Genomic DNA, 72,089 nt, shown 5'->3' with positions numbered 1-72,089 from the left:
TGATGAGATTGGTTTGGTGCCGCATGGCAATTGCTGCTATGTTTTTTTATTTAAAGACTTGTGTAGAAACATGTACTTTCTCAATTTCGATGCTACTGTTTGAGTCTACAGTATCACTATTCTTTCTGAGTGTGAAAGATTGTTGTCACCTGAGGGATATGTCTGCTGTCTAAAACTTTCAGGCCACTGCAGTCTGCTCCCAAGCCCCTCGTCTTCCTCACTGAAACCTAACATGAGGGATAGCTTCGATAAATATGTCTAATTCTGGGAGTTCTCCTCAGCATCTCATTTCCCAATGCTGGCCTGTCCTTGTATACGCTCAGTCACATTCAGTGATAATATATAACTGAGAACCTTCAGGGAATGGGCAGGACAGAAAAATGAAATGAACTAGAATGTTGGAGTGTGGAAAATGTATACATCCTGCTCGCTGACAGGAATTCATATCACATTGTATTACAAAATAATTTGAAATGCCTGTAAAACTGATGGCTTTCCATCCATCTTTTACTGAAAACTACAGTTTTCAGGAAAACAATAATTTGATGGTTGAAATGTTTGAATTAATCTGAGCCACTGGTAATAACTTGGTCCGTGTTCCAATCCATTGTTTTTCACCCACCATGTCACCTAAGACAAGAACCAGCCAAATGCAAATTGGCCCCAGCCATTCTAGTATATGAAAAGCCCAGCCCGAGTGTAAAATCTTTTTTTCAAGGTTTTCTTTGAGAAGAGAGTGTCATCTGGCTTGCTTTGTTTGTTCACACCCTTCAGTTGGCTTTTTTATGCACCACCACTTCCAAAGTTCACCGGAGGATTATGGGCCCTCAATCCTTCGGTCCATTGAGGTCTTCTTTGAAGGGTCCCTCGGAGTTACCTGGATCTTATCATCCCTTCTGAATAGGCAGGTAGATAGATCTAAGAGCTGGAATCAGCCTGGGAGCATGGCCGGTGAAGGCAGGGCTCCTGGAATGGTTCCTATTTTCTGGGTACTTTGTTGACCAACCCAGGCTGTTTATCCATCCCTTTTGGAACCCCGGTTAATGATCAGCCACCTGCTTCCCTCTTACGATCCTTATGAAGTCATTATCTGGGATGCAGAGGAGAAATCCCCAGATTATATAATTCAAAATCAGCTAGCTATGGTGGGTTGGCAGGTGCCCCCTTCTAGGTTGGCACTGGGTGAGCCAATAGCAGGCCATTGATACTGAGAGCCCCCAGGACGGACCGCAGCGACCTTCATTACTGTAATTGCTGTGAAGATGCACAAAGATGCTGAACACATGAATTCATGTACATAGCTCCTATGTAGGCAATAAAGCACAAATGATGATAAGTACCTGTATTCTATATTCTCCACCAGGTGCAGAGTAACTTCCTACTCAGTCTCCTCCTCAAACTGATCTTCACATACATACATGTGCATCAGGACATTCCCAACACTCACATAGAGTGAATATTCCAGGCTGGGCAGCAGCAGGCCAGGAAAGGCACATAAGAAACAGAACCCAACATGTCTCCTTCCTTTACAATGAATACATAAACGGAGTTATGTAGACTCTGAACACAACATATCTCCCTTCTTTAGATTGACAACAAAACTGAGACATGTCTGCAAACGATATGAGATCAAACTTGATTCAGGCATATTTAATTGAAAAGCCAGGTCTTCACTTTCTTTCAGAATTCAAGAAAAGAGAAGGGGGAGGCTCTGGAGTGAAGGGAGGGGGCACTCAATGCTTTTGGAGCAATGTGAGAGAGCACCCGCCCTTGAGCTCTGGTTCTGTGTATGTGTGAGATCTGTGTGAGTCGGTGTCCTGCAGAGCAGAGGTGTCTGGGTAGTTGGTGGAAGGGCATACAGTTGTTCAGGTAGGAGGGGCTACATTGTGCAGTTTCTTGAAAGCGTGTGTGAGGAGTTTGTAATGAGCACGTTCTTGTCCTCGTCCCCAGAGTAAGGATGTCAAAGATGGCGGCCTTCTGTTTTCATATATCAAGCTCCTCTATCAGTAGTAAAATACAGATGATGTTAAGTACTGGTCTAGATTTCTAGAGCCACACCCTCAGCGTGTCACTTCCTACTCAGCCTCCTCCCCCAGCCGGCCTTCCCTTTCACAGGTACACAGGATGGCATCCCTAACATTCCATACAGAACTAACAACCCAGACCTGGCAGCAGCAGTCCATGAAGGGGAATAAAGAAACAGATGCCAACAAAAGTGAAAACCAGACCTGGTGGACCTCTTGAGGAATGTCATTTGGTCATTGGCAACAACACTTCAGTCTTAGGGGTAATGAAGATGGTCCATCCTTGGAACGCCTACTTCTTGATTTTAGTTGACATTTTTTGAATTACAGTCATCAAGAAGTTCGATTTTATTTTTTAATTCTTCAAATATCTTTTATATTGTACTTGTACTCATCTTGCTTGAATAAAATAAAACGACTTAAAATTATTCTTAATCATAAATTGCATGCACATACTATTATACCTGGTGCGTTTTGATGTTTTCACTTGTTTTTCCAAACACACGGGTACCTCCAAATTTTAAAGATTTCCCTTTCTGTGCATGGCCAAAAAGACAACCCAGTTCCCATTTCACCCAGTAGAGCAGACATGATGTGGGGTTTGAGGAGGAAAGGTCTAGCATTTCATATGTCTGCCAGGTACAAGTAGGAAAACAGCACTTGTTTATGTTCGATTCCCTGCTCCCTCATTAGGCCGTGCCTGGGCAGGTAATGCGCTGCTCTGCAAGGCATGCTGTATTGAGGTAGGGACTTGAAGCTCCGCCCACTCTCCACCCACATTTTTCGTTGGCTTGTGTCATTGTCCATTGTAAACTGTGGCTGTTCATTGATCAAAAGATTAGCAATCCCTCCTTAGTACCACCTTGTCTCCTGTAACTTCCCATAGCGGCACCACCTGTTATGTTTGTATTGTTGCTCAGTAGGCTTTCATGATTCATTTCAAGGTCTTAGCTCTATTTTCTCAAATAGCGGTAGGCAAGACACACTCTCTCATAACACTTTTAAACATTTTTATAGCACCCATTTGCAATGCAATAGGTCTCGCATTTGCGAGAGTTTAAGCTATTGGCATTGTAAATGACAAGGCCTTTTATTTTTCTGTTTTTTAAAACAACACATAAATAAAAGCCATTGTCATTTGCAATGTTAATAGCTCAAACTCACATATATGCGAGACTTATTGCATTGCAGGTGGCAGACTTGAGACTGCATTCACTCTCTCACGGACCCCCTCCAAATCTAGCTCAGAGCAACCCCACCCTCAATCACGACAGCACACCCTTCACTCCATTCAATGTCCCACCTGTTTTGTGTTTCCGCACCACGACTCTGGCTAGTAGTGCCTTGAAGATGCTACAAGGTACCATCAGGGCTTTACAAAGCACACAAAAAAATAAACATGATACTGGCCATTTTTACAGCATGCCTAGTGACCTGAATCCCCATTTGACCTGTAAAATATGAGGTAATGGAATATCCCTTTCAAGTCCTGTTTTTTTTTTTATTACTGATGCCACAGCTTTCATGTAATACGAAAAAAGCCATCAGTCGCCTGTAATAATGTATTGCAGTTGACTGGTGAAGTCAGAAGCTCTGCCCTGCTTTCAGCTTTACCTCCCACAACCTGGAAGTAAGATGACAGCCAGGCAGGAGCCCTTTCTTTCATGTTGTCAGAGACTGAAAACTATTTCCAGATGAAACAAAATATCCAACAAAGAAAATCCGAAAAAGGTGATAACAGTCACACTGACATCTGAAAAGATTGTGAAGGTGATGCGCTGTAAAGATGCGCGCCATTTGCCTCCTGCGCTGATTTTCTTTGAAGAAAAATAGTCAATGTGCTCTGAGCATCCCTGGATTCCAAAGTACCACTGCTACATCACAGGGTTGGCTTGACAGACGCCTATTCTATTGCGCATTTGCTGTTGCTGGCGCTGCTGCTGGCGCTTCGTTTTTAACTTACCTGATTTTGTCTTTTTTGTTTGATTTTACTTTGTAGTACTTATCCCCTGGTTTTAGCAGGGTCTTGCCCCCTCCTCATTCCGCACATAATTGGCTCCCGCACTGCCGTTTTGGCGGGCCTGGATCCCGGGGGTGGTTCACTGTGGGCGCCATTTTGGGTTGGGCTGTAACTTTAGCTTTAGGCGCCATCTTGGAGCGTCCTCGCGCTCGCGCCAGGATTGGTGAGCCTACTTAATGCTCCCCCCTCCCGCGCAGCGGGACGCGCAGGTGAGGACGCCGTCGCTTAGCCGGAGTCGTGCCTGAGTCCTGCCCGTCTGCGCTCGTCCGCGTCGAGGCAGCGCGTGGCGGGGCATGCTCAGTTTTTCATCTCTTCTCAGCGTTGTATTGCTGCTCCTGCCAGGTATGTTGTCTTACACACGGCCAGAGCTGTTGGCCATAGGGCATTTGTCCAAAGGTTGTGCGTGTAAGCCTGTAGACCCTTTAGTTGGCCCATATAGCTGCGCCTGCAAAGGCTGGTCTCTTAAGAGCCCTACCAAAATACGCTCCTTGGAAAATGCCGCTCCTGTCACACGGTCACGTGCTGTATCGTGAGATCTTCGTATCTGGTGCCTTAATGTTAGATCACTTGTAAAGCATCACCTGTCCATTTATGACCTGATAGATAAAGAGGATCCCGATGTTTTCTTAATGACAGAAACCTGGCTTCAGGACTCTGACTCTGCCATATTGAACCTTGCATTCCCCCAGAATTACACCATCTTCACCTCTAATAGGACCACAAGAGGTGGTGGCATCGCTATGGCAGTCAAATCCTGCTTTCCGGCTGAATGGAAGCCGTCAGGACTACCCGCATGTGAAAGTGCTATCTTCAAAGTCGCCTTTTCCCATCAGTTCACCTTCAGTGGGCTGCTTGTCTACCGCACCCCCGGCAATGATTCTGTTTTCAGATCTGCACTGGCCGATATGGTCAGTCCTATAGAACTTGGCTGCGCCAATTTTAACATCCTGGGTGACCTCAACATCCATTTCGATAATGGGTCATCCACTACCGTGAGCTCCCTGTTGGCGGATCTGGAAGCGCTCCAACTTACTCAGCTCGTCACCCTTCCAACCCACTCTGGAGGCCATATCCTTGACCCCTTCTTTTCCACACTTGACGGGTTAAGGTTGTCAGATCCGAGGTTGATAGGGTGGACTGATCATCTGCTAGTAGAAGCTTTCTGTCCGGTCCACGATAAGCCTTTTATATCCATGGACAGGCCTATCCTTAAAAGGCCTTGGCACAAGCTTACGCTGGAAGAGTTCTACGGTATATTAGAGCGGAAACCTCTGAGCACTTTCACTAATGTGGAACAAGGTTACCAACAGTTCTGCGCTTGGATCACCGACGCCCTGGATTCTCTCATACCTCTACGATGGGCGAAAGGCCGGACAAAAACACCTAGTCCCTGGTATAATGAGTCTCTCGCAGAATTGAAAAAATCTTGCCGAAAAACAGAGAGGGAATGGAGACGATCATATGACCCTGCTCTGAAAACTCGGTATTTCACTGAGCTGAAACTTTACCATAGAGCTATCTGCAGAGCTAGAGCTGCATTTTACGCTCATGAATTTGCTACCAGCCCCAACCCATCAAAACTGATTTTCAAGGTACTGAAGGACCTTATGAAAAACAGATCCTCATCAGAGGTGATTTGCACAGATTCTCACTGTGATAAATTGGCCTCCTTTTTTGTGGAGAAAGTGGAAAAAATATATCATGGGTTCGACACACTCCACCAGGATCGAGAAGCTACTGTCTCTGATACGTCGGATCATGAGCCCCTGGCTATCTTACCTGAACTGTCGATTGAGGCCTTTGACAGGTTCAGCCTCAGGGTCAAGTCAGGCTCTCCTGCGGACCCGTTAAAGCCAGCCTTCATTAACACACTTTCCCCGCTGTGCCGTGACCCCATATTGGATCTCATCAATATGTCACTGTCTTGTGGAACGGTACCCGCGGCTTGGAAACAGGCAGTGGTCACTCCTATATTAAAAAAAGCCAACTCTGACCCCCGATTGCCAGAAAACTACCGACCTATCTCCCTGTTGCCTTGGATCACTAAAGTAACAGAAGCCCATGTCAACTCTGTTCTGTCTGAGCATCTGGTTCGTAACCAGATTTTGGATCCCAGTCAGAACGGCTTCCGGTCAGGACACAGTACCGAGACGGCATTACTCTACATCATGGAACATCTTCGCCAGGTACTTGACTCAGGTCATACTGCAGCGCTTATACTATTAGATCTAAGCGCTGCCTTCGATACTGTGTCCCACCAAATACTTATCCAACGCTTACAGGAGGCGGGAGTGACGGATGTCGCTCTCCAGTGGTTTCGGTCTTTTCTGGCAGACCGTTCCTTTAAAGTGGCTATACCACCTGGCCAATCCGCCACTTATCCCCTGGAGCTGGGGGTACCACAGGGATCTTCGTTGAGCCCTACAATGTTCAACCTCTATGTGAAACCGTTGGCTGGTGTCGTCAAACAGTGGGGTCTTACGATGGCCTCATATGCGGACGACACACAGCTAGCGGTGACACTTAGTGGAGACCCTGAGGTGGCGGCCCCCAGATTCCGTGCGGGTCTCTTGGCAGTAGCTAGCTGGCTTCGCACCAACTGCCTCCAGTTGAATGCCACCAAAACGGAGGTGTTGGTTCTAGGGAAGCACGCTGAGCTATGGGGTAACCAGTGGTGGCCATCAGAGCTTGGTGTCACTCCTATTCCAGCTGCTGGAGTGAGAAATCTAGGAGTCTGGGTGGACTCTGCGCTCACCTTCAGGGACCACACCAAGAAGGTGGCTGCCACGTGCTATGGAATATTGCGTGGTATTAGGCCGGTCCTAAAGTACTTTGATCCCCCTACCAGACAGCTTGTAGTCCAGGCCTCAATACTATCTCGGCTGGACTACGGCAGTTCACTGTTGTTAGGGGTGAATCAAGCGGAGGCCTCTAGGCTCCAAAGAGTACAAAATGCCGCGGCACGAGCCATTGTGGGCCTCCCCAGACATTGCTCAGTGTCTGGTACCATCACGGCCTTGCATTGGCTCCCGGTCAGACAGCGAATTAAGTTCAAGGCGCTGTGTCTGGCCTTTAAAATTTTGAAATCTTCTTCGCCGCCGGCACTCGCCAATCTACTCACGCCCTATGTGCCTTCGAGACCCTTGAGATCGGAGGGGCTTCATCTGGCTGTCTGTCCACGCTTTAAGCTGAGCAGAATGGGTGGCCGTTCCTTTAGGGTGCTAGCGGCAGGTTTATGGAATTCGCTCCCGGTACACATCCGAGCTCTTGAGGATTTGCTCGCCTTCAGGCAGGCGATTAAAACTTTCCTGTTTCCAGTGTCTAGTTAATTTCTTTTCTTTTATTGTGTGTTATGTTACAGCGTCTGTCAAAGCGCCAGGACGCCCCTTTGCTGGGGCAGCTGCGCGCTATAAAAATATAAATAACATAACATAACATAACATAACATTATATAAGAGCCAAGTGGGGGCTCAAGGAGAGGCTGTGGGAGAGCAGGGCAGACATGTTCTCATTGTGACCAGAATATAAGGGACAAGTGTACGCAGTCTATAGGCAGCATCTTCAAGATACTGATCTAGAAGCTTTAAATTATGCTAAATGTTCATCAATTTGAATTTCTGCTGAACAAAAGTATGGTTTGAATCATTCCTCAGGAGCAGTTCACAGAGGATAAAAATTGATGATTGCTTCTCAACACTGATGGTGGTTGATCATGGGGTCCCTCGGGGATCGATCATCCCTTTGACCTTATTCAACCCGGCTATCGAGCCTTTCGGAGCCTTGCAACAATCTGGGATCTTCTATCATCGATACTCAGATGACACCAAATTGTACCTGAAGGTCTCCTCTCCAGCTGACATCTTGCATCTCACCATCACTCTACACCCGGATTAACACCTTCGAGTCTCATGACGAGCTCAGCTCGTCATGAGCCACGTTGCTCGTGTGCTCATGACGAGCTCAGCTAATCATGACCGTTAGAACGCTCGCACGCTGGGCAAATTCCCCTGCTGTGCGAGCATTCTAAAGAAACGGGTGTGGTCATGACGAGCTCAGCTCGTCATGAGCACACGACCACCGTGGCTCATGACGAGCTCAGCTCGTCATGAGCGCGGGGTGCTGTGCGCGCCCCTCCCCCGCCCAGCAGGGGAATTTGCCCAGCTGTGAAGGGGTTTAAGACTGATTGACTTCACATCATTTAAAACTGAACCCTTCCAAGACTGAATTCCTTCTCATTTACTCATCGAAATAACCAATTCCGGTAAAATGATGTGCAGACACACTCAACGTCAGTAACAGCCAACCCACCATTATTGACAGTGCCACGTTCCTAAGACTCACCCTAAATAAAAGTTTCAACTTACAATCGTGAATCCACATTCTGTCCAGGAATGCACAATATCAATTGCGTCTTCTGTGGGAAAACAGCCGCTACATTCCATAGCAAGACCTGAAATCTCTTGTTCAACACTGGCGCTTTCTAGAATGGACTACTGCAACTCTCTCCTGATTGGTCTCTTCAAGTCTCATCTCGCTCCTTTTAAATCAATTCTCCATATAGCAGCATGTTTCATTTATAGGGCCAAAAGGAATGATCACGTTTTACCGAGGATGGTTACACTCCACTGCCTGCCTATGAAAGCCAGGGCCACATACAAGATGGCTTGTATCACTCATAAGACTCTCCACACATCCTCTCCACGTTACCTGGCTGAGAAACTTAAGCTCTCAGGGGGCACTCGACCATCACGAAATGCAGAAGCCCCCAACCTTTAAAAAGAAATGACCTATGCCTTAATCCTTCTCTGGAAGTGCACCAGAATATGGCACTTTGTTGTACTCAATCCATGAAAGATGACAGGCACTTCAAGTTGGCTGTATCTCCAGGTTTATGGGAGCATAGGAACTTCCATTTTTGTTGAGGAGCATGGTTGAAATCATTGCTTTTTTCTTCACCAATGCTACTAACTCCGACTCACTATCCACCTCTGACACCTCTGCGTTGCTTAATTGCATCTCTTTCATGCACTTCTCAGATTCCTCTACAACTTTCACTATCTTTATGGCATCCTTTAAAGTTGGATCAGACGCTGCCCGCAAGTGCTCCTGCCTCTTCTTATTGTTACACTGAACAATCAACTGTTCTCTAATATGTTCCTCAGTCATGGGTCCAAACTTGCATTTCATAGCCAGTTCCCACAATCTTGACCAATATGTTTTTCTCAGTGGTGAAAGGTTTGAACCTCTTAATGCCACTATATAATTCTCAAATGCCTATATCCAGTCTTCCCACTCGATGGGCGTTTCGCCTTGTTGCATTAAAATTATCGGAGGTTGATACTCATGAATACTGGGTTTTGGAATGTTCACTTATGAGGAGCAACCTCAATTCTCTCTCTCTCTCTGTCTCTCTCTCTCTCTCACTTCTGATATAGGTATGTTCACAGTCTAGTATCGGGTGGATTTTTGTTAGGTTCAATCCGCTGGCACAACCGGAGACGTCGTCTCATGCAGGTCAGTGGTCTCGGGCGAGGAATGCTTAGAATGAATCCTTAGAATGAAGGTAGCTCTAGCGGAGGCAGCGTGTGGGAAGCGCGGTTGCAGCGGTGTACGCGGGGGCACATGACCACCATTTATGAGTGAGCACTTTGCTCGTTATTTAACAAATGACTTGAAATTGTCCATAAAACACGCCGGAAAGATTGCCACACCAGAATTCAACGTCAAACGGCACTTCACTGAATGGCCCTACCACACTCTTCACTGTGTGCAAGTCTCAATCCTCGATACTGGATTCCTCCACAGGTTTCCTTGGTCTGCTTCATGGGCGCAGGGGTCTAGCTGATCCCATCCTGTCGCCAATGTATGTTGTACTCAATTCACTTCAAGTTAGATGTATCGTCAGGTGTATTGGAGCAGAGGAAACCTGCATCTGTACAGCCAGACACCAACAGCCCCAACCAAACTGGAACCCACCTAGGTCACAGACCTCACATTCCATGACAGACAAGATACAGCAAGGAAAGACTATAGGCTCATACACAGTATAACAAACTACTTTCCTCCAAACATACACATAAACAGGTTATCTTTCAATGGACGTTGAAAGCCCTCCTCATTCAAAGACATGTTAGCTAACTGCTCCTTTCCAGTTTTGAGCTCTCTGGTTTAGTCTCCGCACTCCAATGTTCTTGGCTTTTTCAAGGTACCTAGATCTTTGGATAATGTAATTTCACTCCTTATGTAATGATTTGCTTTTATACTTTAATATATCAATATCTTCGGATTATGTAAAGGAGTACCTAATGTAATGATCTATTTCTATTGTAAAGTGCTCTAGCACCTTTGGGTAGTGTCTGTGCTTCATAAAAGTGCATAAATAAATTAAAAAACCCACAAACAAATAAATAATCAGACTATGCCAATATACCGGAAAAATATTTTTACATTCACAATATATTGTGTAGTGTTTACCATATGCACTCCTCTTTAAGTATGAGTATGTTTTTATAAACATATTAGCCATCTTACAATTCAAATAGGTAATCTAGCCGTAAAAAGCCAGCCCCAAAGAACCCTTCCCTCCCACCCTAAGCTGTCGCAAACCCCCCTCCCTTCACCCCAGCGTTCCCAGATCAGATGAACATGTGAGTTATCATAAAACCCAAGGCTTCATCCCCTAGGTGCTTGCTGTGACCATGGCCGAGCTCCATAAGTCTTCATGACGCCCGTGGTCTGTTGCGTAACACCTATGTATCTTATAAGGCTCTAGCTGTTTCAGGGTTCGGAGACGCTTTGGGAAAGATAGTTCTGAGGTCCAACCTTAAGGCATTCAGAGGGTTCAAAAGGATAAGTCAAAGTAGCAGGTATGTGCTTTAAGAAGAATGTAATATTTAGTAGAAAAGGTCCCAGTAACTGCCCTTCCATAGTTCCAACAATCCAAAATAAACATTCTACATGGAAAATTTCACAATGGGAAAGGGAGGGGAGAAGGAAAGGAGGAATATACCAAAGGAGACAGGGGAGGGAATAAAACACAAGAAATAACTACATGTTGCCACACACCAACCTCCTAAAATTAAACAAGAGAGAGGTATTAAGAAAGCATATACGAAATACAGAATGAATTACAAATTTGATAAATGGTTCACAACAACAATTCTATTTAAAGTCCATTAGCGCAATTATTCATATTTAGCAGCTCAACAGAATACCTTTGTCACTTAGTATGTATTACTAAACTTGAAGCTCCATGTACCCTCTTTAGCAATTTGATCTTCACTAGATCTCCCATGCACACTGGCGAAGGCTTCACTGCTTTACACATATAATTGTTCTCTTTCCTTCTCATGTGCAGAAGTTCTTCTTTTTCCTTTGCATGTTCCCTTAACTCATCTGAACTCACATTGTCTTTTCTGTATCCTTCCAAACAAGGAGGATTCATAACAGTATGAGGCTCTCATTTTTTAAACATCATGAAGAGACTCATCCCTGTTGTGGAGAGTGGGATCAACCTAAATTCTATCACTTTCTTCTTAACTGCCTGAATCCAGCTGACTCCACCACCCTTTGCAATGTGTATAGTTTCTTTGAGTGTGCGGATGAACCTCTCTACCAGCCCATTGGTCTTGGAATGATAGAGAGAACATTTCTTGAGACCAATATCCCTTTCACTGAGAAATGTCTCTTTTCTTTAAATGTGAATTGTTTTCCATTGTCAGTGATTATAGTCTTGGGGTTGCCCTCCCTTGAAAACACTTCAGTTGGAAATGTGATAACTGCCTGGGTATTGATTTCATCAGCAACACCAACCTCCAGCCATCTGGGCAATGAGTCCTTGGCCACCAATAAGTACTTGCAGGATGCCCCTAGGCTGATGGGTCCAAGGATGTCCAAACCAATGTTATTCCACACTTCCTCTGGTGCCTCTTTATTAACCATGGGAGTGGTGCTCACCTTCATGTCCTTGTAAGACCACCTGTACTTACCACTCGCTTCAACCAGTATGTCCATCCCAGGCCACCAGTAAATACAGCTGAGCCTCTCTTTAATATTGAATATACCCTGATGTCTTTCATATGCAGGACTCAGAAGGGGACTCCTGATACCAGAAGGAGGGTTCCGCCTGCTCCCTCTCAATACAACATAATTAAGGACCAACAATTCAACACCAAACTTGGGATAACCCACAAACTTTCAATTCTTCTTCCAATCATCCTTCCACAATAAACTGGCAAATAGCTTTCAAGACTTCATCCTTGGCCAACTCTCTCAACCACTCCTCCTCAGTTACACATCCAGATGTGAAGCTGGACACGTTGATCTCGTCATCTCTCCACCAAGTACCACCTTCCTCATCATTATTCCCTGAGTCAAACATCAACCTTGACAAGCAGTCCACCACTTTGTTGTTGTATCCTGGTAAATAAGATACTTTGAATTGAAAATCTTGAAAATCTTGGAGAGCCACTAGCCATTTGCAGATACGGGACAAAATACAGTCTAGACCTCTCCTTCCAAACACTTCCTGTATTGGTTATAAGAACATTGGGGCATATTATCAAGCCTGTGCGCTAAAATTATCGCCGCTTTATCGGCCGAAAACGGACGATAAAGCGGCGATAATGGGCTTGATAATATGCTCAATGGAATTCCAATCGAAGCACATGTTAGATGTGAAGACATCTAACATGGGCTTCGATTGGAATTCCACAGAGCATATTATCAAGCCCATTATCGCCGCTTTATCGGCCGTTTTCGGCCGATAAAGCGGCGATAATTTTAGCGCACAGGCTTGATAATATGCCCCATAGATTTTTCCTCTTGCCCTGTTTCTACAAAATTCAAAATCTGCTTCAAAGTAACCTATTAGCTCAATAGGTTGCCTCCATAACTGTAAGGTTTCACATCTGTTTCCTTAAAAGATACTTTGCCATTGAAATATTTAGCATAATATACATCAGAAACTAACAAAAGCTTCACCCCAGAATCCATCAGTAGCCCTCAAAACAATCATAAAAATGTTTCTAGACCTGCATGCCAGGTAACCTGAATAATCTACTCAACCCAGCTTTATTGAACTTGATCTGTAAACTGGTCTCAATTAGTGTGATCATTGGCAAATATTTTATTTTACAGAATTGCTTTTTATTCAGCGCACTTTCAAATTTGTGAGTTCAGCATTTCTGCTGTATAAAACAAAACTCTTTTGTTTGATTACATAGACTAAACGTTTTATTCATGTGTCATAAGAATCTAGCCCACATATAGGGTACACATGATCCCTGACTTGCTTCTCAGTTTACTAATAGCATTGCCATCAGGGCAGGGACATTAGTTCTTCTCAGTTCATTGTTAAACACTCACTTCAAATAAATATATTACTAAAGCATGATGTGGTAGCGCACTGTCATTTACAGACAGTACATTTCCAAGAAACAGCCAAAACCCGTTCCATACCTTGCAGCTTTACTGATAAAACTATACAGTGTATTAACAATAACCTGTGAAAATTGGCTTTCAGAAAACATAGTTATCTTTCACAAATCACCAAGTAAAGCAGTCTGGTTTGTTTTCTTCACACAGAAGCAGACAAAATGGGCTTTCACAACTACTAAAATATATTTTGAAATGTTGTACAATTGACCTATTAGCCATTTAAATGTGTGTTAGGAAAACTCTGATACCCTACAGCCATTCATGTCACACTTCGTACATCAGGTCAGACAGTTCACTTTACAAAATCTTAGAACTCTGCAGTCAGAGAAGAAAAAGTAGTTGTAAACTGACTTCTGACCTCCCTACCTGCACAACAACTTAATTCAGTAATAGTGTACTTGCTCCAGAGCTGCGACTGTGCCCTTTAAACTTTCCAACCCCTTTACTACAACCATTACCCTCTAATCAACTAAACTTCCTACAGAACCTTTAACTTCCTGGCCCGTCCAGGCGTGAACTTATTTACCCGTTCCTTTTAAGCCTGAATTGCTGCTTCAAACATCAAGAAACTCCAGTAAACAATGGTAACTTCTCTGCCTACTGCCACCCAGAAAAAAGGAAGGCACGCTGCGCCTTTGCCTGCATCTCCCCCGACCACTGAGCTCTAATGGATGTTTAATGCCTTAGCCAAAACCAGCTTCAGCTGCAGCAAGTGCAACTTCATGCTCATGAAGGACAAATGTACACCGTCCCTTGGAAAGATTTGAAGTCCTCATAATGTAGGCCTGTGTGCTCTACTCTACCTACACCAACCTGCCTGCAAAATGAGCGCATATCCTTACTGAGCATCCTTCCGGCCTTGCCTGTAGCCACCAGACGATGTGCCCCTCATCAAATTAATTCTCCTAAATAAAACTCCATCCAAACATGGCAACCCACCCAATGTCTGTTGGTCTCCTTCAAGCCCTCTTCCATGTTGTTCAATAAGGCTAGACCATTCGGAGTCACCAAGTCATTCTAGCCTAAGAGTAACAGTGCTGTTACTATATGTCCGGGCACCTTCCCCCAGCTACCAGCTTGTTCAAACATGGAATTAACTCTCTCCATCTCATGCCCCCTTTCCTGTGCCAAGTAATCGTGTAAATGCTAACATTAAATCCCGAATTCCACCCGTGTGTGCTGGACTTGGCCTGCCACTCAACTCACTTTACGAAGGAGTGGCCCACAATACAGATATTCAAACTGACAGCCAAGGGCCGTGGAATGGAACCTGCAAAACAGAAACAAAAGTTGACAACCTGAACGTATCTCAGCAACATCCCCCCCAACATAACATTAAAAACAGTTGCAATTGGATGGCCATCTTCCCAGACCCATTATCATTTCCTGGCTCCAGCTCTGCCTATCCGCTTCTATAGCAATGCCGATTCAAAAAGAATGTGTACCGAAACTCCTTACATCCAGGCCATTAAGCTCCTGAGCCTTGCGCAATATCGCCAGCAGCTAGAACATGAACACTGGCTTACTATCCTCGTGTTGAAAGACCCTCTCCCCCCTTTGGTACAGAGTGAGGTCTAAGAGCCAACACCCATCGTACTGGACAAAACTTGGCACAAGGGTAGACATGTAGCAGAACACTTTTTCCCTGACCCCTTTGGCCAGTTTTGGGCTTGTAAAGCCAAGCCCTTAGCCCTTCTTTGCACCCACTAACTGTGGAAAAAGGGTAGGGCTGTGACCTTTTTCAAGATTTGCCCGGCGCTAACCGCCTTTGTACCATTCAAATTACCAAGCAATGAGGCAGGCGCCGGAGACCAGAAGGCAGGAAACAGAAGTTTTATTCCGACGGAGCAGAACACATCAGATCAGACAACAAGGTATCGTCTCGAGGTGCTCTAACAGCCTCTCTGAGGCCTGGCCTCTTATACACCGGTTTATGGCATGTGACCTTTCTTTATTACAATCATAACATTGTGAAGTAAGGAAAAAGACATCCCCATAATCCTCGTGTCAATCCCACTAAGCATGGGCGAATTTTGCGGATCTCGCGTTCGCGAATTTTGCGGATTTGCGAACTCGCAATCCGCAAAATCCGCGAATATCCGCGAATTTGCGGATTTTTTTTGTGTGTTCGCAATTGTTTCTGCCAGTTCGCGAGGATTTGGTACTAGTTCGCAATTGCGAACTTACTTGTCGGCTCGCAACGGTCGCGACTATGTTGTTTCTACGTCTGGTTCATCATCACAGCCTCCCAGCACCCTCTGTTTTACCACTGGCACCCTCTCTTTGACCCATGCCACCCTCTGTTACATCAATGCCACCCTCTGGTTCATCATCACTGTAGAAGATGGGGGGGAAAAGCAAGCCCACCTGCCCTGCTTGAACTGACATGAATTAATTTGGGGTTAGTTTATTAACAACACCTGCCCTGCCCCAACTGACAATAATGAATTAGGGGCTAATTAATGTGTCACTGAAAGAATTTAAAGTTCCAGCCTGGCACCTGCTTGTCTGCTCCTTTAGCTGTAAATCAGGACCTTTGTGGCATACAGTTAAGGTCAGAGCAGGGTCACACAATAGTTGCAAGCAGGCAACCGAATTCTGGAGGGCCCCCTCAGGAAGCACTACAAAGAATCGTTACAAATCATGAGGTTGACCTTTTGCACCTGCTCATTGCTTTTGCTTTTGCTGAAATCGTTTTTCGGTTTTTTTCGCGCTATTCGCGGGGCGCGGCGTCGTGCGAAACCGACCGCAGAAGCCGCCAATTCGTGCGAATGAGCATTTTATTTTTTTGCGGCTTGTTGTTTCGCGAGTTTTTTTGCAGTATTCGCGAGCCGCTTGCAGCGCAACACGCGAATTTACCCCAAGGTCGAGTACGGGCGCGGCCATTTTGTTTGCGTGACGTATTTCCGTTTCCGCCCGCTATGTATAATCTCGCGCAGTAAGCGCATTGCGAGTAGAGGTTCGCACGAGATCGCGCGGGAAATCTAGAGGTTCGCACGAGATCGCGAGGAAAATCTCGCGCGAACTTACTTTCGCGCTCGTGAACGGGCGCCGGCCATCTTGTTTTTCATTCATTTCCTGTGTCTGGGCATGGTGTTTAATCCTCTTGGTATCTTTGCCATCCTTTGCTCGTTTTCAGTTTTTTTTTTACGATTTTGCTTCTTATCTATCCCTCTCTTTTCCTAGCTGTATATTTTTGTCTTTTCTGCTATTTTTCTTTACTTTTAAACTACTTTTTTAAACTCTTTTCTTTTCTTCTTCCCTATCCTATTCTTTCTTAATTTTCTACTTCTTCCTACCTTACCTGCCCAGACCATGGTCAAGCCAGGCGCCGTGAAGCTGCCCAGGCACTTGAGGGCCGCAGCGGCGGCGGGGAGTAGTGCTGGACCCAGTGGCAGGACAGCATGCGGGAGATTGAGGGGGGAGCAGGTGACGCGACGGGAGATATTCAGCCCGGAGGAAGTGGGCGCGCTGGTCTACTTCGTCCAGCGCCGCCTGCCCAGGACCATCGCGGGAGGCGGCAGGATCGCGGCCGGCGGCTACAACATGCGGGAGCGCCGGAAGCGGTGGGAGAAGGTGTGCTGGGCCATATCCCACCTCTACGGGGTCCAGCGCACCTACAGCCAGGTCACCCATCGCTGGACGGACCTCCTGGACCGCGAGCGCGACCTGCTGGACCAGCTCGGCTTGGAGATCCCCGGGCTTGGTGAGTAGTAGTAGCCATTTAATCACTCACTACTATGATGTTTTCTCCTGCTCTGTGTTGTTGTATTGCAAATATTTGTTTTTTACATGGAGCAAGCCAATAATGCCGCTGATGACGATTACATTGTAGTTAAATTATATTTCAAAATCTTCTGTGCATTTCAGGTGCACTGCTCTCCTTCTCAGTGGCGTTGCTACTATGCTTATTTGTTTTCTATTTCGTGGTCTCATTGGCCTGAGTAACTATTATGTATGAGTGTACTTTACAGAACTGCGTAATGCTAGACACTAGGGGGCAGATTACATTTACAAGCCCCTTGCGCCACGTTTACGTTGCCTTGCGTGACGCAACAGCGGCGTAAACGTGCCGCATCTCTGCGAGTCATTTACAGCATGACGCATCTAGGGAGATGCGTCACGTTATAAAGCCATGGGCCTGCACCACAATGGGTGCGTTCCTAGTACGCAGGGTGGGCGGTCCAGCGGCTGTGCGCCTCGCAAAATTGCCTGCGTGAAATGTACAAGATTTAACGCAGGCACTTCTGCGACGCTGCTACGTCAATTCAATTCCTTATGTCTGCTCGAAGCAGGCAAAAGGACTGACACAGCATGTTAAGTATTGGGTGGCCCTGAGCATTACTGGAGTTGCATTGCGTTGGCGACGTGACTCCAGCGATGCGCCGCTCTTACGTGACAAGATGCGTCACGCAAGTGCCTACCCTTGCGCCAGGGCGCGCCGCATTGTAAATGAGGCACATCTGCCGTGTCGCAAGGGTAGTTTTGTGTGACGCATTTGATCTGGCGCATCTCTGGAGATGCGCCAGAACGCGTAAGTAAGTATGCCCCTAAGGGGCAGAATTGCAATTACCGTCGCATCCCTGCAAAGTAGCAGGGATGCGCCATTAATTGTGCGGCCCGCTACCACCACCAAACATGGTGCGCCGTATTTGCAATGCGGCGCACCATGGGCCCAAAACGTCACCGAAGCTTTACTGCTGGAGTTGCGTCGCAACGATGGCGCAGCTCCATCAATGCTCTGGGGTACCCTATCTCCCCAATGCTGGGTCAAGCCGTACGTCTGCTTCAAGCAGGTGCAGGGTTTGTGTGACGCATCATTGTCCTAAAGGTGACTGATTGATATTTTGTAGATTTCCCTCAGCCACTATTAGGATGTGTTCCAGCGCAGGAATGCCCTCCCTTGCGCCGGAACGCCCCCTGATGGCGCAGGGCTTTATAACGGGATGCATCTCCCAAATGCGTCACGTTGTTATAATATTATACGCCGCACCATGGCGCCCTTTTTTGTTTAGCTGCTGCGTCACAAAAGTCACGCAAGAACGGCGCAAAAGAGCCGCAAGGGCTTAAATCTGCCCCTTCCTTTGTACCCCTGACAATAAGAAAAATAGTGGCGGTGGATTGATAGTTTGACTATTTAAATGACTGGTAATGTAGCAGGCAACTGTTAGTGTTGTCACTGATCTGACTGAAATCACAATGGAGTTTGTCTGTCACTTTGCGTCTTGCCTGCGCACTGCTGCCTGCCAGTCCTAGGTGAACGTTTCAGTACTTTGTTTAGTGAGTTACGTGACTTTCGAAGTCACAGGTCCGCAAATAAATGAAAAGTAACCATAATCAATATAATTTCGCGGAAATATTTTGTTATTGTTCTTTTGAAATGTTTGATTTGGTTGACATTGACAAGCAACAATCATCCATGTTTTCTGTTCTTTCTTTCATGTTGTACGTCAGCTCCCCCCAGGGGCGAGAGGAGGACACAGGAGCAGCAGGCGGCGGATGCTGTTCAACAGGGCCAGGATCGGGCAGGCGAGGGCTCCTCTGCTGGCCCCAGTAAGTTTTCATTTTAGACTAGTACCTATTTTTCCTAGCGTCCCTCATTTGACTTTTTTCAAAATTGTCTTTGCTCTTCTTGTAGACTGTATCTAAATTCTTATCCTGCCTCTACTATGACTCCCTGTGGTATTACTAGATTATTCTTATTAGTCTGTCTGTGTAGCTAACTAAGATTGCACGGTTGGCGAAACTCCCATGATTCTAGTCAGCAATAGCTCTATCAACTTAGTGCAGTCCTCTGGGATTGTCCATAATGTCTTTTGAAGTGTTCTATCTGGACTCATGCTTGCAAAAATTGCAAAACCTTTCGCTCAGTCACTCTAGTCTGGACCAAAAAACACAGATTGTATTTAAGTTTAAAAGCTTTATTAAAAGTAAACACATTTATTAAAATGAAGTCATAATAAAACTAAACGTTTAACTGATAATGGAAAAGTGGTTAGTGCTGACGATTAATTGAAGACATTTCTTGTGGTCGAGCCGAGCTCTCACCTGGTTTCAACTTGATCTTGTTGTTAGAAGTCCATCTTCTGTCTGTGTGGAGAAAAATGGTGCGTGTTAAAAAAACAGCCTTCATCAGTTGTGCCAAAAAGTGCAGCAAGACAACCTTCCCTGGAAAAAGGGACATTTTTTTTAACTTTAACGTAGACAGTCACAAATTACATTGTTTTCACATGTCTTCATTCCTAGACCAAAGACTAGTGAGTGCTTTATTCTAACATTCTTAAATGTACTTTGTAGGTGGAACATCTGGTGGCGGGGCCAGTGTGGAGGTGGTGGTGCTCGACACGGAGGCGGAGGGCGATTCTTCAGGGGAGGAGGCGGCGGCTGTGAGAGTTGAGACGGTGGTGGTGGCGGCCAGAGGTAAGCTCTTATATATTCCTTACTTATTGAGATTGAAGACTAGCTGGGAAGGCAAGAATATGAGATGCATGGCTGGGTGAATGATGAAGCAATGATGGGTGGAAGGACAACAGCCTGGGTGGGTGACACAGAAACTGTATGTGTCCATATACCTGGATCATGCTACTATCTGACTCTTAGATAGCATATGTGTATCTAGAGCAGGGGTACTCCTAGTATGGCCCGCGGGCCGGTGGTGGCCCGGCAAGCCTTCCTTGGCGGTGCGCAGACCTTGCAGACAATCACTGCTCCCCCGGCCCCCACAGAGCAGAGGCTTTTTTGTATTTCACCTGTTAGCGCCCCTGCATCTCCACTCTGACAATCACTGCTCCCCCGGCCCCCACAGAGCAGAGTGGAGATGCAAGGCCACAAAGAGGTGAAATAGAACAAAGCCTCTGCTCTGTGGGGCCGGGCAAGCAGTGATTGTCAGGGTGGAGAAGCAGGGGCGCTACAACAAACAAAGCCTCAATAATATGTTCATGGTCTTTTAAAGACCTGTTAAGTACTTTGGTGTTGTTGTCTGTGTGTGCGCGTTGAGGAAGCGGTCTCAACCCGGGCTAAAGGCTGACACAGATAGACACACACACAGTGAGATGACAGAGGGGGAGGGAGAGGGAGGGCAGGAGGGAGAGAGAGATGGAGGGAGGGCAGGAGGGAGAGCAGGAGGGAGAGAGATGTATGTAAATGCTGGGTCTGGTGGCTCAGTGGATGAGGGCATCTGCTGCAGGGGCCTGTGTGCAACCTCATGGTCACAAGTTATCGTTTTGCTTTAGCCCCGCCCCCTCTGACTCCGCCCCCACCAGTGCGGCCCTCGGCCCCAAACTACACTGTAAATGTAGCCCCTGAGAGTAAGTTTGTGAGTACCCATGATCTAGAGAGAGTAGACGGTCAGTGGATGAACTAAGTGTAACTTTGAAGAGCATGTAACACTGCACCCGCACGTCCGTTCCAGTGTAGGAAAGGCAAGGAAAAGAACTTTTAATTTTGTCCAAATACTACCATAAATAGTAGCAGTAGTTTGTATTGCAAGCACTGCATAGATCCGGTTATTATGGTGGCCACTCCCTACCTCTCTTAATAAGTTTAGTAGTACTCAGTCATTCATGTGTGGATGTATCACTGGTCACTCAATAAAAAGCAAAGCACCTAAAGTCATCCCATATATAAGCAAAAACATCCCATGTGAAGTGATAGATAATCAGATTATTTATCTTCTTCAATTTTCCATTTCTAGTACTCATTTCCACTGTAGGGTGAAAGTTAAATTAATTAAGCAGTAGCCCTTGAGTTGTAACAGAGTATTCTCAGTGCCACCCGTAATAGAAAAGTAAGAGCTTCACCACCTGCATGTACTGGACGGGTACAGTAACGCAACGGCAACGCAAGTCTAGGTCACTCCTCATGGCGTGCGTCTCTTTTTCTCGGGTGCAAGTTTACTGCGCTGGCATTATGCCGGCTTGCAGAAAATAACGTACCAATTTTCCAAAACAAGAGATAAGAAGAAGAATAAGACTGGTGTACTTTCATAGTCGACTCCAATGGAAGTCCACAGTGCTCGTAGAATTTGTTCCTTAAACTCCCACTAATGTTAGAGCAAGGATGAAGAAGTGTGAGGTTAGATAGATACTGGCCTCAATAGTTATGTAATGCGCTTGCAAGTTGCTAGTTGTACTGCAACACAAATTTCTGCTGAATGATTGAGTTAATCTTAAAGAGCATTGGTTACAGACTATGTCTTTCTTTCTTCATATAGGTTCTCCTTCCAAACGAACAAGGAGGAAGGAGCTGGCTAGAGCGGCCCGGCAACGGAGGATCGAGGCCACTGTTGCGGAATATCGGCGGCTGGTGGCCCTGGAGGACGAGGAAAGTGTACAGTCGACAACAACAACAACGTCGTCTGCATCGGCCTCCGTGGCCCCACGGGCTGCCACCCAGCACAGTGGTCCACCCAGACTTAGCCGGGCTGCCAAAGGCAAACGCCACCGCCGAGCAGCAAGGCCAACAGCTGCCTCTCACAGGCATTGCACCTGCAAGGCAGTGAAGGCACGCCTGCGCCGCACTACCCTGATGGTGTCCCGCCTTCAGCAGGAGCTCGCCTTGCTCCGCGAGGAGCATGATGCCCTGGCCCAAAAAGTTAACAGCATCCACCCATAGTGTCCCTTGCCCCTTTTTTAGAGACTTTTGGGGGGTGGGAATTGGGAGTTGGGTTTTTGGGGACTTTTGAAGGACAATCGTTGGGGTTAGGGAGGGTCTTGCGGGAGATTATTTTGTTAGGGATATAAATATACTTTTTCAAACTTTATCTGAGCATACCTGTTTTTTACTGCTTGCCTGGTGGGTGGGGGTTTAACGTTGACTGTTTTCCTGAAAGTTTAGTTCCATTTTCTTCCTTTAAGTGTAAATGCCCAAATGTTTTCAACACTAAGTGCCTCTCACAGACTAAGTGAAGTGAATCCAAGAGTCCTAGGACTTTAGTAGTACTACCTTCAGTCTCTCGTCTCTCGTACTAATACTCCATTATACCCCCAAACCACCAAACGCTTATCTTACCTGTAATTTGTGTTTGAAAGTAGGGCTAGACCCAGGGCTGGCTCCACGGGAAACACCGAATAAGGTTGGCAATCTTGGTCGGATAAAATTTCCTCATAGCGGTGGTACTAGTGGTGTGACACAGTGGCAGTTGCATGCCTATGAAAAAAAAGAAAATGAAATCTGGTTTGTCCTCCTGAGCAATTCAACGGTACAACTGAGAATATAGCAGGTGACAGAAGTACAGTAGAGCAGTGCCACATTGTAGCCTAACAAATGGTAAAGTATAACTACTAATTCGGTTGAAGTTCTTTCACATTAACAATGGTTCTTTGTCAAGCAGAGTAAGAATATATCCTCGGATTTCTTCACCAGCCTTTTGCTATCACCTTATCCTCCCCAGCAAGTGTGTGGATTTATTGCTGTAATAATAATTTAGTCACACATCAATCAAAACCACACAGCCCGGGGGAAGAGGGTTAGGGTTTGAAAAATGGATGGGTATGGGGGTTTTTGGGAAAGGTTTTGGGAGACAAGAAAAAATAGCACAGCATAGACAAACTATTGTGAACATAAACAAATCTTTGGGTACAAACCTATCCATCAATCTTTGAAAGTGCATGCACTACTGCATGCATGTCAGTGAAAAGTAAGTAGTACATTCGACAACTGTGGAAAGAAAGAATGCGACAGTACAGGGCCTGTGTGGAATTATTGATAACGATATTCAACATAAGGTCTCTGTAGCCAGATACCCGAGAGCCTTGCTGGTCACTATAAATCCATTCACAACAACACTCAATGGGGTTGGTCTGGAAGGTGTCAGGTTTACTCCCCGTGATCCAGTCGATGCAAATATGGTTCCACCTCCAAATGTCACCAACACCCAGAAGTGTAAACACAGGGTGTTCGAGCCATTAGGCGGGGGAGAAAAATAACAAACTAAAATAAAAAATGTGGGATGGGTAAAGGTAGGGTCAGCAGGGAAAGGATACCTGTAACAGAAGACAAGACAGGCATCAGTGAAGTGCTGTCCTAACATACAAGGGTACTCTCATATAGTCTCACTAAATAACCAAGGAAGTAGACAAGTACCTGAGCACCAAGAAAACATGACCTTGGATAGGAAATACTCTAGCCCTTCTGCCACAATCTGTGAGGAAGGCCTAAGAAACACATAAACATATAGTTAACGAACACACTCCTGTCGCACCAAACACACTCTCGTTATACTAAGACATCAAACCCACTACTCACAACATACCACAAACATGGTAGAGGACTCAATGTACAAAGGGGGTTCCAAATAGTCAAAGCAAAGATGTATGGTCCAACAAAAAGGAAGAGGGAAACGGTAGTGTGTAGGAAGCAAGAACTACAACACTGCGCTCTCTAAGTAATGACCCAGTAGAGAATCTTTGGTGAAGGTCAAACAGAAAAACGTAGTTGCGACCACCACTGAATTCTGCCAACAACACACCCCACGGTGCACTACACAAAGAGAACTGGGGTAGCCTGTAGTTACCTCACTACATGCCCAGTTATGGAGGTCCTTTGAAATACACAGTTATACAACGGAGACGCGTAGTTGTCCTTACTACCGCGCTCCGTTTTAATAGTACAAAAACGATCCCCGATGTGAACGCTAACACGTGGTATAGACCGCCACTGTGCTCCGCCACACACAATTCAACCAAACAGGAATTCATCAAAGGTAGAATTCTGTTAGAAAACAGTCACAGAACCTCCCTTAACAATCCGTTCAGGCAGTAATCAGCTGACCGCACGGGCGGCCGAAGAGTTTAGAGCGGCTTTACCTGAAGACGCGTGAAGTCCGTCTACCGCCAAGGACAGAACACGGAAGCGCTCCCCACTGAGCCTCAGGGGGGGGGGGGGAAGGTGATAGTCCACAGGAGACACGATAGAAAAGCATGCAGAGCGTCCGCTCTCATGCCGGTGCAGAACAGAAACCAGAATAACGCGCAACAGGAAGCGCGTCTGTTCCCCAGATAAACTTCCTGCAAGTCTCCCGCCTACTCATGGGAAATGTAGTTTCATAGTACGGTAGGCGCTTAGGGGCTGCGTAACCTGACAGAAGGTATAGTAGATAGAAAAGGAGAAATTGCTTTTTTTCTAGGTGTCCCCTCACTCACCAGGGTTGCCCCTTGGTGACATGCTTCATCATTGGGGCCATCCCAGTCCTCTACGGCCTGGGGCGTGCTGCGACTTGCGAATTACGTAGGAGCACTTACAAATGACTATGTGTGGTGCAGATGTGATAGTGGAGTGGACTAAGTGATGTGTTAAGGGATCAATTTAGAAGCCTAGCGAGAGCCAAGAAATGCAGTCACAGTCAGAGAAAAAGGCAAGGGATACTGTATCTATGTGGTTGTAGTGGTCCTGTTGGAAGTGGTAAGTAAGTTGCCTGCAGAAAAAAAATCCTCCTATTAGCGGCACTCCTCCATTGCAGCCGACGCTTCGTCCATCGATGTTGGTCACCAGAAGACACCCTGTAAAAAAAAGCACAGCATAGACAAACAATTGAACATAAACAATTCTTTGGGTACAAACCTATCCATCAATCTTTGAAAGTGCATGCACTACTGCATGCATGTCAGTGAAAAGTAAGTAGTACATTCGACAACTGTGGAAGAAAGAATGCAACAGTAAAGGGCCTATGTGTAAATTATTGATAACGATATTCAACATAAGGTCTCTGTAGCCAGATACCCGAGAGCCTTGCTGGTCACTATAAATCCATTCACAACAACACTCAGTGGGGTTGGTCTGGAAGGTATAGTAGATAGAAAAGGAGAAATTGCTTTTTTTCTAGGTGTCCCCTCACTCACCAAGGTTGCCCCTTGGTGACATGCTTCATCATTGGGGCCATCCCAGTCCTCTACGGCCTGGGGCGTGCTGCGACTTGCGAATTACGTAGGAGCACTTACAAATGACTATGTGTGGTGCAGATGTGATAGTGGAGTGGACTAAGTGATGTGTTAAGGGATCAATGTAGAAGCCGAGAGAGAGCCAAGAAATGCAGTCACAGTCAGAGAAAAAGGCAAGGGATACTGTATCTATGTGGTTGTAGTGGTCCTGTTGGAAGTGGTAAGTAAGTTGCCTGCAGAAAAAAAATCCTCCTATTAGCGACACTCCTCCATTGCAGCCGACGCTTCGTCCATCGATGTTGGTCACCAGAAGACACCCTGTCCACTGCCTGCCTGATGCTGAATTGTGGCTCGCTACTGTGAAGCCTGACTCCATCCTTTTTTCCCCATTGCAGAGACTGAAACCCGGCCTGTAATTATTCAACGAAAAACAGGAAGTGATATAATATTACAACACCACTGATAAATAAATATAAGGTATGTAGGCTGTGGAGTGCAAAAAGTCACAATTTGATTTTCCTAGTAGACAGTACAATATTTTTGAAAGTGCGTACTCTGAGTCACCTTTTGAAGGATAAATAAGTATGGGCAAATTAATGTAGCGGATCTTGCCCCTCAAGCTAGGTGTACTGTAAACTGTGTTTTAGAACAAAATTAGATCTTCCTAGCAGTGCTCCCACCCAGACCCTTACTAAAGCCAGTCGCAAAAATGTAGAAGACCCCCAATCAAATCTCAAAAAAAGAGGCCTAGCAGAAAACTGGTGACAAAACTTACTTTGAAAGTAAAAGTAGGCCGAAGTACCCCCTTCCTAATTACCCATTACCCACCGTGGATTGCATTCAAACCACTTGCAAGCAACCAAGCAAAAGTAGCCATAGCCAGCATCGCTCCAAGACTCGAAATCCCCCCCACTTAAACACATGCAATAGAAATACTGCTAACCCTAACGAACCCTAAGTTAAGAATAGTGGCAAAGGCTTTCTTTAACTATGCCAAATCCCCCCTTTCCCACCATGGATTTTCTTCAAATGACTTGCAACCAAAATTACACATTCTCACGAGTGCTCTAAGACCCCAGAACTCAGTTGGAAAAATCTAGAACACCCCGAAACACATGCAATCCTGCTGCTAGGGCTAACCCTAACGAACCCTAAGTTACAAAAAGTGCCAAAACTAAAGGCTTTTCCACGCGGATTTTGTCCCAACCACTTCTACCCGGTATTAGACCTTCCCAGGAATGCCCCACGACCCGGCAACCCACCCGCCAAGAAGCGTAACACCCCCAAACAGGCCAAAAGCAAAATCTCATACTTGCAATATTTCTGGGCCTTCGGTCCAAACGCGCTGCGTAGCTAGGCCATAAGTCGGGGTTGGCACGACGGATTTCCTGAAAAGCAAATGCAATCAAGATTAGAGTGTCCCAGCAGTGCTCCCAGACCACGAAACTCACCCACAAACACCAGAAAGCCCCCCAAACAGGCCCCCGAAAACGCTACATAGAGCAAAATGTCAGAAATAGCCAAAAAAAAATCGGCCTGGATTTTGTCCCAACCCCTTCTACCCGGTATTAGACCTTCCCAGGAATGCCCCAAGACCCGTCAACCCACCCGCCAAGAAGCATAACACCCCCAAACAGGCCAAAAGCAAAATCTCATACTTGCAATATTTCTGGGCCTTCGGTCCAAACGCGCTGCGTAGCTAGGCCATAAGTCGGGGTTGGCACGACGGATTTCCTGAAAAGCAAATGCAATCAAGATTAGAGTGTCCCAGCAATGCTCCCAGACCACGAAACTCACCCACAAACAGACGGAACCCCCCCTAAGAGCACCTCAAAGGCAAGCAAGTCATCAAAAACACAAAAAAAATTCAGCCTGGGATTTGGTCCAAAACACTTTTATCCGGTATTAGAGCTTCCCAGCAATGGCCCCAGAGCCGTCAACCCAGGAGAAAACGAGTAGAAGACCCCCAAACAGCCAAAGAGCAAATGTACAAAAATGGGGACTTAGTCAATTTTTCACAAATTTCCCAAATCACTCCGCGCGCGCTCTGCAGCTAGGCCCTAGGTCCCCTCTGCCACCATGGATTTGCTTCAAACCTCTTGCAAAGTAAAGTATATATAGCCAGCAGTGCTCCCAGACCACGAAACTCACCCACAAACACCAGGAAGCCCCCCAAACAGGCCCCCGAAAACGCTACATAGAGCAAAATGTCAGAAATAGCCACAAAAAAAATCGGCCTGGATTTTGTCCCAACCCCTTCTACCCGGTATTAGACCTTCCCAGGAATGCCCCAAGACCCGTCAACCCACCCGCCAAGAAGCATAACACCCCCAAACAGGCCAAAAGCAAAATCTCATACTTGCAATATTTCTGGGCCTTCGGTCCAAACGCGCTGCGTAGCTAGGCCATAAGTCGGGGTTGGCACGACGGATTTCCTGAAAAGCAAATGCAATCAAGATTAGAGTGTCCCAGCAATGCTCCCAGACCACGAAACTCACCCACAAACAGACGGAACCCCCCCTAAGAGCACCTCAAAGGCAAGCAAGTCATCAAAAACACAAAAAAAATTCCGCCTGGGATTTGGTCCAAAACACTTTTATCCGGTATTAGAGCTTCCCAGCAATGGCCCCAGAGCCGTCAATCCAGGAGAAAACGAGTAGAAGACCCCCAAACAGCCAAAGAGCAAAAGTACAAAAATGGAGACTTAGTCAATTTTTCACAAATTTCCCAAATCACTCCGCGCGCGCTCTGCAGCTAGGCCCTAAGTCCCCTCTGCCACCATGGATTTGCTTCAAACCTCTTGCAAAGTAAAGTATATATAGCCAGCAGTGCTCCCAGACCACGAAACTCACCCACAAACACCAGGAAGCCCCCCAAACAGGCCCCCGAAAACGCTACATAGAGCAAAATGTCAGAAATAGCCCCAAAAAAAATCGGCCTGGATTTTGTCCCAACCACTTCTACCCGGTATTAGACCTTCCCAGGAATGCCCCAAGACCCGTCAACCCACCCGCCAAGAAGCATAACACCCCCAAACAGGCCAAAAGCAAAATCTCATACTTGCAATATTTCTGGGCCTTCGGTCCAAACGCGCTGCGTAGCTAGGCCATAAGTCGGGGTTGGCACGACGGATTTCCTGAAAAGCAAATGCAATCAAGATTAGAGTGTCCCAGCAATGCTCCCAGACCACGAAACTCACCCACAAACAGACGGAACCCCCCCTAAGAGCACCTCAAAGGCAAGCAAGTCATCAAAAACACAAAAAAAATTCCGCCTGGGATTTGGTCCAAAACACTTTTATCCGGTATTAGAGCTTCCCAGCAATGGCCCCAGAGCCGTCAACCCAGGAGAAAACGAGTAGAAGACCCCCAAACAGCCAAAGAGCAAAAGTACAAAAATGGGGACTTAGTCAATTTTTCACAAATTTCCCAAATCACTCCGCGCGCGCTCTGCAGCTAGGCCCTAAGTCCCCTCTGCCACCATGGATTTGCTTCAAACCTCTTGCAAAGTAAAGTATATATAGCCAGCAGTACTCCCAGACCACGAAACTCACCCACAAACACCAGGAAGCCCCCCAAACAGGCCCCCGAAAATGCTACATAGAGCAAAATGTCAGAAATAGCAAAAAAAAATATCGGCCTGGATTTTGTCCCAACCACTTCTACCCGGTATTAGACCTTCCCAGGAATGCCCCAAGACCCGTCAACCCACCCGCCAAGAAGCATAACACCCCCAAACAGGCCAAAAGCAAAATCTCATACTTGCAATATTTCTGGGCCTTCGGTCCAAACGCACTGCGTAGCTAGGCCATAAGTCGGGGTTGGCACGACGGATTTCCTGAAAAGCAAATGCAATCAAGATTAGAGTGTCCCAGCAGTGCTCCCAGACCACGAAACTCACCCACAAACACCAGGAAGCCCCCCAAACAGGCCCCCGAAAACGCTACATAGAGCAAAATGTCAGAAATAGCACAAAAAAATATCGGCCTGGATTTTGTCCCAACCACTTCTACCCGGTATTAGACCTTCCCAGGAATGCCCCAAGACCCGTCAACCCACCCGCCAAGAAGCATAACACCCCCAAACAGGCCAAAAGCAAAATCTCATACTTGCATATTTCTGGGCCTTCGGTCCAAACGCACTGCGTAGCTAGGCCATAAGTCGGAGTTGCCACGACGGATTTCCTGAAAAGCAAATGCAATCAAGATTAGAGTGTCCCAGCAGTGCTCCCAGACCACGAAACTCACCCACAAACACCAGGAAGCCCCCCAAACAGGACCCCCGAAAACGCTACATAGAGCAAAATGTCAGAAATAGCCACAAAAAAAAATCGGCCTGGATTTTGTCCCAACCACTTCTACCCGGTATTAGACCTTCCCAGGAATGCCCCAAGACCCGGCAACCCACCCGCCAAGAAGCATAACACCCCCAAACAGGCCAAAAGCAAAATCTCATACTTGCAATATTTCTGGGCCTTCGGTCCAAACGCGCTGCGTAGCTAGGCCATAAGTCGGGGTTGGCACGACGGATTTCCTGAAAAGCAAATGCAATCAAGATTAGAGTGTCCCAGCAATGCTCCCAGACCACGAAACTCACCCACAAACAGACGGAACCCCCCCTAAGAGCACCTCAAAGGCAAGCAAGTCATCAAAAACACAAAAAAATTTCCGCCTCGGATTTGGTCCAAACCACTTTTAGTGCTTCCCAGCAATGGCCCCAGACCCGTCAACTCACCTGCAAAGAGGTAGAACAACACCCCCACAAGTGCTGAGTCTTTCTTCATTGGGCGTAAACCAGCCCTCTGCTTTGATGGAAATAGGAGTCTGGAGGAGGAGGATAGAGGAGCATGTTCTTCTGAACTTGTGAACCTGAGGAATGCAGACTGCGGCACCTTCAAATAAATTAGCAAACAAGTGAAGACAGTTCTGCTGATGGGCTTGTTTTTGTGATTATCTGATTAAAGTTTGAATTATATTAACTGTGCACAACAAAGAAAGACAGACACACAGGAATAAAAGTGAATAAGGATGAAAAAGAAAGTTATTGATACGTTGTCTCATTTTCAGGGCTCGAAGTCGGTATCACGGTCCAGGAATAAGAATAAGGCTTCGTCATCATACTCTGCGAATTCAGGCAGGGAGAGCTCAGTGTCACCTGACAGAGTAGAAATTCCCTCATCTATGTTGCTGGCCACCTCCTCTTCATCCGGCACGCTCTCTCGTACTCTGAAATCTGGTGGTATGAGGTGCTGATTCATCTTGATCATTGTTACCCTCTCCACATTTTTGGGCGAGAGGCGGCTCCGTTTGGGAGTTACAATCCCACCAGCCGCACTGAAAACCCATTCAGAAGACACGCTTGCGAGTGGGCAAGACAAGTAGTTTAAAGCCAGGTTGGTGAGCTGTGGCCACAATTCTTTTTTCCCATGCCAATACGCCAATGGGTCAGAATTAACATAGACCTCTGTTGAGTCATTCAGATAGTCCTTCACCATCGACTCAAGGTCCTCATCCAAGGTTCCTCCACTTTGCTTAGCTCTTGCTGTGCCTCTGACCTTTTGAGAACCAAACCCACGCAGAGCTAGCCAATCCTCTTCAGCCTCCAATGTTTCTGTTGTCTTTCGTGCAGATGATCCGGTTGCCGGTGTCTTTAACGGCTGAGAGGTCACTTGTGCCACAGCCACAGGTGCAGAAGTGGATTGTTTTGACTGGGGATGGCCTGCTGATGTACTGCCATTTCCTTCAATTTCCAGCCGTTCTGTTTCAAACTTCTTGGCTGACAAGGCTAGCCAACGTTTGTACTTTAGAACATGTTCATCATCAAAAGGAAAGAATGCTTGGCCTGCCAGCGCCTTTTTGTAGCGTGGATCCAGAATAGTAGCACAAATGTAATGCTGTTCTGAGTGGATCTTTTTAAGACGTTCATCACCTTGTAGGAGCTCTAATAATTGCTCGGCCAGAAGCAAAGAGTCTTGGTTTTTATCTTTTCCAAACACAGAACACACCTCCTTCAGTTGGTCCTCCAGCATGTACAACAATGGGATAGCTTTTCCCAAATTAGAGTCCTCCTTGCTGACTGCACGCGTGAAGAACTCAAAAGGACGAAGCATGCGTGTCAGGCTTTCAACTATGTTCCATTGCGGCCCACCCATCCTCAGCTCCTCTGCACCCTCTTTAAGGAAATATTGATCGAGTTCCGTATACTGCTCATACAGACGCTCAAGCATGTAGAAGGTTGAGTTACAACGTGTTACCACCTCCTGGATGAGTGCTTTCACTGGCATTTGATGTTGATATAGCAGGCTCCTCAGCTGCTTCCGGGCCTTAAAAGAATGGCTGAAATGCTTGCACATTTTCGGCAGGTGTCCAATACACTGTACGCTGCACTGCCTTTATTACCCAAGAATTTTTGGACAACCAGGTTTATACAGTGCGCCAAACACGGCACTCTGAAATAGTAACCGTCCCTCATGGCCTTAACTATATTGGCGCCATTGTCCGTGGAAACATAACCAACCTTGCATTTTAGTGGGGACAGACAGTTAAGGACCTTTGTGTTAAAGACATCCAAAATGTTTTCTGCTGTGTGACGTTTCTCCAAACCAAACATGGCTAGTGTTGCATGTTTCCGAGCACCTTTAAAAACAATGTTAGTGTCAACACCTGAGTTTAGCTTTGCTTTAGCCCCTGAAAAAGAGACCCACTGTGCAGTGATGCACATGTAATCAGCGCCTGCGCCACTGGTCCACATGTCTGTTGTCAGATGTATAGTGTGAACAGCACTCTTCTGCAAAGCTGCCCCAATCACCTTCAGAACATCTTCATGTAGTGCTGGAACCGCAACTCGGGCAAAATAGAACCGGCTAGGAACCTTCCATTTAGGGCAGAGCGCTGTCACTAATTCTAGAAAACCAACCCCTTCTACAAAAGGAAAAGGGAGAAGGTCCAGAGCTAGCTTTTTAGCCAGCTTAGTGTTATACAGACGGGTCATTGGGTGGTTGCGTTCATATTGCGCTTCTGTAAATAACATCTTTTTAATGTTGCCCTGGACCAATGATTTACGGGATGATGATGATCTCTTCGACCCAGTTACGCTCGCTGATGAACTTTTCCGCATTGATGTCTCACTCTCTCCCACACTCTTAGTGTGGCTCCCATGGGGTGTGCTGCTGACATGGGAACTGGGTGTAAGTGAAGTGTTTGAATCGTCTTCTTCTACCTCCTCGTCATCAGCAGATGAAAAATCAACGTTTTCATTACGTGCAATTCCGGCTTTCTTGACCGCCTCTAGGTGCGGAAACCATTGGACAGCGTGCCTTCTCTCAAGATGACCTCTCTGGCCTCCGGTACCATAGTTAGAACCAAGCTTACCACGACTAAATCGAAGCTTACAAAGGCTACAAATGGCTACGTTTTCCTTTTTTGGGCAAACACTAAAGAAGTCCCAAACTGGAGACTTGAAATGTCTTCGGGGGCCGGAGGAGGCGGCGATACTGGTGGTGGTGGTCCTGCTGCTAATGCCAGATGAAGTGGAGGATGTGGATTGCCGAACTTCAGTACGTTTTGCACTTTCACCACCACGAATTGAGGTCGAGGACGAGGTGGGTACCTTCTTGCGAAGAAATATGGAAGTGGTAGGTTTTGGTGTACTACTTAACTCCAAATCTAATGATTCCATTTCCATTGCCTCCTCGCCGACATCATCATCACGCTCAGCAGCTTCTCGGGATAGGGTCAAAATGTCTCTTTGCTGCATGCCCGGTGGGGCTGCAGTGACCTTTGTGATGACTGGCTCGTCGTCATCGTGAGAGGCTTCATCACCAGCAGTATCTGTCACTTCTTGTTGAGCCTCATCACACTCCATAGGTTTGAGTTTTTGGACGACCTTCCTTTTACGCTTAGGTACCGGTGTCAGATCATGGTGTGCCTCACTGTCAGACCGCAGTTGTGGTTCCCAAGACAGATCACTTGCATCAGAACGAGGTGGGCTTGAAGAAGATGTAGACACCCCCCTTGATCTTTTCCTTGCTAGGGATGTGGAAGACAATGAATGATCATCAGGAGGAGTGGCTTCCAATGATACCTCGGCTTCATTGTCGATTTCCTGAAGTGCCCCTATTTCGGGAGGAACAACTATTGTGGGCACTTGTGAACCTCCATGCACCTTTGCTTGCGCATCTCCTTTTGCTGCCTCTCCTTCCACATGTACTTGGGCGTGTACTTGCACATGGTGTTGTTGTTGCGGCTGTGGTTGTTCAACACTTGTCAGATGAGTTACAACAACCTGTGTTGATTCAGGGACATTGCTGCTACTTTCTTGCGATGAGCCAACATCACTGGTCGATGGTGATTGGAGAAGTACACTGACTGCCTCTGAAGCACTCAAGGGCTTTGGCTTAAGTTGGCGTGGTGGTGGAGGCACTGAACCCAATGGAGCAGGGGTGCTGCTCCCAGCTTGGTCCCCAGCAGAACCTGCTGCTGCAGGCGTACTTTTTTTTTTGCTCCCAAAAAACGTGGCGGGTGGCACACCAGCCTCCTTGGTAACTTGCTTCTTCTGCTCCTTACTAGCAACTTTCTTGCTAGAGGAGCTACGGAGAACTTTCTTTGGGGGCGGGGCCATCTTCTTCGGAGCAGGTCAGACAGCAGGCCGCAGTTGCACGAATTGTAGAGTTGTCTGAGGCCAGACGTGACGTCGCGTGACGTTATGCTGCACACACACACCGCTGCAGGACTTCTTCCTGGCACTGGTGGTTCTCTTGAGTCTTGTGCACCTAAAAAAAATGGAAGACAGAGGAACATCAGTTCAGTTATAGAGCACAAAAAAAATCGAAAAACACTGCAAAATCAGCACAATCCCAATCCATCCATGCCCTCCATAATGTTTAAATTCAAGACAACCCACAGAAAGACTAGGCCCATGCAAGCCTCACTACCCCTGGGCATAAATAAAGGTTGAAAAGTAGGCAAAATGGTTGGAGGCCTAACAACAAAGCCTGCATTCAAAATGGCCACTTGCCTCCTAGCACATGGCCAGGGCCTGCCTGTACCAGCACTCAAAATGGCCCCCACCCACATGGCCTGTCCCCATGAACACCCCCAAAAATCGAAAAACACTGCAAAATCAGCACAATCCCATTCCATCCATGCCCTCCATGATGTTTAAATTCAAGACACCCCACAGAAAGACTAGGCCCATGCACCACTCACTACCCCTGGTCAAGGCCCCAACAACAGGTCAAAAATCGAAAAACACAGAAAAATCAGCACAATCCCATTCAATCCATGCCCTCCATGATGTTTAAGTTAAAGACAGCCCACAGAAAGACTAGGCCCCTGCTAGACTCAAATACCCCTGGTGAAAAGGCCACAAGTACAGGCCCAAAAAACGAAAATCACTGAAAAATCTGCACAATCCCATTCCATCCATGGCCTCCATGATGTTTAAATTCAAGACAACCCACAGAAAGACTAGGCCCATGCAAGACTCACTACCCCTGGGCATAAATAAAGGTTGAAAAGTAGGCAAAATGGTTGGAGGCCTAACAACAAAGCCTGCATTCAAAATGGCCACTTGCCTGCCAGTGCCAGCACATGGCCAGTGCCTGTAGCTGCACTCAAAATGGCCACCAGCCACATGGCATGTCCCTCCCCATGAACACCCCCAAAAATCGAAAAACACTGAAAAATCTGCACAATCCCATTCCATCCATGCCCTCCATGATGTTTAAATTCAAGACAACCCACAGAAAGACTAGGCCCATGCAAGACTCACTACCCCTGGGCATAAATAAAGGTTGAAAAGTAGGCAAAATGGTTGGAGGCCTAACAACAAAGCCTGCATTCAAAATGGCCACTTGCCTCCTAGCACATGGCCAGGGCCTGCCTGTACCAGCACTCAAAATGGCCCCCACCCACGTGGCCTGTCCCCATGAACACCCCCAAAAATCGAAAAACACTGCAAAATCAGCACAATCCCATTCCATCCATGCCCTCCATGATGTTTAAATTCAAGACACCCCACAGAAAGACTAGGCCCATGCACCACTCACTACCCCTGGTCAAGGCCCCAACAACAGGTCAAAAATCGAAAAACACAGAAAAATCAGCACAATCCCATTCCATCCATGGCCTCCATGATGTTTAAATTCAAGACAACCCACAGAAAGACTAGGCCCATGCAAGACTCACTACCCCTGGGCATAAATAAAGGTTGAAAAGTAGGCAAAATGGTTGGAGGCCTAACAACAAAGCCTGCATTCAAAATGGCCACTTGCCTGCCAGCACATGGACAGTGCCTGTAGCTGCACTCAAAATGGCCACCAGCCACATGGCATGTCCCTCCCCATGAACACCCCCAAAAATCGAAAAACACTGCAAAATCAGCACAATCCCATTCCATCCATGGCCTCCATGATGTTTAAATTCAAGACAACCCACAGAAAGACTAGGCCCATGCAAGACTCACTACCCCTGGGCATAAATAAAGGTTGAAAAGTAGGCAAAATGGTTGGAGGCCTAACAACAAAGCCTGCATTCAAAATGGCCACTTGCCTGCCAGCACATGGCCAGTGCCTGTAGCTGCACTCAAAATGGCCACCAGCCACATGGCATGTCCCTCCCCATGAACACCCCCAAAAATCGAAAAACACTGCAAAATCAGCACAATCCCATTCCATCCATGGCCTCCATGATGTTTAAATTCAAGACAACCCACAGAAAGACTAGGCCCATGCAAGACTCACTACCCCTGGGCATAAATAAAGGTTGAAAAGTAGGCAAAATGGTTGGAGGCCTAACAACAAAGCCTGCATTCAAAATGGCCACTTGCCTGCCAGCACATGGCCAGTGCCTGTAGCTGCACTCAAAATGGCCACCAGCCACATGGCATGTCCCTCCCCATGAACACCCCCAAAAATCGAAAAACACTGCAAAATCAGCACAATCCCATTCCATCCATGCCCTCCATGATGTTAAAGTTCAAGACAGCCCACAGAAAGACTAGGCCCATGCACCACTCACTACCCCTGGTCAAGGCCCCAACAACAGGTCAAAAATCGAAAAACACAGAAAAATCAGCACAATCCCATTCCATCCATGCCCTCCATGATGTTTAAATTCAAGACACCCCACAGAAAGACTAGGCCCATGCAACACTCACTACCCCTGGTGAAAAGGCCACAAGTACAGCCCAAAAAAACGAAAATCACTGAAAAATAAGCACAATCCCAAGCCATCCAGCCCCTCCATGATGTTTAAATTCAAGACACCCCACAGAAAGACTCAGTCCACCCACCAGTGAGTACCCCTGGGCAAAAGGCCCCAAAACAGCCCAAAAATCGAAAATTCCAAAATTTTAATTGCAGCAACTGTATTGCCCCAAACAAACTTACTTGTAAAATTTCTAATCCAACAGTGATCCAAAGAAAGTCAAAAAGGCCTCAAATCCAAATATCCAGCAGCATCCACAAAAAGTAATCCTTCCAGCTCCAGACCCAAATGAAAAGTGACCAGGAGATGGACAAAGCACTGGGAGGAGCCTGCTGAACAGGAACAGGAAGTTGAAGACTGTGGGGCACTTCCTTCCTCCCACCCCCCTGCCCCCCTCCCCAAAATGGACTCCTCGCTAAAAAAGTGCAGGCAAATGTCAAACTAAGGAGTTATTCAGATAAAAATCATCATTTCTAGAAGGTTTATGCTGCTTGCTGGTGGATTTCTTGTGCAGAATTGCAAATTTATATTTTCGCTCGCCGCATCTCAAATCTCGCAATTGCGAAGTACCGCGAGACGTGATCTCGCCGTACTCGCGTTGACAAACTATCGCTGGCAAGCCGCGATGACGTAATCGCGCTCGCCAATTCCCGCGGGATCACACAGCAAGATCCAAAATGGCGCAGCACTCGCAAACTATCGAAAAAAACAACTCGGCAAACGATGATAAACGCCGCGCGCCGCAAAAATTGTATCACCAACGCCGCGCGCCGCCAAAAAAATCCGCTGCGTGCGAATTTGCGGATTTTGCGGGAAATCCGCAAATCTCGCGGATTGCGGATTTCCCGAAAATCCGCAAAATCCGCGAGCGTAACGGATTTTCCGCCCATGCTTAAATCCCACCCCCGTATACCTTCACAATAGAGGTCCTCAACCTGCTGATAAGAGGAGGGGGTCATCACGCAGCTGAGTGTTTCGCCAAGTCTTAGGATGTGTGCGCCTGATCATATCCCAGGGGGTGGGGAGGCCCTGATCAACAGTGTGTCCTTTGAAGAGGGGCGATTCCATACAATGAGGGGCAGTAAATGGTATCTCCCGGCTTAGGCAATGGCCTCGGACCTGTGTGGACAGTCGGACATGGGGTGAGAGGTCATCAAAGGAGTGGTATTCATGCCGTGTGGACAATTGAGCGCGGAGGGAAGGTTTATCATAGAGGGGCATTCATGGGAGGAGAGGAGGTGCTGGTCAGGCGCTGGCGTGACTCCCAAGGACAGGGTCATGCAGAAGGGTTATGCTCATGAGGGGGAGGGAGGGGGAGCCAGGGTGCGCGGAGGATGCTTGCTGGGTCAGAGGGGCGCGCTGGCGATCGATCGTGGACAGGGAGACCATGATACCTAAAATGGCTGCCGTGCACGTCGTACGTGGGTGACAAGCTGGCGCAGATGATGTTTATCTCGCAAACTAAAATTCCACAGTCCTCCCTTTTAACATGTCTCGCCAACTTGTCAGTTCGGATTTATCCCCATAAGGCCACGTATTTCTACTTCGTAGAGGGGACTCATGTGCTCAGTTCGGAAGTCCAAAGTCTTTGGGCACATACAGTTAGAAATGAAGCTGCGCAAGGAGGGTAGACATTGAATACCCAAGCAACACCCACATAATATCACAACAGGTATCAGCATGAAGGAAAACAACCTCCAACCCCAGTTCCTCAAAGTGTCCCAAAACCAGCTCCCAAGCGACCATCCTTCTTGTTCTTGGTGAACCTCCGAGGAAAGTCTGTGGAGGTGTTCAATGGCTTTGTAGACTGATGGCGAGTTGTCTGGCACGTAGGTGCAACAGCTAGATCCGATGATGCGGCATGCTCCTCCTCGGTCGGCTAGGACCACGTCTAGGACAAGGCGGTTTTGAAGGGTCACAAGACGGACCGCCTGAAGCTCCGCCGTGTTGTTAGCGAGGATGCCAGCCGTGATGTTGATTGTCGTTTCTACTGCCTGGGTTAGGTGTCGGATAGCGCGGCTGTTTGCCATTGGGCCCCACAGGGGAACAAGTCCCTTTGCTGCATCCAAGAACTGAGCTCCAGTGGAGTCGGCTTGTTCCATGTCATCTGCACGCCTCTGCCGGTGATGGTTAGCAGGGGCTACATACGTGGGGGGAAGAATGAAGGCAATGTAGCAGATACCCTTCCAACCTTTCGGGAGCCAGGTGTAAGCTTTGGTGCCACACACAAAGTACATGTTTGGAGAAGCAACAAAGGAAGGGGGGTCGGCTGAGTCCAATGTTCTAATGATTCGGAGGAACTGCGACCCACCGGCTGTGATCCCTGGCCTTCGAGACACACAAGACCTGTGACATTGATGACTGAAAGAGCCACGGTCAGAGTGGCAGTAGTTTGTTTCTGCAGATGAGAGAACGTGGACCTAGCCGGATTGTGGAGTACCTGTACTTCGACTCGTTCTTTGGCTGGAATGTCTTTAAGGAAGGTGGCGCCTGTGAGCGCAGGACACAGGGGAGCAGAGGTCTTTCCAGTTCTGTTCAGCCAGAACCCAGAGTAGAAGTGCGACACTGTCTGGCTGGAAGTGGCGTTGTCCTTGTGGCTCTCTTGCATGAGGATCAACCAGGCGAGGCAAGAGCCGTGAACTGAGAAAGGAGAAGGGATGAAGGGGATGGAGTGTCCAGTGGCATGCGGGAGCAACCCGCAGATCCAGCAGTTCGTGGCATTTGCAGCAAGGTTGTGTTGGTGCAACAGTTGCACGAAGGAATTGTTCCAGAATTCCCTGCGCCTTTCTCGCAGCTGAGGCGACAGAGGGATTAGGTGATGCTCTTTCAGGGGTGTTGGTTGTGCAGTAGGTAGCAATGCCTCATGAGCCGGTGTGCTTTCCTCCAGAATCCAGAAGGAGGTTATGAGGAGGAGGCAGAAGAGGAAGGCAATAAAAAGGGCGATTGTCTTTGATTTGTGCAAATTGTCAGTCTTTGGGTTTCTATAGTGGGTATTTCCTGTTGCTTCCATCATCTTCTTATCTGGCGCTTCCATCATCTTCTTATCTGGCGCTTCCATCACCTTCAAGGGGCTCGGTAGCGGGCAGAACCACAGACTTCGTTTAGCTTCTCTCCCGGCAACCCTTGGTTGTGCTTAGGTCACCGTTCTGAGATTCAACTTAGTCCGAGGTCTACTTAGCCGAAGCTCCCTCCTTTCGACGCAGGAAATACCCTTCTCTGGATGGCACAGTGGGATCAGAGAATTTTGCAAGTTCAAGTGCCCCAGTATCGGGATAACAGTTCAATGTCGGTCGGTCCTTGTTCAGGAGCTCTTCTTGGGCGTTGACGTTTTCTGTCGTGGCCAGGTTCGCAGAGACCTTCCGGCAATGATGTGCGTGCAGCCAGTGTTTCTTCCCCTCCACTCGAAGCGCCGTTCGTGTGGTGATCAGCACTTGCCAGGGGCCCGTCCACCGGGGTTCCAGACTCTTGGTCCGCTGGAAATTTCGTATTAGCACGAAATCTCCCGGTTGGATGTCGTGGCCGGGGCCCCTGGAAGCATCGGGGATGGCCTGCTGCACCTGTTGATGAATGACAGACAACGTCTTAGTTAATTTGCACAAATAATCAGACAGTAGGACGTCCGGGACGTCATGGATGGAGGTTGGTTTGGGAGCAGTCCAGAGGTTCATCGGTCGCCCGAATACAACCTCGTAGGGGGTCAAATGATGCTTGGTGGGAGTGGAGCGCATCGATAACAATGCCAGTGGGAGGGCATCCGGCCATTTAAGTCCAGTGGTGGCCACTATTTTTGACAATTTCAGCTTCAGTGTGGCATTATGGCGTTCCACCAGGCCGGCGGATTGGGGGTGGAAGACTGCATGAAATCTCTGTTTCACCCCCAACCCCTTTAGGATTAGTTGGATAACCTCAGCTATGAAGTGGGGGCCATTGTCGCTCCATGAAATTCGACAAAGGCCATAGCGAGGGAAGAATTCTTTCAGTAGTACTTTGGCAGTAGTCATGGCAGTGTTGTCACGGGTTGGATAGGCCTCTACCCATTTGCTGAAGGCACATACGATGACTAGTACATACTTCAAGCTTTGGCATCTTTCTAGTTGGATGTAGTCCATCTGAAGGACCTCAAAGGGGTGATTGGGGGTCCCAAACCCTCCCCGGGGTACCACAGTTCCTTTCCCGGGGTTGTGTTGCAGACAGATAAGGCACTGCTGGACTAGGCGTCTGGCTGAGTCGGGGATTTTGTCGTTGTGCCAGACTGTGGAAATGAGTTCGATCATGGGTGCAGATCCTATGTGTGCGGGGGAATGAGCCATAGTCAGTATGGGGATCAGGTATGAGTCAGGCAGTAACCATTTGTCTGCATCTCTTGTTCGCCAGCAGCCCTCATCATCCTTCAAACCCACCCCGGCCCATTTAGTTAGTTCGTGCGGGGTGCTGGCCGACTGGATGTCTCTGATCATTTCCCTTGCGTCAGTCCATTTCTCTGCTTGTGACCTGGTCACATACATGCGTGTCACCGTCCTATTCTCAGCTGTTGTTCGTGCAGTGATGTCGGCTAGTGCATTCCCTTGTCCGACTAAGTCTGTCACCCTCTTGTGTGCCTGGCATTTGATCACTGCTAGTCTTTTGGGGAGGAGAACAGCTTCAATCAGGGCAGAAACCAAATCTCCGTGAAGGATGGGGGTGCCGTGGGACGTCAGGAATCCCCTCTCCCTCCACAGGAGTCCAAAATGGTGGACCACCCCGAAGGCATACTGGCTGTCTGTATATACGTTCGCGGTGGTCCCTGTGGCTATGATGCATGCTCGTGTGAGGGCTATCAGCTCTGCTGCCTGGGCAGACCGTTGTGTGATGCAGGCTGTTTCAACTACTGTTCGGGCTGTAGTTACTGCGTAGGCAGCTGAAGTGGTGCCATCTGGGAGTTTGATGCATGAGCCGTCTACCCATAGCTCTCCATCGGGGTCAGTGAAAGCGGTGTCTCGGAGGTCAACCCTACTCCTGGTTTGTTCGTCCGTGAAGGTCACACAGTCGTGTATGGGAGGAACGTCGGGGTCATTTTCAGGCAGGGGCAGTAATGTGGCAGGATTCAAAGTCGTGCATCTCTTTAGTGTGATGTGGGGTGCAAGTAGCGTCAGTTCATACCCTGTCAGTCGTGCGCTAGTCAAATGTTGAGTCTTGGTTTGGTTCAGAAGGGTGTCGACTGCATGGGGTACTAACACGGTGAGGGAGTTTGAAAGTACGATCCCCTCACTCTGACGGATAGAGACAGCAGCGGCAGCTACTGCTCGAAGGCAGGCAGGTAAAGCTCTGGCTACAGGATCAAGAGTGGCAGAGAAGTAGGCACAAGGGCGCTGCTTAGGACCAATTGATTGAGTCAGGACAGACAATGCACACCCCTCCCTTTCGTGGGTGAAGAGGGAGAAGGGTTTGGAGTAATCCGGGGTTCCTAGGACGGGTGCTGAACAGAGTGCATTTCGTAATTCACAAAAGGACGCTTGACACTCAGGGGTCCAAGGGAGCGGGAAGGAGGCATCTTTGGTTAATAGGGCAAGTAGGGGTCTTACAATGAGGCTGAAGTTAGGTAACCACTGTCTGCAAAAAGAGGTTAGGCCAACCAAAGAGCGGACTTGCTTTTGTGTTTTTGGGATGGGGGTGTCTAGGATGGTTTGGATTCGGTCGGGTGTAAGCTTCCTTCCTTCTTTGGACAGGAGATGGCCTAGGTAAGTCACTTGTGGTTGGCAGAACTGCAACTTCTTTTTGGAGACCTTATGGCCATATTCTGCAAGAAAGTGTAGGAGTTGGACAGTGGCTGTCGTGGCAAGTGGGGTGGTGTCGGCCGCCAAAAGGATATCATCAACATATTGGATCAACACCACTCCATCTGGTAGCTGGAAGGCATCCAGCTGTCTTTTGAGGGCCTGGCTGTAAATGCTCGGGCTTTCAGTGTACCCCTGGGGAGCTCTACAAAATCGGTACGAACGGGATTTTAAAGTGAATCCGAAGAGATAACGGCTGTCTGGATGGATCGGGATAGAGAAAAACGCATTTTTAAGGTCGATGACAGTGAAGGTGGTGGCAGTGGACAGGATGAGGGTCAGAATGGTGGTGATGTCTGAGACCACGGGGTATTGGGGTACAACCACTTTGTTAATCTCTCGCAGGTCGATGATGAAGCGGTACGCTTTCTCATCTCCTTCACCTTGTTTCTTAACAATAGGTAGGATTGGGCTGTTGCAGACGTTGCTAACCACTTCTTCAACCATTCCTGCATCTACCAGAGACTGAATGATCGCTACCAGTGCCTTCTCGCCCTCTGGGGATATCCGATATTGCGGGAGTTTCGGGAGCATAGCGTCCTGTCTTACAGTTATATGAATAGGGTCAATCATCATTCGTCCCACATCAGAGTCATTTTTGGCCCACAGGTACGGAGGCAGGGTGTCAAGCAAGGACAGGTCAGCGTCAGTTATGGAGCACATGTGTCGTAAGGGGCAGGGTCTGGGCATGCCTGGGTTGTCGTACAGGATGACTCGGATTCCATCCGGGGAACATCTAATGGTAGCTCGAAAATGTTTCAGTAAGTCAATGCCCATAATGGCGCCTGGGGAGTTGGAGGAGAGCAGAAATGTCGTGTCAGTGGTGTTGCTTTCTAGGTCAAAGGTGATAGGTACGGACAGGGGGTTAGTGGAGGGCGTCCCATCGAAACCTATCGATGTAATGTGTGAGCCAGACAAGGGTGCCCTTGGAATCAGTCGTTTCGATAACACACTACGTGTCGCCCCAGTGTCTACCAAAAATGGAGACTCTGTACCCAGGACCTTAGCGGTGACGTAAGGACCTTGCTGGTCAACACAGAGCTCGACTGGATCCCTCCCTTGCCCCTGGCAGTCCTATGCAAAATCAGGGGCATTCTCACCATCAGATAGTTGATATTGGTTCTGTCGGGGTGGTCAAATGTGTTCAATCTCCCTGATCTGTCATTGTTGGTGTCGTTTGTGTGCCCTCGTCCTTGTCCTCTGTTTCTTTGTCCACCTGCCACATCCCTGGGGTCCCTATTTCTATTCATCTCTAGCAGAACCGGACACTCGGATTTCCAGTGGCCGAACCCTTTGCAGAAGGCGCATTGGTCATTGCTAATGTCTCTACGTCCAGTGTGGTGTGTTGGGGTGTGATCTTTAGGAGATAGATCTCTGGGGGGGTTGATTGGTAGTTCCCCCTTTTGCGTTCCCGTCCCACCGCTATACCTTGTATCTGGGCTATCATTACCCTTTCTTTTAAATCTTTCTTCTTTTTCTCGGACGCCCTATCATTCTCATTCTTTTGGTGCTCGTAATACTGAGCCATCTGAAGGATAGCTGCGGGTTTGGAGGCCCCCCAACTACTCTCACTTGTCTGCAATTTTTGGGAGACCTCTTGTGTTAGGCCCTTTACATAATTTTGTACAAACAGGTGCTGTCCGGTTGCAGTGGTCATATCTTGGCCACTGTAGTCGGAGAACACTGTCTCGAATCGGGAGAAGTATTCCGACACGTCTTCCTGGGGTTTCTGTCGACAGGCCGTGACTATCGACCAGTCTACCTTTCTTTCTGGGATCAGTGTCTTTAACTTCTGAACTAGTTTGTCTGGGAGCTCCAGTATGTCCTTCACTGGTTTCCTTCCTGGCTCTCGCTGTCTATCTAGTTTACCGAGTTGGTCCCAGGTATGTCCAAACAGATCCGTGTGGTCAGCCTTCCGGATTTGCTTCCACACGTCAGCTGGCAGGCATAACCCGAAGAACAAGTCAATGTCCGCTAAAGTCATTATCGTCGAACCCAAAGCTGTGCCTAATTCGGTATAGAATGCTGTCGGGTTCTTTCTCAAATCGGGCAGAGTTTGTTTAAAGGTTAGGATATCTTGTCGGTCCCATGGTTGGTAAACCCAATTATACACAACTCTCCCTTTTGCATCTGCATGATTAATATCATCGCTTGTTCCCAGGCCACGTGGCGGGATCCAGTAAGGGGCCGCCTCTCTAATGGGCATCATAGTATTGGCTACTTCTACTGAGGTCGTTTCAGGGACTGTAACCTTGGTTTCTGGTTTTTGTTCCATGAGGTGGCGGAAGACCTCAAGCATCTGCATGAAGAGCTCCGTCGCCTCACATTCAGTCCCATCTCCGACATCAATCTTCCTATACAGCTTTGTTAGTTTAGCGGGGCCCTTACTTTGATACCTATCTTCATATGCGTTCAGGGTGTGGTAGCTGAATCGCAAAATGAAATGCCGTCTGTGGCTGTCGGCATGTGAATTATATATGTTCATTGTGTATTCTTCGCTCTCCCTTCGTTCTACTAAGGTCTTTGCTATTTTGTCGATCCCATCCAGCTCATCTTTGCTCAACCTATCTGGCCTGGCTGGTGGTTGCTTGCTAGCCTCGGGATCGTCTGACGATGTTGTTAATGCGGCTGGTGCGGAGGCCGCGAGGGCCGGTGCACTTGCGCTAAGATCGCTCTCGTTTGCACTTAGAGCCTGCGGGTGTTGTTGGCAGGGGGCATACGGTGGGGGCATGTAGATGATTGGGGGACCTAGTAGTAACTCATCGTTCGCCCGCTGTTTGGAGGGCAATTCAGGGTAGAGCGCAGAGGAGGTCCTGACAGGACATTGACCTGTCGACCCTAATTCTTGGTTTTGTGTAGCTTCCTTTCTTTCTTTTATTTCTTCTTCTAGTTGCTTTGCGGCTAGGTGGGCTGCCTTTCGTAATTCTTTCCCTATTTTTGCCTCTTCTCTTTTCTTTCGTTGTTCCGTTTCTTTGCGCCACATGCCGATACTGTCGAGCATAGTGGGCGTAGTCTTATTTTTCTGAAGCGCTATTTCTAATGCTTTTATTTTATGATCGTCAAAAGAACCTATCAGTGGCCACTGACTTTCAGGGTTCTTCTTTGTATATTTATGCCATAACTTAGTATAAGCAATAGCGACTAGTCCATGCTTAGTGAACATGTCCTTATTAGGGGTGCCTTCCAGTGGAGCCGGATGGTTCATCTCTAATAAGCGGTCCGGGCTGTACAGGCTACCAATCAGTGGGGAGAAGATAGGCATGACGGGTTACAACGGGGACAAAGGTCTGCACTACCTATCTTATCACGGCGGGCAAAGACTAGACAGAATATTTATATTCTCCGTTGTTTGCCGGCGGTGAATACCTCAAAAGAACCAATACCGAACAATCAGTGTTCGGCCAATCAAACAATCAGTGGGGAGAATAAGTGGGTACGAAAAGTTTGCGTTACCCACCCTTTCTCTACCTGCAAAGAGAGACCTTGTTCTTCCCTGTTTGCAGACAAAGAATCTCCAGACAATAATCCCCGAACGATAGTTCGGGAAAACAGTGGGGGAGGAAGATAGGCACGACGGATTACAACGGGGACAAAAGTCTGCGTTACCTATCCTTCACTGCTTACAAAGAGAGAGCCTGTTGTTTTTCTCCGTTTGCAGACGGTGAATCTCCAGAGGGTTCAACAAAGCGTAATACTAGTATTATCAAAACCAAACAATCTTTTCTCAGTTCGTCGTGTCTACACGACCTTACCCGGACCGCATGGACGGTTTCCTGTCTTCTGAATCCAGCGCCCGATCGTCCTCTCTTCTTCGTGATGTTCGTGGCACTCCTGATGGTTCCCAGTCAGGACCGTAGATCACTCGAGAGAGGTCTGTTCGGAACTAGTGAAGGTCGGATGATCGGCTGTCAGACGAGGGTCTATCGGACACGAGCTCCCCCGATCGTTGCAGTCGTTCACTCTGTCGTCGGGACCTCTCCCACTGGATCCACGTGTCGCTGATGGGCCCCACGCTTTGGGACGCCAATTGTGGAAAAAGGGTAGGGATGTGACCTTTTTCAAGATTTGCCCGGCGCTAACCGCCTTTGTACCATTCAAATTACCAAGCAATGAGGCAGGCGCCGGAGACCAGAAGGCAGGAAACAGAAGTTTTATTCCGACGGAGCAGAACACATCAGATCAGACAACAAGGTATCGTCTCGAGGTGCTCTAACAGCCTCTCTGAGACCTGGCCTCTTATACACCGGTTTATGGCATGTGACCTTTCTTTATTACAATCATAACATTGTGAAGTAAGGAAAAATACATCCCCATAATCCTCGTGTCAATCCCACCCCCGTATACCTTCACAATAGAGGTCCTCAACCTGCTGATAAGAGGAGGGGGTCATCACGCAGCTGAGTGTTTCGCCAAGTCTTAGGATGTGTGCGCCTGATCATATCCCAGGGGGTGGGGAGGCCCTGATCAACAGTGTGTCCTTTGAAGAGGGGCGATTCCATACAATGAGGGGCAGTAAATGGTATCTCCCGGCTTAGGCAATGGCCTCGGACCTGTGTGGACAGTCGGACATGGGGTGAGAGGTCATCAAAGGAGTGGTATTCATGCCGTGTGGACAATTGAGCGCGGAGGGAAGGTTTATCATAGAGGGGCATTCATGGGAGGAGAGGAGGTGCTGGTCAGGCGCTGGCGTGACTCCCAAGGACAGGGTCATGCAGAAGGGTTATGCTCATGAGGGGGAGGGAGGGGGAGCCAGGGTGCGCGGAGGATGCTTGCTGGGTCAGAGGGGCGCGCTGGCGATCGATCGTGGACAGGGAGACCATGATACCTAAAATGGCTGCCGTCGTACGTGGGTGACAAGCTGGCGCAGATGATGTTTAGCTCGCAAACTAAAATTCCACACTAACCCCCTCCCATAGCTCTCCTTGCCCCCAAAAGCTCAGACACCCAAAATGTGAAACACCCACGTCATAAGAGTGAAAAACAACACTGTCTCACTATCCATGCAACAAATACGCACCTTAAGCCCTTCACATAAGATGCCCAAAGTAAAAGACCTCCTCTTAGAACCCAACTGACTCCTCTCCCTGGACCACTCTCCTAAGATCCTCTTGCCGAGCTTGCCCGCAGCTTAACCATAAAGGCAATACCCTCCAACTTCCCCAAAATTGTCACCCTAGAATGGCCTTTTTCGATCAATGTCATGATAAATTGCACTGCGTCCTCCACCCTGGCCCATGAATCTGTCCACCTCTGAGCCCTGGCTAAGAACTCTGCCCAAGCCTGGGACAACGTGTCCTTGTGGATACTGCTAGCGAATACTCTACCAATTGAAGCGTCCCTTTTTTGCTACTATCCATTAGTTTTGAGGCATTCTGGGCCTGACTCTGCCCAGCTCTTTTCCAGTCCATGGAATTTCTCCCACTGTGAACGCGACAAAGCAACCACAAGGTCATTGTCCACACCTGCACATGCCTGGCTCTGAATATGTCAAGTTGCATTCATTTCCACAGAAAGACCCTCAACAACTTCAATATTTGTGCATCCCTCGTCGACGGTTTGGTGACTGCCTGCACCACTGACATGTTATCTATTCGAAAAAGAACCTTCTTGTGTGCTAACTGCCCTGACACTATCACCAGTGGAAAAAAATCCAAACATGCAATGCTGTGGCCGCCCCGTTTCCAGTATTGCTGCCATTCCTCCACGCATGAATGACCCAGCCAGTACAGGCCCAAGCCAAACCTCCTGAAGCGTCTGAAAAAATCTGAGCCTCCCAGTCCATCTCTATCAAAGTTGCCAGGGGAATCCCAATAAAAGATTGGCAAAAAACTTGCCACATCCTCAGGTCTTCCTTAACCCCTGCTGACAACCTCACATGATGGTGCGGCAATGGCAAACCTGAAAGGGTCAAACCGAACCTCCTACAGAAACTCCTACCTGCTCTCACCACCCTGCATACAAAATTCAAATGTCCCAACAGGACTTGCACTTCTTTCACTGTGACTTTCACTATTGCCTACATCACATCCAGCAGCAGCTTGGTTCTTTTCTTATCCTCAGGTAATCTGGCCTTCATTACCCCTGAATCAATTTCGATTCCAATGAATGAGATAATCAAAGTGGGACCCACCTTTTTTCCAGTGACAAAAAGCATTCTGAGGTTCCCCATGAGCTCCTGAAAACTTGACAGCAAACGCTGACAGTCCATGAAACGGGGGTTCCCCATGAAAAAGAAATCATCTAAGTAATGTGCTGTGCTCGTGACCCGTGTAATTTATGAACAGACATAGCAGAAAGGTACTGAAGCACTCAAAAAGGGCACATGATATAGAGCAGCCCATGAGGCTCGCTTTGTCCACATACCATTTGCACCCAACTGAATCTCCACCAGCTGAAAGTCGGCAGGGTGTACCGACAACAAATGGAAGGAGGACTTAATGTCACTCTTGCCTTAAGCACCCCTTGTCCTGCTTTTTCTGTCAAAGATAAAGCCAAACCAACAGATAAGTAAGTGACCGAAGCCTGTTCCTCCGGGATGAAATCATTCACAGACTGGCCCTCTGGCCAAGAGAGATGTTGAGTCAGCCTCAACAGGCCCGGTTATTTCTTAGGCACCACCCAGATCAGAGTTACATCCATTGGCTACTACCTTCTTGAATTTCCTTGTACAGTTTATCCCTCACTGCCTGCCTTTTTTCACTGTATGATTTCAAAATATCCGCCCAGCGTCTCACCCACGGGCCCTGGTATCCCAGTCTGAAACCCCAGGTAAAACCTTGCAACAGAATCCTAGTATCCTCCTTTCTATCATAATGGGAAAGCCACATTTTCGTCTGTCCAATTTAATGGGCATACAATTTCTTCTCTGTAGGTCCCTGGCCACACAGTCCTGATTGGTTAACCCATGCCTGTCCCTGCTATGCTCTGCTGTAGCCCAGCTGTTGACCCTGCCCTGTTAAAGAACAGATTTGACTCCCCACCCCAAAGCAGTTAACCAGTGCAGGCCAGCCAGCACACTTGGAGCACTTTTCGGAATTTAAAATATTCCCTCATGCAGCTCCCCTTATTGAAATCCTCGTGGTTAGCCTGGCCTCTGCCTGCTCCCCCCACCCTGCCTAGGGTTGGGCGCCCCTGAAAGAGCTGATAGGCAATTGGGAGCCCACTAGTTGTAAAAATTGTTTACCAAACTTTGCATGCCCCATCATAGGCTGCCAAAGGACCATATACATTTCTCCCCATTGTGTCTCTGGGTCAAATGCCATACGTGCCCTGAACTCCTCATTGTACTGGGCCCATGCGTAACCACCATAGTTTATTTGGACTTTTCTAATGACAACCATGTATTTGAAGAGTGTGGCCCACCTCTCCGGATATTTTTTGCAGTGTACGCTAGCGTATATGAGGAATGATGCTGTCCAATTCTCTATGATGACTGACACCTTCAGTCGCTTGGACAGCTCAAATTCTTCTTCTTTTGATCCTTCTTTTGACCTGAGTGTAGGAAGGTGGCTACCTGACTATGGTTACCCCAGATTTTTTGCCCTGTGTTTAGCTGGTTTTCGACTTAGTTGGCCTGGTTCCCTGCTAATCAGGGCCCCAGGCTATCTGCTCTCTCTGTAAAATGGATTCCATGTACCCTAGGTGCATAACTAGATTGGCTTGGGTCACCTTATCAGCCCCTGTACAGAGCACTATAGGTGCCCAGGGCATAGGTGCATCCAAGGCCTACCAGGGGCTGCAGCATATCTTTTGCCACCCCTGGCTGGCTATCTAAATTGACACAACTGGCTGATCACTCAGCTGGGGCAAGTGGGTGTAATCACCCCTTGCTTAGATATAGTATACCTATATCTAAACCTATATCTGGACACATATATAGCCTGTAAGCCACTCCTATGGAAGGCCTCATCAATCCTGGAGGCAGAGTGCGTGGTTTTATGTGAGATGGTGCTCTGGCATGAGCTGAGCCTGTCTGCAGCTGTCGGGAACAACTCCCTAAGCTGATCCGGGATAACGCCATACCATATACCCTTAAGCGCCTTATAATCCTCGCGGTTATATAGCAACTTTGGTTTGGCTTTATCAAAACATGTCGTGTAAGGTGTCATACGAATTGGAATACTACCCCCTCGCCAGTTCTGGCGACGGGGGTAGCATTCCACCCTTCTAGAGGGAGAAGACATGTTACTTTACTGAAACGCGGTTGATTTAAAATGAGCCTCAGATCCACAAAATGGATGCCCCTGCCACAGACACGGGTCTGACCTCCTGCTGCTGACCGAAACCCGGCAGAGGAGGCCTGGACAAAGAGTTTCCTGTCACAGGGCGGTGTCAAACCACCCCAGACAGGAGATAGTGGATTGGAGTAGGGAGGTTTCAATGAAACCAGACACTGCCTGGGGAGCACAAGGCTGCCCCTTGCAGGATCCGGCCAAACCGGTTCTGGGGCCTCCCAGCCCCTGTCCCAGCGCGGCCAGGATCAAAGGAGAGGGGTGTAACCACCCCCTTCCTGGGTCCCACCCATAGGAGGGGACCTAGCAGGATGTCCAACCCCCTAGATTCGAATAAGAGGGGGAGCAGTCCCAACGGACCTGAGATCATCCTGAAGAAACATAAGAAACGAAATCTGGACCCTTCGACTTTCTACACGACGTGAGAAGACTGAAGAATCTCCCTTGTGGTCAAGGAGTGACCACCCTGTGCAAACAGGCACCATCCAGCCCTCGACCCTTGCTTTGTTGCAGTTCCCGCCGGAACTCGAGCGACAGAGATCGACGAGATCAAGCTTGCCTGCCTTCTACCTGCCCGATCCACAGTCCCTGCAGAGCTGGGACCCGTGGAGGCGACCGGAAGCGTGGGGCACGCCATCTTGAAAAGGCCACGAGACGCTGACCGTGCGGCCCACGAGCGACCCTCGAAGCTGTACACCGGGGTTTGAGAAGCCCCAGCCCCGAGCTCCACTTGCACCAAAGCTCACCCCTCCACACTCGCTGAGTGCTGCGTGGGGCCCTTCTGCTTGTGTGCGCTCGACGCGTTGGCCCGGTCACTTGCCAGCTGGCTTGTGGCCCCTGTGCCGACGAACTTTGAAATCCGACTTGCTTTTCTGGTTGCTCCAGATCTGCACCAGCTCCTGTGAAAAGGAGCACCCACTCTGACCCTCCTGGTTCGAGTGATAAGCAATCTCCCGGTTCCGCGTGGATTGCTTTTGCCAAGTGCTGTTTGCTACAATCTTCAAGCCGACGGTGCTGACGGCGAGAGCCTACGTGGGACAGATCGTGACCTGCTCCTGGACGTCGCAGATGCCCCAGAGCCCACGTGACAGCGGAGAGAAGCCTATCGACTACCGCCTGATTGCGCCCGACATTGCCTGGTTCCGTCCTGGTTCCACCCTGGTCACTGCTGAGTGACCCAGACTCTGTCCCCTCTGCTTTCAGGTACTTTTCTACATCGATCCACCCTTGGATCGCACCGGACACTTCTGCTTCACAGCGCCTGCAGCTGCAACAGCTCCAAGCACCCAGAACCTGCGTGACAGAACCCGACGCCACTTCGACCCTGTGCACCCACGGCCTGTGGGTGAGGTAACTTTGCAACGCCGGTGTCTTTACACTGGTACACACCTCTAGGGTCTGTGTCTAAAGTTTTGTGTTCCTAGGTTCAGCGGAAGTATCTTTTTATTCACTTTAATTGACTTTTACGCACCATTGACAGTGCATTGGTGCGCGCCGCACTTTCCGTGCTGCACCCGTCTCCTGTGGGCTACTCCCGACTTCTTCATTGCTTGTCCTGACTGCTCCAAGCGAATCTCTAGGCCCTAGGCCTAACCATTGTTCGTAAAGTGTTACTTATACCACTTTTTTGATATATGGTCTGAGTGGCCACCCGCCCTCATCCATAAACGTGCAACTTTATATGTGTAACAGTGCTTTTGATTTAACGCTTGTGCCCCTTTCCTCATAAAGAGTACTGGGGAGTAATTTAGAAATAAATACATATATTTTTATAATATATACTTGTGTGGTGTCCTTTCATTTGATTACAGGATTGTATGTGGTAAAACAGCTCGCTTAACACGACCTCTTAAGTTAAGCCTTTAAGGCTGCTTAGTCCATGCTACCACTAGGATAGCTTGTCTACAAGGTTGACTTACAACCTGACATCTTTGGGGTTTGTTTGGACTGATAACCAGTGGTTCCAGAATTGGAAACACTACCTATCAGGCCAACTTCTCACATTGGTGTGCAGCGGTGCGGATTTGAGCTTGCTGTTGTTTTACCATTGCAATCTTTTATCAAATTGAAAGATCACATCAAGTACCTCTAGGTACATATAAATCAAAAGCTTAGCATATTAAGTTCTACTGAACTTAGTAGTTGTAGATTAAAGGGATTAGCACACCCTGACTACAACTTACTAGCAAGGTACAGTAGGAAACCACTTAGTGTAGGTAAGTGCACCACTTACACCTCACTAGCAGTCATGTCTGATACAGGTAGAGCTTCAGGCTCTGCTCCTGTAATAGTTGATCCTATAGGGACAACATCCAGATATGACAACCTTAGCCACAAAGACCTGAGTGCCTTGTGCACAGCCAGGGGGCTAAAAAAGGGCAGAGGCCCTACCATTCCTTCCCTAGTAGCTCTCCTAGAAAAGGATGACCTAGACAAGGTGAGTCAGACTCCCTTAGAAACAGAGGAAGGGATAAACTCCCCTGAGAATGAGGATCTTCAAGATGATGTAGTGGAGGAGGAAGAAGAAGAGGAAGGCTCTGATGTAGAAGAGCCTGAAGATCAGGATCAGGTGGGAAACCAGGTACAGGTTGCCAGGCTTAACCAGGCCAACTTGGACCTACATGGGAATGGAGGGGGCCAGCACCACTCCAGATCTCATAACCAAATTCTCCCAGGTAATAGAAGGGAGAGATCTCTGTCAAGGGACTCTCACCTTTCTAGTGCCTCAAGAGAATCTCAAAGAGGAATGACTTCCTCCCAGAGAAAAGAGCATAGGGCCAGGATGAGGGCTGTCCAACTCCAAATAGAAAGGGAAGAGGTAGCCTTGGCTCAAGCTAAACTTGCTTTAGCAAGAGAAAGAAAATTGTGTGGCTTAGATGCCACTGGTGGCAGCAAAATTCCTAAAGAGAAACCCAGGTCCTATGATAGTAGAAACCTGACAAAGATTGTGCCCCCCTATCAGGAAGGGGATGACATCCACAAATGGATGACTGCTCTGGAGAGAGCCTGCATGGTACAGCAGGTTCCTGAGGAACAGTGGGCAGCAATCTTATGGTACTCCTTTTCAGAGAAAGGGAGGGATAGGCTCCTCACTGTCAGACATGAGGATGCCAGCAATTACAAAGTCCTGAAGAGTGTTCTGATAGATGGGTTTGGCTTAACCACTGAACAGTACAGGTTAAAGTTCAGAGATACCCAGAAGACACAGACTCAGGACTGGACTGATTTTGTTGATTGTGCAACTAAGGCTCTGGAGGGATGGCTGAATGGCAGCAAAGTACATGACTTCACAGGATTGTATAATTTGATTATGAGGGAGCAGATCCTTAGTAATTGTCAGAACCAGCTCTTACACCAGCACCTGGTGGACTCAGATTTGACCTCTCCCCAAGAATTGGGAAAGAGGGCAGATAAGTGGGTCAGAACCAGGATTAGGCCTAAGAATCAGGACAATAACCAGAAGAAGGAGTCTACCAAGCCTCAAGATAAGGGTGGGGATAAAAGTAAAGAAAACACTTCCCCAGGGCCCCAAAACTCCAAGAAGGGGGGTGGGTCCCAAGACACTTCTTCAACAGAGAAAAAGCCTTATTGCCATGCCTGTAAACAGGTTGGGCATTACAAAACAGACAGCTGTTGTCCCAAGAATGGCAATAAAGAAAACATACCTCCAAAGCCAGCTCCAACACCTCCTGTTACTGTCAGCAGTAATCCCCCAGGAAGTGGGAGCACACCCAGGAATCTGGGTGGGTTTACTTTTGGAGCCCAAGGGGACCCTGGCCTATCCAGGTCTCCATCCCCAAATGATCTTGTCTATGAGACTGGCATGGGGTTTGCCAACTTCTCTGTTTGCCCAAATACCTTGAGCAAATATAGGCAGGAACCCATCATCAATGGTTTGAAAGTTGAAGCTTTTAGAGACACAGGGGCTAGCATCACCATGGTGGCTGACTGTATAGTCCCCTCTAAGCAACTTTTACCAGGTGCCACATACCAGGTAACAAACATTGATGGCATCCAAACCAATCATCCCATGGCAGTAGTAAGTCTCAGCTGGGGAGGTGTCATTGGCCCAAAGAGAGTGGCAGTGTCACCAAACTTGCCTGTAGACTGTCTACTGGGTAATGATTTGGAAATCTCAGCCTGGGCTGAGGTTGAACAGGAAATCCATTCTAGGATGGTAAATTCCAATGGAAAGGTTAGTGGGGCTCTACTGGCTATAGCCCCAATTCAAGATGTCCTTCCTGAAAAGGTTGGTAGGGCTGAGCAACTCTCTGCCCCATCTTTACCAGAAGCTCTTCCCAACCAGAATAGCAAAGCTGTTATGATAACAGCAGAAACCCAAACTGAGTCTCCTCCTGAAAAGGTTGGTGGGGCTGTGATGGCCACAGCCCAAACTCAAACAGATATGTGTGTTGTGAAGCCTGAAATGATGGATCACTCCACCCAAACTGAGAGCATGGAGGAGGAAGAGAAATCTCCCCCTCACCAGACAGTAGGACAGGATCAGCCTCCTCAGGGAACTGATCTTACCCCTGATGAAGGAACTGCCCCAGAGGTTGTTAGGCCTGGCCTGGCAGAGCCTCTGATGGCAGTGGACCCTTCTCAGGTGGGATCCAGTCTGGAGCAGGTAACCTGCCCCTCTCTACCTTGCCTCAGTCAGCCCAGGGCTGCAGAGGACAAGAAGGACAGTGAGACCCAGAGGGCCCCCTGTCAAATAAAGCACCCCCATCAACAGATTAGGGGCACCAAAACTAGTAGCCCTAGTAAGGTGAAAACTTTAAAAACTCCTGAGGGAGCCCCCTTAAAAGTAGTTAGGGACCTCCCACAGATGGATTCTGTTGGGCACAGCCAAACCTGGGACCCAAAGGGCCCAAACCTGAACTGTCCCTCCAGCAAGCCAAACAGAGGGACCCAGCCTCCAGCTTTAGGTAGCCAGAGGTTGACCCTGAGAGCTCAGTGCAACTCAGTTGAAGAAAGAAAGGCACACATGGTGGAAGATAATTGGAGGAAGTTGAGCCCAAAAATAGTGGAGCCTCACTTCAATACTCCATATCCAAACCAGCCTTTAACTTTGCATAAACACACCCAAGGTAGTGATTCCCTATGGTGGAGACCCTCTAATACCCCTAGGGTGAGGGACTGCTTAGTGGACCATGAGACAGGGGGTACCCATGCTAGTGCAGGTACTTCCTTATATGGCCACTCAGGCAATAAAGGCTTACCTGGACAAGGATAGCCTTATCTCCTTTCGTTTGGGGGGGGGTTATGTAGGAAGGTGGCTACCTGACTATGGTTACCCCAGATTTTTTGCCCTGTGTTTAGCTGGTTTTCGACTTAGTTGGCCTGGTTCCCTGCTAATCAGGGCCCCAGGCTATCTGCTCTCTCTGTAAAATGGATTCCATGTACCCTAGGTGCATAACTAGATTGGCTTGGGTCACCTTATCAGCCCCTGTACAGAGCACTATAGGTGCCCAGGGCATAGGTGCATCCAAGGCCTACCAGGGGCTGCAGCATATCTTTTGCCACCCCTGGCTGGCTATCTAAATTGACACAACTGGCTGATCACTCAGCTGGGGCAAGTGGGTGTAATCACCCCTTGCTTAGATATAGTATACCTATATCTAAACCTATATCTGGACACATATATAGCCTGTAAGCCACTCCTATGGAAGGCCTCATCAATCCTGGAGGCAGAGTGCGTGGTTTTATGTGAGATGGTGCTCTGGCATGAGCTGAGCCTGTCTGCAGCTGTCGGGAACAACTCCCTAAGCTGATCCGGGATAACGCCATACCATATACCCTTAAGCGCCTTATAATCCTCGCGGTTATATAGCAACTTTGGTTTGGCTTTATCAAAACATGTCGTGTAAGGTGTCATACGAATTGGAATACTACCCCCTCGCCAGTTCTGGCGACGGGGGTAGCATTCCACCCTTCTAGAGGGAGAAGACATGTTACTTTACTGAAACGCGGTTGATTTAAAATGAGCCTCAGATCCACAAAATGGATGCCCCTGCCACAGACACGGGTCTGACCTCCTGCTGCTGACCGAAACCCGGCAGAGGAGGCCTGGACAAAGAGTTTCCTGTCACAGGGCGGTGTCAAACCACCCCAGACAGGAGATAGTGGATTGGAGTAGGGAGGTTTCAATGAAACCAGACACTGCCTGGGGAGCACAAGGCTGCCCCTTGCAGGATCCGGCCAAACCGGTTCTGGGGCCTCCCAGCCCCTGTCCCAGCGCGGCCAGGATCAAAGGAGAGGGGTGTAACCACCCCCTTCCTGGGTCCCACCCATAGGAGGGGACCTAGCAGGATGTCCAACCCCCTAGATTCGAATAAGAGGGGGAGCAGTCCCAACGGACCTGAGATCATCCTGAAGAAACATAAGAAACAAAATCTGGACCCTTCGACTTTCTACACGACGTGAGAAGACTGAAGAATCTCCCTTGTGGTCAAGGAGTGACCACCCTGTGCAAACAGGCACCATCCAGCCCTCGACCCTTGCTTTGTTGCAGTTCCCGCCGGAACTCGAGCGACAGAGATCGACGAGATCAAGCTTGCCTGCCTTCTACCTGCCCGATCCACAGTCCCTGCAGAGCTGGGACCCGTGGAGGCGACCGGAAGCGTGGGGCACGCCATCTTGAAAAGGCCACGAGACGCTGACCGTGCGGCCCACGAGCGACCCTCGAAGCTGTACACCGGGGTTTGAGAAGCCCCAGCCCCGAGCTCCACTTGCACCAAAGCTCACCCCTCCACACTCGCTGAGTGCTGCGTGGGGCCCTTCTGCTTGTGTGCGCTCGACGCGTTGGCCCGGTCACTTGCCAGCTGGCTTGTGGCCCCTGTGCCGACGAACTTTGAAATCCGACTTGCTTTTCTGGTTGCTCCAGATCTGCACCAGCTCCTGTGAAAAGGAGCACCCACTCTGACCCTCCTGGTTCGAGTGATAAGCAATCTCCCGGTTCCGCGTGGATTGCTTTTGCCAAGTGCTGTTTGCTACAATCTTCAAGCCGACGGTGCTGACGGCGAGAGCCTACGTGGGACAGATCGTGACCTGCTCCTGGACGTCGCAGATGCCCCAGAGCCCACGTGACAGCGGAGAGAAGCCTATCGACTACCGCCTGATTGCGCCCGACATTGCCTGGTTCCGTCCTGGTTCCACCCTGGTCACTGCTGAGTGACCCAGACTCTGTCCCCTCTGCTTTCAGGTACTTTTCTACATCGATCCACCCTTGGATCGCACCGGACACTTCTGCTTCACAGCGCCTGCAGCTGCAACAGCTCCAAGCACCCAGAACCTGCGTGACAGAACCCGACGCCACTTCGACCCTGTGCACCCACGGCCTGTGGGTGAGGTAACTTTGCAACGCCGGTGTCTTTACACTGGTACACACCTCTAGGGTCTGTGTCTAAAGTTTTGTGTTCCTAGGTTCAGCGGAAGTATCTTTTTATTCACTTTAATTGACTTTTACGCACCATTGACAGTGCATTGGTGCGCGCCGCACTTTCCGTGCTGCACCCGTCTCCTGTGGGCTACTCCCGACTTCTTCATTGCTTGTCCTGACTGCTCCCAGCGAATCTCTAGGCCCTAGGCCTAACCATTGTTCGTAAAGTGTTACTTATACCACTTTTTTGATATATGGTCTGAGTGGCCACCCGCCCTCATCCATAAACGTGCAACTTTATATGTGTAACAGTGCTTTTGATTTAACGCTTGTGCCCCTTTCCTCATAAAGAGTACTGGGGAGTAATTTAGAAATAAATACATATATTTTTATAATATATACTTGTGTGGTGTCCTTTCATTTGATTACAGGATTGTATGTGGTAAAACAGCTCGCTTAACACGACCTCTTAAGTTAAGCCTTTAAGGCTGCTTAGTCCATGCTACCACTAGGATAGCTTGTCTACAAGGTTGACTTACAACCTGACATCTTTGGGGTTTGTTTGGACTGATAACCAGTGGTTCCAGAATTGGAAACACTACCTATCAGGCCAACTTCTCACACTGAGCTTATCTTATTTTTAATTCTTTACCTCCGGTTTGTCTGCCTTCCCACTGTCCTCTGCCTTGCTATCCTATTTTGTGTCCTTTTTACACTCCTAGTGAACAAGTCTGTCCCTTTACCAGAAGACCCCGGCTGCTCCTTTCCTGGTTCTGTGGACCCTTCACTGACTTGTACTCCCTGTTTGTTGCCCCCCCTGAGCCACTTGTAATGCCATTGTGTTTGTCTGTACCCACGCCTTTGTCTTTAACATAAAGACCGTTGCTCATGGGCCTTCCCGGCTGACTAGAGGCTCCTCTGCCTTTTTACCCACTGATACCATAACAGCGGCGTTTGCCCGTCTTCACGTTGGTTTACCTGGCATTAAATTTGGTGCCTGCTCTTGGACCAGCCGTCTCATCACTTTGTTTCTCTGTATGGTTCCACCACTTTCGCCTTGAGTGTGCTGGGAATCTGCATCCTGCAGAATACTATGGGCAGCTAGATTAGTAGCTCCCCCGCCCCGATCACTGCTTCCACCCTCCCCACTCTACAAGCTGCACCTTTATCCTCCTCACAAAATTCACCTTCCTCCAAGCTCTCATTGTCGTAATCCAGGATGTGTACATGATGTTTCCCACACCATTCTGAACCCACTTACGCTGGGGGGGGGGGCATATCCTGCCCTTTCTGACTCTCCACAGATGCTGATCGACTCCTTCTGTGAACCTGACGTTGGGGGGTTGCACTACACCCTCCTTCACATTGCACCACTGAGGCCACACTAGACCTTTTTGGGGTGATGATCTTGTCGTCCACCACCAAAGTCCAGCTAGCCACATGGGATTGCGCCTTCTCTTCTCCTCTGGGCCAATGAGCCGTACTGAGCTCTCCCGAGTCTGCTTTTTCTGGTGTCATGACTACCTGTGGGAGATAAGACAGGCCCGGTGTGCTGGGACAACCTAAGACTGTAAATCCCTCAACTCATCCAAGCCCTGCACACTCCCCGAAACCCCGCGACTCTGCTGGCACCACCTGAGACCTGGTCTGAGTACCAGAACCCAAGCGTGATAGCGCCCCGTAGCTGGAACCCTCTGCCAGGTTCCCCCGCGACCTAATATACCACAGACCTTCATTAGGGACTTAACCTCCTCTTCCACTGCCCGATGTCCCGCCCGGGGCCCAAAATGTGTACTCCATCCTCCTCCTTGTCATCCGGGAAACAACACTTACAACGCAACTTTAACAACGCACTACCTTTACAACGAAACTTTTACAACGCATACCATTACAACGCAACCATTACAACGCATGTCACTACAATGCATACCACTACAACGCATGTCATTACAATGCAGTCATTACAACACATACCATTACAACGCATACCTACACTATCGAACACTTACCCTACTGTTGCACCCCCTGGAGTTAGAATAGTACTTTTTACCCCTACACTATCCAACACTTACCCTACTGCTGCACCCCCTGGAGTTAGAATAGTAATTTTTACCCCTAGACTATCCAATACTTACCATACATGCAATGTAATTGTATGCGTTGTAATGGTATGCGTTGTAAATGTAGTATGCGTTGTAGTGGAATGCGTTGTAAAGGTAGTTTCAAAGAATTCGTTGTAATGGCATGCAATGTAATGGAATGCGTTGTAATGGATGTTGCGGTGTAAAAAATGCGTTGTAAAGGTATGCGTTGTAAAAGTATGCATTGTACCAACATACATCCGGTCATCCTCCTCATCCTAACTCCCCACCAACCTGGCAGCTACCACAGCTGGCGGAATGCCCTGACTTGGGTCTGCTCCCCCACCCCTGGATCTACGAATCCACCCTGGATACTGGCAGTCCCCCAGAGTAATCTCGCTCCAAGTGGTCCCCATTAAGCTGCTCCCTGAGGGGCCACTGAGCCCTCACCCCTAGGGGTGCACTGTCCAGCCAATTGTCCCTGTCCCAATCTATGGGATTCCATCCACCCCTATGTACCCTACGTATGCCTGCTGCTTAAGCTAAGGCTGCGCCCTGTACCTGTGCCTCACCGACCTCCTCACCCGATTGTGGAAAAAACTTTATGAAAATCCACTAACTCTTCCCCATCTGTCCTGCCTCTGCTGGAGCTTCCACATTTAGTGCTTGTTGGGCTCCCTCTGCCCCTCCCTCCTCACCTGCAGCTCTGTTTTGCTCATAATGGCCTACTCGCACAGCTCCCCTCTTCCCCCTCCCTTTTTTTCAGAAGAGACCCCGCCCCTTGCCGTCACCAGTTAGGCCTCATCTGATGACGGACAGTCCTCACGCATAGCAAGCATTGTTCACAGATTGCAACCTATGCACCTTTGATGACAGATTCACCTTCATTAAAAAACCGATGGTCCAAAGCGACACCTCTAATCACTCTTGAAACGTCCTTCCTTAACTCTGACTCAGGCTCACCCTGATCCCCCCTAGAGAATCACAACCACCCGATGATTGCCCCGCGCACCTCGATCATCACTCACACGACCGCCTTGGCTCCGGGAAACCTAGTCGCCCCAGACTCACCCACCATCCCTGACCTGACCGACCACTTGTCTGTTATGCTGGAACTAACTCTGATCACCTCACTAACTCCTCCCCCACTCCCTCGCTCACTAGCTCCAGCCTACATCACTCCCTCTCCACACAACTGACCCGACCACGCTCCACCAGGAACTCAGTTCCCCCTAACATCCCTCCCAGCGCCCACTCACCTTGCTCCCCATACATCAGCGTTGGAGTTCTTCCTATTCCTCAGATGATGTCCCCTCTCCCCTTAGTCCTCATGCCTCGAACTCCCCTACGCCCTCCATAGGGAATAACCCTCCCCTCCACAAGACCCACAACCCACAATTTGATCCCTTTACTAAGCTCAAAGGAATAAATCAGGAACTTCTAAAACTATCATTCAAATTTCATTAACTCCACTGAGAAGCTGGCCCTTGATCTCTCTCCCAACAAGTCTTCGCAGGTGATCCAGCATAGGATCCAACACCATCATAATCTTCCACCTCCCTCCAGTTCGGGACTGAAGGAACCCGGGGCAAAACCACCATCCCGGACTTGAAATACCGCTCCCTACCCTAATGTCCCTTCTAGTCCCACTGGCGCAAAAAATCAACTATCAGAACCAGATACTCTCTCCCTCCTCCAAGCCTACAATGCTCTTTTTACGCCTATCCCAGTCCCTCGTAGAACATCACTAACCGCCCCTTTAAATGCCCCTGTCTTGGCATTTCCCGCGCATGGTAACTCGGAGGGTATCTAAAGCATCACATGCAACCCTCATAGAGCGCCCAGACTCAACGTTCATGCCTTAACACCATCGCCGCTGCACCCATTCCCCCCCAGTGCTGAACTTTTCAGATTTACATAGTTTCATGACGAGCTGGGCTCGTCATCAGTGTGCGAGGAGGCTACACCATGACGAGCCCAGCTCGTCATGAGTGTGGAAGGGGTTAAACATTAATCACCTCTTGCAGATTCACACTACGCAACCCTCAATTGCTGACAACAAATTACACCTGAAATGCATGTCACTCAACTGTAGATCAGCGGTGAAACACGCCACGGACCTAGCTGATGATCTCATCCCTGCTCATGATCTTGATCTCCTTATCCTCACCGAAACTTGACTCTCCGACTGCTTGGGCCCCATCCTTGACATTCTAAGCCCTCCCAGTCACAACATTATCAGACTTGATCAGGCAAAGAAAACGGGTGGGGGCGTAGCCTGTATCTACCATAATTCTCTCTCTGTAAAACAGTCCCCCTCAGCTAATCTCTCTATGTATGCATAGACTTCACTACCACCCACAGACCCCTATGCACCCTGCACATCTTTTATCATCCACCAGGAGATAACCTCCCTCTCATTGAGCAAACTATGGAGACCACCTCCTCCAACCTTGGCCAACACTGCACCCAGATCTTCCTTGGTGACTTCAATCTGCATTGGAATGATCCACACGATCAGGTGGTTAACACTCTCAAAAACTTCCTAACTGACCTCTCCTTGCCTCAATTTTGCGATAGCCCCACACGCAATTTAGGCTCGACCCTCAACCTAATCATCTCCAATCCCAACTCCATTCATCTCAAATGTATTCTCCCCTATGACTGGTCGGATCATCACTTTATCAACTTCCGTATCCTTGAAAGCTGGAACTCCAAAAGATCACAACCACTAAAACAAAAACAGTGGAAAAGATCGCTCCATAATACCAACGTTAACTAGCTCATTTCTCGCAGCAATATCTCCATACTGCCCCCGCAAACATGGACGACGTCATCGACCTTACTGTGCATTACAATAACGTCATGTTGTTTGCCATGAATGCAACTGCCGCCCTCCAACTAAAAAGAATACCTGTTAAAGACTCCAAACCATGGTTCAATGACAACCTAAATTCTAACAGACGCAGCTTGAGATTAGCAGAACGCGCCTGGAGATCCTCTCCATCTACTGCTCTTCTAAAATCGCTAAGACTAAAAAGAAGTAGATACAACAAACTCATCAGAACCGTAGAAGAAAACTTCTTCAAATCCCAACTGGACAAAGCCAAAAATCGCCCAAAATGGCTTTTTTAGATAATTAAGTCACAATCCAACAACCCCTCTACTCTAACTTCGCACATCGCCTGCCATTTGTCAAACTGTGATGCTGTTGCTGACTTCCTTCTTAGAAAGGCGAGCAAGATCAAATATGATCTTAAGTCTGCTCTAATCGCACTCTCACCATCTCCTGACTACTCCTTACCCACTACAGCCCCCACACTGCCCTGTCTATCTCCCAAAAACAATGCCTCTTGGAGTCGATTCACACCTCTCAATGACACTGCCATCATCAGCATACTCTCGACCCTGAAACCTTCTAATGACTTCAATGACCTCCTGCCCCAAAACCTCCTTAAAGAAATGATAGGATTGCTAGTCCCGCTCTGGTCAAAGATCATCAACGCCTCTCTTCTTCGAGGTGAGTTCCCTGACTGCCTGAAGTCTGCCCTTGTGCTCCCTATTCTCAAAAAAACCCACGGCAGACCCTGATGACCTGAACAACTACCAACCTATCACAAACATCCCTACCCTTGCAAAACTCCTGGAGAAATGTGTTCATGAACAACTGCACAAACACATTGAGCAATTCCTACTTCTTGACCAATTCCAATCGGGCTTCCGCGCGGGCCACAGCACTGAAACGGCCATCACCCAAAAAGCGGACAATGCTCTCACGCTGCTTGACCAGAATGAAGCCTGCCTACTGATACTACTTGACCTCTCATCTGCTTTTGACACTGTCAAACATGGCAAAGTACTTGACCTCTTGGAATGCAGGATCGGTCTCGCAGGCACGGTCCTTGAATGGTTTGCCTCTTTTCTCAACAACGGAACGCAAATAGTCAAATCGAATCTAACTCTATCCAACTCCAGCCCCTGCACTTTGGGTGTACCCCAAGGATCCTCACTCTCCCCACTCTAGTTAACCTCCTCATTGAACCACTGACTGTAATACTCAAAGCATCCAACATCCAATATAACATAAATGCGGACGACACCCAACTGTACATGAAGATATGTCCCCCTGAAGACATCAGTTCACTCGGCGGAACCCTAATAAAAACCCTAAATTGGCTAACCACCAACAGGGGCGGCCTTAGGCATGTGCAAGCTTTGCACCTGCACAGGGCCACCAAACCCCAGGGGCCACCACGCCAATATATATCCTTAATATAATAAACCTCTGAGGATGGATACATATTTGCATGGCGGCCCCTGGCAGGGATTTGGTGGCCTCGGGCTCTGTTCCACTTCCAAACACCCTGACCCGCCCCGCTTCACTGGCCTCCGTGCTCCGGACCCCCTCTTCCGGGGCCCCCTATCTACACTCTCTGCCTTGTGCCACCATGAGCCTAGAGCCGGCCCTGCCACCAACCACCTCAAACTAAACGCCCTCAAAACGGAATTCCTCCTCATCTCACCCAATAAGAAAACCCCCACTGTTGTGAAATACCTAAGTAACCCCACCGCTCTCAACTGCACACCACACATCATTGACTCCACCAAATCACTGGGAATTGTGCTGGATAAGAACCTTAACACGCAAGATCAGATCAAAGCATCTACCAAAGGAGCGAACTTCCAACTGAGCATCCTAAGAAACCTCAAACCCCACCTTCCTCATGATGACTTCAAATCGGCGGTGCAAGCACTAGTCATCTCTAGACTAGAATACGGTAGTGCTACCCTTTGTGGACAACCAAAACTCAGCTTAGCCCCCCTCAGAGCTTCTCTGAATGCTGCGACCAGACTCATCACGGGTTCCAAGAAAACCAACCGCATCTCTCCAGACCTGAAATCGCTCAACTGTCTTCCTTTTGAGGCAAGGATCCACTTAAAAATTGCTTGTATGACCCACAGAGCCCTACACTTAAATACCCCACTCTACCTGAAAAATAAGCTTGAACTCTTCGGCGGCAACCGGCCCTCAAGGAGCACCAGCACACTGCTACTTAAACCGAAGAAATGTAAAAAACGGAAAACTTACAATCGCACATTCTCTGGCATTGCCCCAAGAATCTGGAACTCCCTACCCGTGGAAACTAGACTGATTACCTCTACATTTACCTTCAAAAGGGAAGTTAAGGCTCTACTAATGAAAAATGTGCTGAACTAGCAGTTTTTCTACTCTTGCCTACGATCTTACTTTGCTGTATTTGCTATTACCTGACATTTGCTAAAGCCTGTGTCGCCCGCCATTATGTCTTTTTGTTTCCCCCCCAACAGCTATTAACCTATGTCTGCCAGAACCCCTACTTAAAGCACTCTGATACCCTCTTGGGTCATGTTCGAGCTATATAAAACTTTGAAAATTAAATAAATAAATAAAATGCCAGCTGGGGTGGGCTTCAACACTCCCCAGCTGCTCCCTCTCCACTTCAGCTGGCAGCCCGTAGGTGCACCAGACGCCTTCCGCAGCGCATCCTTGGCAGGGTCACTTTCTGAGTACGGAGCGGCCCATCCTACCAGATCAGCTCGAGCCAGGGAATAGAGGCAGGGAGGGGGAGGGGGGAAGGAGGGTGGATGGGGGGGCAGAGACCAATAAAAAAGAACTTACTTGCCACCCTCTAGGATCTCGCTCTTCTGTTCCTTTCCTCTCCACTGCAGGCAGGCACGGGCTGCCAAACTGCCCTGTGGCCAATCCAGAAGCTGCTCTCATGCATGTCAGCAGCTTCAGGATTGGCCTGAATGCCGATGATTTGTGCCCCCAATAGACTGGGAGCCTGTGCCTGCTCTCTCCAGCCCTAGCAATGAAGCTGGGCTTGGACAGTGCTTCACTGCGCATGTGGGTTTGGCTGGCCTGAGAATGCTGGACAAACCCCCATGCCCAGTGAAGGCCGTGCCCAACACTCCACCTCCAGCACGTCACCACCCTGGCCCCACCCACAAGACTAGGCACAAGAAAAACAAAACTATAAAAAACGGGCTTTAAACCTGTTTTATTATCGTTTTCGTTTTCATGTTTCTGAGAGTACTGGCGGGGGGCGTTGCTCCTCCTCCATAGCGGAGGAGTCGCCGCTGCCTCCTACCACCCTGGCTCGAGACATGCTCGGAGGCTGGCGTGGCGTGGAACATGCAGGGACCACAACCGCGACCCCCATTCGCTGCTTTCTGCATACCTTACAGCGCCCCCTTCATTACAAGATCAGCAACTGATGTAACTATGTAACAATGCTCTGAAACAATGTCCTACCTCATGTAAAGTGCCCTGATACCTCCAGGTCTAGCCAGCGCTATGTAAAACTTTTTAAATAAATAAATAAAAAAGGCACCCCATGGCTTCAAGGTGCTTTCAGGGCCTGTGTCACCCTCTCCTCGCTGGACAATTTCACCGATATCACGGTAAGCTCATGGAAGTATTAACCCTGAAATAGCAAAATTGACGCTCCTCACTAACGTAAACCTAACCATAATAAGGCTCACACCTAAATCCAACAATGCTATTTAAGGAGTTACCAGCCACCCTGTCACCAAGACAAAATGGTGCCTATCACCTCAAAATACCCGGTTATAAACCCCTTGGCTACAAAAGTCACACAAACCCACAGAAGTCCTCAGACTGCTCCATTTCCCAAAATTACCCAGGGACACACCTCCCTTTCAGTCGGCTGCCCCTCAAATCCCCATTAGCGCGGCCGGCCCTGCGTTCTTCCGCCTGCTCTGTGGCCCGGTTGCATCTAATAAGTACAAAGAGCCTGATTGACAAAGGTAAACTGAGATGAAAGTCTAACTTTCCGACTTTCGGTATTCACTATGGGCATTTACGAGTAGTACTTTTGTCTCAGTTTAACTTAAGTTTTGTTCTAAAGTTTAACTGAGACCAAAAGTCTAGTCCCAGTTAAACTTAAGACCAAAACTTAAGTTAAACTGAGAAAATAGTCTAACTTTACTGCTCGTAAATGCCCTTTGTGAATACCGAAAGTCGGAAAGTTAGACTTTCGTCTCAGTTTACCTTTGTGAATTGGACCCAATGAGGTTGTCTAATTCATATTTTATATTCATGTTTTTTTTTGTTTTTATCTTTAGGAATATGTACATTCGAAGGAATAAAGTGCCTGGATATGTACGTTTTCGGGACTTTGCAAATCACCTTGGCACCCCGTAACATTATAGGGTTCTTCTCACCCTGCTGCCTCCGAAGCCTCGTTATCGGTTCCTCCCTGGGCTGCGCGTCGGGCGCCCCCTGTCGGATCCTATTTGCTCGCCGTCCATCTTCCCTCTTATGAGCGTCAGGGAAGGCATGGCGTGCACCGTTCCCTCTGCGTGTATTAATGAAAGACGCCTGTCCGTCCATGGCACGTGCTCTGTTCCCTCTGCGTGAATTAATGAGAAACGTCTGTCCGTCCTCAGCGCGTGCTCTGTTCTCTCTGCGTGAATTAATGAGACGTCTGTCCGTCCTCAGCGCGTCCGGTGTGTTCCCTCTGCATGAATTACTGAAAGACGCCTGTCTATCCGTGGCACGTGCTCTGTACTCTCTGCGTGAATTGATGACAGACGTCTGTCGGTTTGCAGCGTGAATTAATGAATTAATGGTAGATGTCTGTCTGTCTGCAGCACGCCTGACAGGCTAATCACCTGTTCTGTCCAAAGTAAGGAGGCATCAGCTTGACGTTTAATTGTTCTCTCCTACTTTTGTATAAAATGGCACCGCTGAGGACGTGGTGAATTTATACCAACTGCAGGGAAAGAGATATTTCGAATGTGTGGCCCTGCAGGACAAAACAACATTTATTGAAAAAGTACTCACTGCGAAAGCTGGATTTTTGGATGGAATAAACAGGACACAATAGCACCGTGTGCTGGTTTCTTGGCGCTAACCTGATTGCGTGGCAGGCAGCAGCCTGGCATATGATGGTAGGTGGAGGGGTCTTTCGCCCTTCCAAGGGGTCCCTTTTGAGGTGTCATCGGCTGAGGCTGCTGAGAGCGAGCTTGGATCCATATAAAAGATCGATACGTGGCATCTCTCGAGGGTACGGAGGGTGGTCACTGCATCACTCACTCACCTGCTCCCTCAATCCATGCATATACTTTGAGTCATCAGCGTGCCATGGCTAGTGAAAGTGACATCATGGAAGCTGTGACCTCTAATGACATCACATGGTTGACTCCTTGTCCATCCTTTGACCCTTAGCCGCATCCTACATCTTTCTGAGGGGCCAAAGAGTAGAAACTACACAAATGAACAGAGGTAACACAAACCCAATAGCGGCTGACCTAAGGTTCAGCACCTCAATCCCTGTCTTTAGAAAATGAGTGTCCTGTGCATTCACTTCCAGAGCCTACCGCAGTACGGCTCTACTGGAGTCCTGAAAAACAGATTTTCCTGAGAAAGGAAGGTGCACCAGGAAAGGAGTCAGAGTCATCCAAATGAGTCCAATTGTTTTCTTTATTTGTTCCAAAATTTTAAAATGTCCTTCGGCCAACGCGTTTCGTCCCTATGAAGGAACTTCTTCAGGGCTGAAACAATCACACAAGACATAACATAAGTCGATACATAAAGCATATATAATTATAACATAACTGCTGCTCCAACAATTAAAAAACATCCAAAAATACAACAACGACGCACAAAAAATAATGACGAATACATACAATAACATTGTAGGACGGCCCACCTAAGGAAGCAAAATTTACATATACTAAACATAAATATACATATGAACACTGAAATGGATTTTTTGACCAGATTCAAGGCACACAACAATAGATTCAAATCTTATATTAAGCAATTATTTCATAAGAAACAAAAATGCTGGGATTCTTGTTCCTCTGTGTTCTTTAATTCTTTTTAGCCACAGACGTGTGGCTAAAATGAATTACATCTCAAATTCAGTTAGAGAGTATTCAAAGAAGTGAGAAAGACCTTGCATTTGAAACATCCCCATACATCTCAAATTCAGTGATAGAGTACAAAGGGGTGGAAAAGAGCTTGCATTTGAAATATATATCTCCAAATGTCATCCATATACGTTACTGAACCAATAACCAAAAGATTCCATTCAAATATCACAAAAGAGTGTTTCAAATACACGCTCTTTTCCACCCCTTAGTACCCTATAACTGAATTTGAGATGTATAGGTATGTCATACCTTTGCAATGAGTGAGTGAGGTGGTGGAACAGAACAACTCGAGACTGAGAGCTGCTGCCTTATATTTAGTCTTTGTCCCCAGGATATAGAACGCTTCTTGGGGTGGCCGCAGGTTTGTCCATACCACCTGCCATTGATGGCATAAACTGCTGTTACATCTTAAGTCAGCTGAATCTTTCGAGCTTCGGCAAACATCTGACATCTTGGCTGTTTTCCTCATATTGTAACTCCTAAAGTTCCTCAGTTAGTTTGTCTCAGGATCCTAGCGCCAAGACACCCTCAGGTATTCCAGCGCTTTAGGCAGGGTACGAGTCCGGGGTACACACGGGTGGAAGGCGTCCACCCACTTTTTTTCACAGGGTGGACGCTGTCCACCCTGCCTAGAAGTTGGGTCCCACTGAAAAATAGGCTGAATTTGTCCCGGTGTAATTTGCAAACACCGGGACACATTCAGCACACGTTGTCTGCTTTCGATCGCAACAAAGAGCAGGCGGGGAGGGGCTTTCTTAGTTCAGACTCCTGCTGGGCCCAATCTGAGGGGTCATCAGGCCTGCTTTTGTTCGAGTCTCCTGGCTGGCAGCAGTCAGGAGCCTCACACCGGTTGCCAATGAAGCGGAGGGGAAACAAAGGCTCACACCTTGTTAGCACTTCACACATCCTTAAGAGAGGCAGCTTTTCACTTTATTAAGACCCTGTTTAGGAGATATGCATGCACTGTAAGAATGTCAGATACGTTGGTCTTTCCCTGTATTTACACAAAATAAATGTAATTTATATAGTGCTTACTACCCCTGAGGAGGCATTAAAATAATGTATTTTTCTTGTAAAGCACTATGGGTAGAGGAAGTTTACGCTGACAAAAGTAAATATTTTTTATGTGTAGCCTTCGAAAGTGTCTAAATCAGGAGGGTTTCCCTGTGTACTCGAAATGCGCTCCAATGTACTAACGATAGACCTGCTAAACATACATGTGAGGTCTTAAGTTCTGATTTCACTTCTTATGATGCTACTTCCTGTGATGTCACGCACCGCGATGTCACACACGGTGATGTCACGCGCCGTGATGCCACCTGTATTCTGATTAACTAGGTTAATCCCCCCACTTCTTTATTAGGTCTCGCCTGAGCCAGCGCATGCGCTGTCTCTGGTGACTGGTGAGACATTTAGTCAGTGGGCTTTAAAAAGCAGACCACAGCTTTTTATGTGGCCTAGAGCGTGCGGTTACGAGCACAGTAACGCGCTTTCCTCACATCGCTCAATCAGATGCCATCTGGCTTTTCTGTCGCTTGCTCTCCCAAGCACATGCTTCAATGCTCCTCCCCACCCCCCATCACAGGGCCGCACTTGTGTTTCAGTGCTTTTTTCACCTTTGAAAAGCCACTCCTCACTCCCGCAATATAACAGAGGGCTTGTCTGCCCCGAGGTTTAAATTATGACGGACTATGAAGCTTACGTCCCAGATTCTTTTCCAAAAGCTGCTCCTCGCTCCCGCAATATAACAGAGGGCTTGTCTGCCCCGAGGTTTAAATTATGTCGGACTATGCCTCTTCCTTCCCAGATTCTTTCCCAAAAGCTGTTCCTCGCTGCCGCAATATAACGAAGGGCTTGTCTGCCCTGAGGTTTAAATGATGTCGGACTATGCCGCTTCCTTCCCAGATTCTTTCTCTGACTGCTTTACTTAACTTTTTTGTGCTTCCCAGTATATGCAAGATATTTGCTTACCCACGACTTGTGTGAGAGGCGGAGATGGTCCGCGCCAGCAGCGTCAAATTACTGTTGCAGATGTGGGTGGGGTTTTGGGACCACTAACACACTGAATGCACATAGCTCTTTTACCCATGAATTTTACAATCTGTTAAAGCACCAAACATGTTACTTACTGTCTGATGTTTGCACACTTATCAATTTATCCTTGTACTGTAGTTATCTAATTCCTCAAGCACTTTCATCCAAGAGGGCGCACTTGACTACCTAATATCACTACTGTATCCTGTCCTGAAGCTCCAAGCTCTTTAATTTACAGAGCCTTCTAAATCATGGCTAAGAATTGCTCTTAAACCGACCATCTCTCCCACCAACAGGCTTGTAGATACTGGGATTGAAGAGTTAAAAACGTATGGACAGATTGGATTTTATTTTGGTTTTTAACAATGAAGTGGTTGATTTCGTTTTTGCTTTTTTAATTGTTAGTTTTAATTAATGTGATAAATTTATAAATAATACATAGAGCGTCAAATTTTTCTTGGGTCAAATAATTTGGGTTGAAAAATCACCCCATCCTTTGGCTATTAACTTGCGTTTTCTTTTTTTTTACTGTCCCATAGTGCATGTAACCTATGGGTTGGCGTCACTCCGATTTCAATGGAATGTATTTTGATAGCAGATTTGGGGCTAGGGCTACCTTGAGTTAATTTATATAGTTGTGAGTTTGGTGAGGGGATTATAAATGAAATGTTTGCATTGGCATTCCTTGCTTTACTGGACACGCTTCTCCAGGGCTATCCCATTAGCTCTCTGGCTGCCAATGCTGCAAGTAGTGGGCAGCTGCTACGTTTACGTTTGTGCAATTGCGCACTGTTGATTGCTGCATTGGCAGCCAGAGGGCTAATGGGATAGCCCTGGAGAAGCCCTAACATTTCTGGACATTGGGCATTGGTGCCCCAGTGAAAGGCCCGATGGCCTGGGGTCAGTTGGGTGGTTAGGCCAAATATGTTTATTCCTAGTATGGTACCTGCCTATGATTATGCTTACGCCTGACCTACCTTGATTATTGCGTAATGTGTTTATGCTTAGGAGGGTATTGCATAATGTGTCTATGCTGGTGAGG

Source organism: Lissotriton vulgaris, chromosome 6 (genome assembly GCF_964263255.1).
Source record: "Lissotriton vulgaris chromosome 6, aLisVul1.2, whole genome shotgun sequence".
NCBI lineage: Eukaryota > Metazoa > Chordata > Amphibia > Caudata > Salamandridae > Lissotriton > Lissotriton vulgaris.
The sequence above is the reverse complement of the archived record's forward strand: the minus strand, read 5'-3'. Positions refer to the sequence as shown.